General features: G+C 39.3%; 2 protein-coding genes across 2 annotated transcripts; one reads left to right on the top strand and one right to left on the bottom strand.

Annotated features, from left to right (window-relative positions):
• The first annotated feature begins 10,458 nt into the window (after positions 1 to 10,458).
• Positions 10,459 to 34,342, top strand: LOC127583891 (ubiquitin-associated protein 1-like). The gene is made up of 7 exons (XM_052040281.1): positions 10,459 to 10,552; positions 10,649 to 10,708; positions 14,581 to 14,720; positions 22,114 to 22,860; positions 26,101 to 26,310; positions 30,380 to 30,481; positions 34,208 to 34,342. The coding sequence occupies exons 1-7, from the start codon at positions 10,459 to 10,461 to the stop codon at positions 34,340 to 34,342; spliced, it is 1,488 nt and encodes a 495-aa protein (XP_051896241.1).
• A 5,107-nt stretch (positions 34,343 to 39,449) lies between these two features.
• kbtbd13a (kelch repeat and BTB domain containing 13a) lies at positions 39,450 to 46,545 on the bottom strand. Its single transcript, XM_052040280.1, has 3 exons — positions 45,213 to 46,545; positions 41,669 to 41,719; positions 39,450 to 39,505 (listed from the first exon to the last, which is right to left on the bottom strand). Exons 1-3 carry the CDS (start codon positions 46,543 to 46,545, stop codon positions 39,450 to 39,452), a joined length of 1,440 nt encoding a protein of 479 aa, XP_051896240.1.
• Positions 46,546 to 51,492: the final 4,947 nt, after the last annotated feature.

Below are 51,492 nucleotides of genomic sequence, written 5' to 3'. Positions count from 1 at the left end.
CGGGGTGAGGAAGTCACTACCGAGTAAACACTGGAGTGTCGTGGAACATTTGGATTTCGTATGTACTCTCTCTATGTTTTTCTACATCTACATCTTATCTTCAGACAACGGTGGTTGTTGAAGAAGCCCTTGCTCATGTTTCACCTTATGGCTTGCGGAACTGAACTTTAAGAACCATTCAGGAACTGGGAGTTTTGGACTTTGTCACACACACACACGAAGAGTTTAGTTTTGGGGTTAACGTTCGAGGTTTAACATTCTTGAATTCTAACATACTAACATTTTTTTTTACTTTTATTTTACGTATTATCATAAGTAGTGATTAATAAAATAGTTTTTAACACTGAATCATGCACAGTGTGTTTCTTTTGTTGCTGGTTTGTGACAAAATTGGGGGCTCGTCCGGGATAGTTCCCAAGGTTAACGAGATTCGTCTGGGATCCAATCCAAAGATTAATGAGTGTCGTCTGGGATTGTACCCCAGATTGACAAGATTTGTTCGGGATTCAATCCAAATTCTTTTTAATTGGCTTGTGTGTGTGGAAACCAGCAGCAATGGATATTAAGGCATTTTTGGAGTCACCAACCCAAAAGGGATTGGAGGTGGCGAAAAAGGATGATTTGATAAAGATTGCTACAAGGCTAAACCTTACAGAAGTAAAGCAGTCTATGAGAAAGGCAGATATTCAGAGACTGATAGCTGGCCATTATGTGGAAAAGAAGGTGTTTGAGAAGGAAGTGTTAAAACAGTTTCCTGGCAGTGAAATAGCAATTTCTGAGGCACAGGTGCAGCTGGCAAAGATAGAGGCTGAACGAGAGCAAACCCAGTTAAAGATAGAGGCTGAACGAGAACAAAAGAAATTAGAAGCCGAACAAGAGGAAAAGAGATTAGACGCTGAACGAGAGCAAACCCAGTTAAAGTTAGAGGCCGAACAAAAGCTAACTCAGATGAAGTTAGAGGCTGAACGGGAACGGGAACTAATTCGGTTAAAGTTTGAGGCAGAGGAGAAGGAAAAACAGAGGCAGCATGAGTTACAAATGAAGCGTAGGAGTTTGGAATCTGATTCTGAAGATGGTTTTTCAGCCAGCAGGGAGGTTCGATTAGTCCCTCCGTTTGAAGAAGATCAGGTTGATCAGTATTTCCAACATTTTGAAAAGGTTGCTGTGAGTTCAAACTGGCCAAGGAAAGGATGGGCTCTTATGGTACAGAGTGTGATTAAAGGTAAAGCTCAAAAAGCTTATTCTGCTTTGTCTGCTGAGGATGCAGCTGATTATACCAAGGTAAAACAAGCTATTTTGAAGGCCTATGAATTGGTCCCTGAGGCTTATAGACAAAAATTCAGAGACTTGAGGAAATCTGCAGATCAGACTTGTATGGAATTTGCCAATGGAAAGAGAATATGTTTTGAACGATGGTGCCTGGCTAAAAATGTAGATGGGGATTATGATAAATTGACAGAATTGATACTAGTGGAAGACTTTAAAAGATGTGTTCCAGCTGAATTAACAACATATTTAAATGAAAAGGCAGTGGAAACTTTACAAGAAACTGCTAGGTTGGCAGATGATTATGCTTTAACCCATAAATCCAAATGGGGACAACCTAAAACCTTTCAAAGGAGTTACAAAGACAATCCAGGGAAACCGGAGATTAAATTGGGAGGTAATCAAAAAGGAAAAGATGAAAAGAAGCCAGGGCTGGAGAAACCTGTTGAGCGTACTTGTTATTACTGTAGGAAACCTGGCCACGTGATATCTAATTGTGCCCTTTTGAAGAAAAAGAAGGAAGCTGGGCCCAATGCTTGCTTTCAGGCAATTAAAAATCAAAAAGGTTTAGGAGATGCTGTTAAAGATCAGTCCTTGCAAGAGGGAAAAGCGGAAAAGTTGGAGGAGGTGAGAAAAGAATTCCGTTCGTATGTATCAGAGGGTTTTGTTTCACTGAATGATGAGTCACCCCAGGTGCCAGTGAAAATTCTTAGAGATACTGGGGCTAGTCAATCTCTCTTGCTGGACAGTGTTTTAAATTTTGGTGAAGAAAGTGACACTGGTGAAGTAAATCTAGTACGAGGCGTTACAGGTGAGACCATGTCTGTACCTTTTCACAGGGTGATTTTAAAGTCAAAGTTCGTAGAAGGACCAGTCGAGATAGGGATAAGACCTAGTTTGCCAGTGGAAGGAGTTTCTTTGTTATTGGGAAATGACCTTGCAAATGGAGAAAGTGATCCTGTGGTACGGTTAACAACCAAACCAAGGATTGATGAGTCTGAGGATGATCCAGATGTTTACCCATCATGTGCGGTGACTCGAGCTAGAGCTAGAGAATTAGCCAAGACAGACAGTCCGGTGCAGTCTGATGTGGTTCCTTGTGACAGTCCTAAACAGGAAGAAAATTATGATGCCTTATCTGAGACTTTTCTGTCTTCATTGGAGGATCAACATCCTTATAGTGAGCCTGAATTTAAAGATTTGTCTTTGTCGAGGAAGGATTTTATAGTGGAACAGACAAAGGACCCTGAGTTGACAGAATTGAAAGAAAAAGCTCTCTCATGTGAGGAGATTGAAAAAGTGCCAACTGGATACTATGTCAAAAATGGAGTGTTAATGAGGAAATGGAGACCTCCTCATGTTCCTGTTACTGAGGAATGGGAAGTTATTCATCAGGTTGTTGTTCCAAAAGTTTATAGGGATGAGATTTTAAACCTGGCCCATAGTATGCCTTTGGGTGGTCATTTTGGTGTGAATAAAACTGTAGGGAAGATCTTGAAACAATTCTATTGGCCTGGTTTGAGAAAAGATGTGGTGATGTTTTGTCGAACCTGCCACACATGTCAGATGGTAGGTAAACCAAATCAAAAACCCCCTGTGGCTCCTTTGAAACCAATTCCTGCTTTTGGTGAACCCTTTTCGAAGGTGATTGTGGACTGTGTTGGTCCATTACCAAAGTCTAAGACTGGAAATCAGTATTTGTTAACCATCATGTGTGCCACTTCTAGATTTCCAGAGGCAATACCCCTTAGAAATATTAAGGCCAAGACAGTGTCAAAGGCTCTTGTAAAATTTTTTACCTTGTTTGGTTTGCCAAAAGAAATCCAATCTGATCAAGGTAGTAATTTTATGTCAAAAATTTTTCAACAAATAGTCTATGAGCTGGGAGCAAAGCAGATTGTATCATCTGCATATCACCCAGAATCTCAAGGAGCTCTGGAGAGATTTCATTCTACTCTCAAAAATATGCTGAAGACTTATTGCTTTGAAAACACCAAGGATTGGGACGAAGGTATCCATTTACTTTTGTTTGCCGTTAGAGAATCGATCCAGGAGTCAATAGGATTTAGTCCGTTTGAGCTTGTGTTTGGACATCGGGTGAGAGGACCTTTGGAGTTGTTAAGAGAGCAATGGGTTAATGAGGAAGTTCACTTGAGTCTGTTGGACTATGTCCAAAAATTTAAAACTCGGTTGGAGAGAGTCTGCCAGCTAGCGAGAGAGAATCTGAAAACAAGCCAGATAAGAATGAAGACATATTTTGATAGACGTGCTCGGCCTAGGACATTCGCAGTGGGGCAAAAGGTGTTGGTATTTTTCCCTAGCCAAAATAATCCCTTGCAAGCTCATTTTTCTGGACCCTATGTTATTGAATCTCGAGTGACTGATCTAACATATATAATCAAAACACCAGATAGACGCAAGAAAACACAACTCTGTCATGTAAACATGCTAAAACCTTATTATGAGAGGGATTCAGTTGTGGCCTTGGTGGATGGTGTAAAGGTTGTTTCTAGAATGCCTGATGTTGATGTTGAGGAAGGCCAATTTAGACCAAATATTGTTCCATCGAAACTGAAAAACCAAAATATCATGGAGAACCTTGAAACGAAGTTGGACCATTTACAAGTTTCACAAAAACAACAGATGAGAGAATTAATTTTAAAATTTAAAAATCTGTTCCCAGATGTTCCAAACAGAACATCGATAATTACCCATGATGTTGATGTTGGGGATGCAAAACCAATCAAACAACACCCATATCGAATGAATGTGGAAAAAAGTAAACTTGTTGATCAGGAAATAAAATACATGTTGGAAAATGATATTATTAGACATTCTACTTCAAATTGGAGTTCGCCCTGTGTTATTGTACCTAAACCTGATGGAACTGTTAGATTTTGCACAGATTACAGGAAAGTGAATGCTGTAACAAAGTCAGATGCTTACCCTATTCCTAGGGTGGATGATTGCATAGACAGAGTGGGAAAGGCAAAATTTCTTACAAAGATTGACCTATTAAAAGGGTACTGGTGTGTTCCATTAACAGATAGAGGAAGGGAAATTTCAGCCTTTGTAACCCCTTCTGGATTGTATGAATACAATGTTTTGCCATTTGGAATGAAAAATGCTCCGGCAACATTTCAAAGAATGATTAATTCAGTGATTCATGGGTTAAACCATACAGATGCCTACATTGACGACTTAGTGACTGGGAATGATACGTGGGAGGATCACATCTCTGCGTTAGAAAGGTTGTTTGAAAGACTTTCCAAGGCTAACCTTACAGTTAACTTGGCTAAAAGTGAATTTGGCCATGCCACTGTGACGTATCTTGGTTATGTTGTAGGTCAAGGCAAGCAAGCTCCTGTTCAGGCAAAAGTTCAAGCAATATCTGAGTTCCCTATTCCCACAGGTATGAGGACTGTTAGAAGATTTTTCGGAATGGTTGGATATTATCGAAAATTTTGTAAAAATTTTGCTGATATTGCTCTTCCCCTAACTAATCTTCTGAAGAAGGGAGTAAAGTTTGTTTGGACAGATTCTTGTCAAGAAGCATTTAAGAAGCTGAAAGCCATTTTATGCTACCATCCTGTGCTCAGAACACCTGACTTTGAAAAGCCATTTTCATTAGCAGTAGATGCCAGTGATGAAGCTTCAGGAGCTGTGTTGTTGCAGAAGGGTGACCTTGATGATATTGACCATCCTGTAGCTTACTTTTCAAAGAAATTTAATGAGCATCAGAAGAATTATTCCACCATAGAGAAAGAATTACTGTCGCTTGTTTTAGCCTTGCAACATTTCAGTGTATATGTTTGCACCGCTCAGAAACCATTGACTGTGTATACAGATCATAACCCATTGGTGTTTCTGAGCCGAGTCAAAAACAAAAACAGAAGGCTGTTAAACTGGAGTTTAATTTTGCAAGAGTTTGATCTCATGATAACTCACATTAAAGGCAAAGATAATGTGATTGCTGATTGTCTTTCCCGATGTTAAATGGGAAACATGTATCTGTACTAATCTGATAGTCTGTAGTTGTGTATCATGATAATTATTAACATTACTAACTGTATGCGCGGTTAAAATTTTCTTGGGAAAATTTTTTTTTAGGTGGGAGGTGTTACGGACTCAGTGAAAGTCCCTTTAAGATAGAGAGTGTGTGTGTATGTGTGTGTGGGGCGTGCTTACGTCAATAGAAGATAAAGGACGTAATGACGTTGTTGAAGTAAGAAGAAGAAGAAGAAGGAGAGAGAGAGAGAAGGGAGAGAGACACCAGCCTGCTTGTTTTCTCTATCGATGGATGAGAAACAATAACTGTGTTTGCCATAGAAATCCATGTATGGAAGTTGGAAGTAATCCGGTGGAGTTCACTTTGTTGCTGACCTGTAGAAGGAAACAGGTATTTGTGTGTGGACGACCACGGTTCGGATGCTTTTCGGGGTGAGGAAGTCACTACCGAGTAAACACTGGAGTGTCGTGGAACATTTGGATTTCGTATGTACTCTCTCTATGTTTTTCTACATCTACATCTTATCTTCAGACAACGGTGGTTGTTGAAGAAGCCCTTGCTCATGTTTCACCTTATGGCTTGCGGAACTGAACTTTAAGAACCATTCAGGAACTGGGAGTTTTGGACTTTGTCACACACACACACGAAGAGTTTAGTTTTGGGGTTAACGTTCGAGGTTTAACATTCTTGAATTCTAACATACTAACATTTTTTTTTTACTTTTATTTTACGTATTATCATAAGTAGTGATTAATAAAATAGTTTTTAACACTGAATCATGCACAGTGTGTTTCTTTTGTTGCTGGTTTGTGACAATACTTTTCCAATTGATAGAATGGTGGTAGTTTTGTGTCCCAATGAGCTGGGATCACTTTTAGAACAGTACAGGCCCTTCAGCCCATTATGTCTGCACCGACCATGATGCCAATCTAAACTAATCCCATCCGCCTGCACATGGTTCATATCCCTCTATTCCCTGCCTGTTCATGTGCCTGTCTAAAAATCCCTCTTAAACATTACATCATATCTGCTTCTACCAGCTTCCCTGGCAGCATGTTCTAGGCACCTACTACTCTCCGTGTAAAAAGAATTGCCTCGCACATCTCCTTTAAACTTTCCCCCCTTACCTTAAACCTCCTAGTATTTCACATTTCCGCCCTGGGAAAAAGATTTATATCTAATTATAGAAATAATTTAGATATAGAAATGAATGAATTTGTAATTTGTACTTGCCAGCATTGGGATTAAAGAAAAACAGAATTCAAAAGGTAAATTTGCATTCAGAATGGTCAATTTTTGGTTCAGTTCAGTCACTTGAATCAGGTTTAGCTCTACTAGTAAAATGCATCTTCAGGACCACAATAAAACATTTCATTCAGTTTTGGTGTTTAAAACCTGAAGCTAAACTTAATTCCACCTCCAGCAGGTGGCAGTAACTGCAAGGATGCAACTTGCAAATCAGAAATATTTTACTTTATTAATAAAGCTATTTTTTGTTGTAATCAAAATAAATGCAAGTACTTGGATATGGATTGCTTTACTTTCTGTAACTAGTTTAACTAAGGTGCAGATTTACTTTGATGCACGCTTGCATACTTCCATGGGCTTCAGGAAACAAACTTTGAACAGAAGGGTAGGATGCTGCTGCAACACAGACAAAATGCTGGAGGAACTCAGCAGGTCAGGCAGCATCTATGGAGGGAAATAAACAGTCAACGTCCTGATGAAGGGTCTCAACCTGAAATATTGACTGTTGCTCCAGATTCCAGCATCTGCAGAATCTCTTGTGTCTCCAGAATGCTGCTGCATTCTGTTACATTAAGGTTAGAAAACAGGGGTGAGGAATCTCAACTTAAAGTTGCCCATATTTTGCTATATCCTAGAATGAAACAATCTGAACATTGATCCAGGTCAAAGTATTCCATTTAGATGTCCTCTTTTCAAAAGCACTGTGCTCCCATAGACTTTGTGTTTTACCATGTCCATAAAGAATACTCAGGTTTATTGAAAAACAAATCCATTTTTTTAATCATCTTAGAACAAAGAGTTCAGAACCACAGAATCATATAATTCTCTTTACCCAGTCTTTGACCTGCCTCAGCCAGTCTGCTGCTGAAACCTTAATCCATGATTTTGTGACCTTAATACACAACTATTCTAGCTCTATCCTGACTAACAATCCGTCCCCCACTCTCTGGGTCAGAGACCAGTGGTTACAGAAGTGTAAGAAGGTGGTTTTATAAATGCAGCTGTAAAATTATTGAATTAACCCAAAGTAATACTGGGTTTCCCAAAATATGCAGCAGTTCTTTATCCATCCATTTAAGCAATGGAGATTCAAACCTCCTTAAATTCATATAATTTAATTGTGCTTTAATAGAGCTAATTGAGGTCTCTTTCCTTGTATCCCAGTCCACACCATTCCATTCGCCTATCTGCCTGAAACTCATTCCCCTCCAATGGCTTCCAGATGTATCTGCTTCTTGACTTTAAGTTGCTCAACACATTGTTTGTATCCCTTGCCTTACTCCTTATTTGGGACCTTACCCCATCACCACTATTTGCAAGAATGCCCCAAGCTCCGGACTCTGCTTCTTAAACCTCTCCTCCTTGAAGATTCTCCATACAACTTACAATTCTGACCAAGGTTGTTGTCATCCAAATAGTATGTCTCTTTCTGTGTCAACCTCCCTCTGCTGTCCTGATGTACTGATGTCAGATGTACTGTTGAAAGTATGCTCACTGGTTGCATCATGGTCTGGTACGGCTATTCGAATGCACAAGAATGTAAGAAGCTGCAGAGAGTAGTGGACTCAGCCCAATGCATCATTGACACATCCCTCCCTACCATCGAAAGTATCTATGTGAGGCGCTGCCTCAAGAAGGCAACATCTGTCATCAAGAATTCCCACCATCTGGGCCATGCTATCTTCTCGCAGCTACCATCTGGCAGGAGGTACAGAAGTCTGAAGTCCCCCACCACCAGGTTCAAGAACAGCTACTTCCCTTCAACCCTTTGGTTCTTGAACCAACCTGCACAACCCTAATCACTACCTCAGTATAGCAACACTATAACCACTTTAACAACTTTGCACTACAATGGACTTTGTTTTTTTCCTAAATGTGTTCTTTCTTGTATAATTTTGTTTAATTTATATCTTTCTTGTGAATGTTGTGTCTCTAATGCTTGGGCCTGTGATGCTGCTGCAAGTAAGTTTTTCATTACACCTGTGCATATAAACTTGACTTTGATTTTGGCTAATGCTTCTGTGATGCACCTTGGCGCATTTTCCTGATCTTAAGGTACAATATCAATGCTTGTTTTGTATAAAGGGGATGCTGGGGGTGATGTTTTCACACACATAGTAAGTAGTAGCTGTGTTAATATCCTCTGGGATTAGGACATTTTTATGCTGTCCATTATCCTAAGAAGCTTTAACAGTAATCACCGACTCTGCCACATAAAAAATCTGATGACCACCAGCTTCCCTCTAGTAGAACATTCTGGAATCAGTGCTTGCCTTGAAGATTTTTTGGAGAAAACAATTTACTTCGAATCCTGATTCCCAACAGTAAGTGATTTTAAATACTAATAATGGGCATGAAATTATGGTGGATTATTATTTACTGATGTGATAAATTTTATTTAAGAAATATGATATTTATCTATTGGAAGCACAGTATATTAGAAATATAAAATTAAAATGTGCCTTTATATGTATTTGATGTCTTAAATGGTTTCCAGTTTTGAACTGAATTCAGTATGCTATTTTTTGGAAACATTATTAAATGCAGTAAGTAAAGAACAAAGGCTATAGGAGTGTATAAATGTTTAGAAGTTAGTGAATTTTGCACTGTAGAATGATTTTTAAAGTGATTTCATTAGTTGGGTGGATTCCAACGGCATATAATTCAATCTTTCTATGTTAGTTTACTTAAGTAACTATGATGCTTTGTTAATTAAAATTAGTGGGTGGCGAACATGACATTTATTTTTTATGTCTGTGTAAAATACTCCAGGAAATCATAGCCCAGGGAAAATTTAATCAAAGAATTTTTCACATGCACCCCTTGAAGAGACACAGTTCTCTCTCTCTGACAGGTTAATACAAACAAGAAAATCATTCTTAAATCTTACACTTATATTTCTGGGAAGCCCATGATCACTAAAGATGTTCCCATGGTTTTATTTTATGTTGAAAAAAACTGCCTTATTGTTTGTGATAATTATATAAGGATTAACTTGACAATATTAATTTGCAATTATATTTAATAGTATCTAAATTCCCCCCAATCTCACAAGAAAACCTTGTGACAGAATTTTTAAAAATAACCACTGTAATGGGATGGCTGGAAATCTGAAATAAACACAAAAAGCTCTGGAAATCCGTGTCTGAATCAGGAAAGAGCTTAGTGTTCCTAGTTTTCTGAGGTGCTGTTCAGTTCCAGCAGTTCTGTCCTTAATTAAAGTAAGTCAGTGTTTTCCTGACTGCAGAGACGAAATTCCATTCAGAATTTAGCTTTTGGATCAGATAGTTCGCCATTTCTTCCAAAAAGCTTCCAATGGATTGCAGTCTTTATCAAACCAATAAATATCCATCGACAAGGTGAATGACAGGCCAGGAATATCAATGTCCCTTGAGAGAAATATTTTCTGTATAACATTTGAAACACTAAAAACAATGGAAATTTCTCTGGGGCAATGATAGAATTATTAATATAAATTTTGACAGATTATTGCAAAATAAATCTGAAACCTATGATAATTAAGAACCATATTCTCCTTCATGTTCTCCTTCGTTCACTGAGACCCCTGAAATGCTTAGATATATGTGGGAGTGGGGCTGGGGTTGTTTGAGTGTACTTGTCAAGGTTAGTTAACCAGAGCAAATTGAGTTGGAGTTGTTAATCACATAAATATAAGATGTGAGCCCATTAGTGTTTGTTTTTATTGTTGTCCCCTTGTACATCTGTTCATTGATAGAACAAATCTGTTTACCTAGTCTCTGCTGACGTTGAGGTGATCTGTTCAATCGGGATAATCTTGTGTGAGAGCAATTGGTTTCCAACCAGAGCTATTTTTAAATTGTCAGTTTCATCATAACCCCTCGTCCAGTTAATTAATGGCTTAGAAGCATCTGGTCTGCATATCTGCCTGAAACAGAATCAGACAGATAATAAACATGAAATATAGCCAGATGATTAACAAGGTAACAGAAGAAGGCTTCCCAATAACTTTGAACGACATCGTCCCAATGGATTTAATCTATATTGTTGGTGTGCCAATGAAGGTGCATTATCATTTGATCGACACAACATCACATCTCCCAATGCTATTAATATACCGTAATCTAATCATTTCCTTCATTTCAGAGTGCATTGGGAGTGCAACAGCAATGAGTAGTTCAGAGAATGAGGTTTGCAGCAGTTTGGGTAAGTCATTTCCCAAATTAATATATGTACTGGAAGGCAATTATGTCCTTTCTTCTAATTAAAATGAATCACCCATACTTCCAGACTGTAAGCATCTGTGGATGGGATCTGGACTGTTTATAGCTCGCAGGCAACCTGTTGTCTCAGTGGCAATCTTCTAATTAATAGTAAAAGTGGCAACCATCTGCTCCACGAAGCTTGCCTCATGCAGTCTGATGAGATGATGGACCCACCCAACGCACATCAAAGCCTTTAATCTCATGGGAGTGCCAAAAGAACAGATAAAAACCCAAGCCAATTAGAGGGTATAACCTGGAAAATTCCCCTCTGGACTCCCTGAGCTAATTAAAAGCACTCCTGAAGACCACATTGACCTTGCTTAGCTTCCATTTTATAAGGCATGATTTCTGCTCCAGCTAAGAACTGGTTCAGCTCTCATTTGAAAGATTGCAGAAAAATGCACCACAATCTGCAGGTTCCTCTCCAAGTTGCACACCACCTTGATTTGGAAACATATATTGCCGTACATTCTTATTGGTGGGTCTAAATCTTACCACTTATTACTCAGTTACATTATGAGAGCACCTGAACTAGAAAGACTACAGTAGCCCAAGAAGGTTACTCACCAACACCTTCTCCAGGGCACTTAGGGACAGGCAAAAAATGCTGCCTTGCCAGTGATATATCCTGAAAAAAAAATGGATGTGAATCATCCGTAAACATGACAACATCTATATCTTAGGCTTTCATAAAACAATTGATAGGAAAAGGTTCAAGAAGCATCACAGCCATCCGTCAGATGCACAACCACCAATCTCTATGACTAGAGGAGAGTAGCCAATATTTAATCCATTGCAGAAATTTCCCATCAATTTTAAATGATAAATGTCTTTTAGAATAACTTGTATGAATGTAGGAATGTACAAAATAGGAGCAGAAATCGTTCATATGTCCCTCAAGTATGCTCCATTATTCAATGAGATCATGTCTGGACAACCTTTGGCCTCAAAACACTACTGCCCCATTCTCATAAATCCTTGACTTCTGCTGTCCAAAAACCTTACTATTTTGTCAATGAAAATACTTAGTGGCTCAGTTCCCACAGATCTCTGAGGTAGAGGATTCCAAGGATCTGGGTGTTTTCAAACAAGAAATACAAAATGTTATTGTGCAGGTACAGCAAGGAATTAGGAAAGTAACCTTCACTGCAAGAGGGTGGAGTACAGGAGGGAAAAGGTCTTGCTAAGATTGTACAGGGTGCCAATAACTGGAGGACTTACAGTTTCTGAAGCACTTGACAGTGTCAGTGGTTAGAGGATTTCTTCCAGGTGGGAGTCTGGAACTAGAGAGCATAATCTCAGGGAAAGTGTTGGGCTTTTAATGACGGAACTAAGGAGCAGGGGCAAGAGGGCAAGTGTGTGTGTGTGTGTGTGCGCGTGCGTGTGTGTCTGTGTGTATGTGTGTGCGTCCGTGCGTGTGTCTGTGTGTGCGTGTGTCTGTGTATGTGTGTGTGTGCATGTGTGTAGATGTGTGTGTGTGTGTGCATGTGTCTGTGTCTGTCTGTGTATGTGTGTGTGCGTGTGTGTCTGTGTGTGTGTATGTGTGCGTGTGTGTGTGTGTATGTGCGCACGTGTATGCGTTTGAGTGTGTGCGTGGTGTGCATGTGCATCATGCCTATGTATTGGCGGAGGGTGTGGAGGGGCATGGACCCTCTGGGTAGTTTCTCCTACAGCTAGTCTCTGAATTCAGCTTAAACCTATCCAAATGGAGAAAATCATTTAAGGTTCACAGAGCAATACAACTCAGAACTCTTTTAAAAAGCTTATTAAAACCTGACCAAATACCATAATAAAATACAGGATAATAAAATAATTACCAACACTGCAAATAATATGACAACAACAATGAAATGAAACTATTTTGCACACAGCTTAACACAGAATGAGAACACATACACGTCTCAGAGTGAAGTGCAATGGCCAGTTATGCTAATTCTTTCCTTAGTCATGCAACCTACAACCTTTGAAAGTCCTGGCTTTGTCTGATCATCTTGTGCTTCTAACTTGGTTTATCTGGTTCATGTGTCGAGATATTCTAATTTCAAACCCATTCCAAAACTGACTCTTGTATAAGGCTAATACTTTACAGTTTCACTGTAGGAGATGCTATCCATTGGATGAGATTTCAAATCCAGGCTCCCATCTGATTGAAGAGGATTTAAAAAATCCCTTACCTCTTTCAAAAGAAACCGTTCCTGTGTTGCAATTTTTCTGTGAGTCATTTGGCTGCTGTTTTTACTTCTTGTGGCCAAACATCAAAGTCATGCATCTTTCCATCGAAGAATACGAAACAAGATCGTAAGATGGAGTTTGTAAGATCCCAAGTGTATTCAAGAGGGAATCAACAAAAAAGGCCCAAAGTGGCTGCAAAGTTTAGTGCATTAAATATTCTGGCTGTGATAACAGATTTACTTACATTCCAACTGCATTGTCATTGTCATATGAACCATTTTATGTCAGTGGTACAGTATATCTATGGTACAAATGCCTGCTCGGTTTAGATGTTATATAAATGTGTACTCTTTAACCCTAGTTTTAATGTTAGACCTTTGTGTTTTATTTAGTTTCTCAGCTAAACAGAACAAACCACTTCTGGAATAATCATAAGGTCTCCTGTGCAAAATAAAATCTGTCAGGAAACAAATAGCATTGAATAAAAGCTTATAAATTATTTTAATTATCTGGAACATTGGAAGCTGTTCTGGTAAAAATCCAAAGTAATTGTAAAAACATCCAGTCAAAATATCCCAAATCAAAATATATTTAGGTAATAAAAACATGTCTGGTGCTCCTTACTCAAGGATTAGTGCAATGCTGGTATAACCTCAAATTAAATGGGAAGCATTCACTGTGCCAGTGTAAGCATTCCCAATGCAATGCAGAAAATCATGCCAATTTCAGCATACATCATCCATGCAAATAAACAACTGAATGTAAAGTAAGAACAGTTTGTTCCCCTTCATCAAAGTTGACTTCTTGCTTGACAAAGCATAATGAGAAAATTAGGATGTTATTATAAGGTGATGCTATAAATTTGGAGTCAAAGAGTCATACAGCACAGAAACAAATCCTTTGCATCCCTACCCCATGTCCATGGTGACCATCAAGTACCTATCTATACTAATGCCATTCACCAGCACATGGCCCATGACCTGCTATGCATTGGTGCTTGACTCGATACTTATTAAATGTCATGAGTGTACCTGCCCCCACCACCCACTCATGAAGTGTGTTCCAGATCTGTTCACTGCCTATTGCCTTGAAACTAGCCATTAGGTTTGAATTCAAGAAAATGTTCAAGAAAAACTGATCTGTCTCAGGTGAGAGGGTCAACAGTGATGCAAGCTAGCACTCAATGGTATTAATGTCTGATATACTTTCTTGAGTGTGCTTAGGGGGTGAAGTGTTCATCACTGAATATTGCTCAGATGTTTACAAGGTCATTCTCAAAACTTAGAAACTAAAATAAAATGCAGATGCCGGAAATCTGAAACAAACACAGAAAATGCTGGAAATACTCAGCAAGTCAGGCAGCGTCCGTGGAAAGAAAAACAGTCAATTTTCAGGTCTGCAACCCTTCCTTATAACTTAATCTGATGAAGGGTTACAGACCCAAAACGTTGGCTGTTTCTCCTTCCACAGATGCCGCCTGACTTGCTGAGTTTTTCCAGCGTTTTCTGTTTTTATTTGCAGAACCTTATTTAACTGTCATACTTTTATATGGGTGATAACATATAAGCATAAGCACTATCTGCTTTCCCTGTCTATGATGCAGAGTTATACTCCTACATTTACTAAATTTTATTGTTTTAGCAGGAACCTCAACTTATTTGGATGAAGTACCTTTTAAAATTTCTCAGAAGTTCCAGACTATTGCCTTGGAAGAACTCACTCCAAGTTCCCCATCCTTTCCCTGTGTGCCTGACTGCTTTGAGATACTGAAACAAACACAGGTAATGAGATGTTTTGGTGCAGTAAAACTATTGAGCATTACATTATTAAGTAGCATAATTGTGAAGCATGAAATTTGTTTTAATAGATCATTATTGCTGTTGAATAAACTAATACATCAGGAATGTTACAGCTTCCATCTAGAACAGCCCATTTCAATGTTCAATTTGCTATTGTCAGAAATTCTACTGTATTGAAGCAGTCATATTTGTGCTCTTACTGAGTTGTATAATGCATTTTAAAAAATAGATACCTGTGTTAATATATCAGAATGTCAAGAACTAATCTTTGGTTCCAGCATCTTTCTAACTGAACAGCTTTGAGCAGTTAAATGGACACTATTAGGACCCTGGTCATGCAACAGCAATCCATTCCCCTCACCCACACCCCTCACCTTCTCACTTGCCAAGTCTTTATTTCCACTTTCAAAAATGTAGCTGAGATTCCAATATTAAAATCATAAAATATTGTGAAAATGTAGCAGGTTCAGTTTTTAGATTTGTGTTTATATGCCTATCAGAACTGAAATTGATTGTTTGTTATTTTTAGCATTATATGACATGGAAGTAGAAGGAGACATTTGGGCACCTCATGCCTGCTCCACCATTCAATAAGATTATGGCTGATCGTTTACCTCGACACCACTTTCCTACACTAATCCATATCCTTTGATTCCTTTAATGTCTAAAAATCTATCGATCTCTGTCTTCAATATACTCTGCAACTAAGCTTCTGCAGCCCTCACGGTTAGAGAATTCCAAAGATTCACTACTCTCTGGGTGAAGAAGTTTGTTCTGATCTCTGTCCTGAATGGTTGACCCCTTATTTTGAGAATGAGAATCCTGCTTCTAGACACCCCAGCCAGGGGAAACATTATCCTCACTTCTACCCTGTCAAACCATTTAAGAACTTTGAACGTTTCAATGAGATCACTTCTCATTCTTCTAAACTCAAGGCAGTATAGAGCCAGTTTGTTCAATCTCTCCGACAATAAACCCACCAGCCCAGGAATAAATCTGGTGAATTTTAGCTGCTCTCCCTCCATCACAAGTATATCCTTCCCTAGGGATGGAGACCAGAAAATATATTCTGTCTCCGCAGGGCTCTATATAATTGGAGCAAGGTATCACTATTCTTGTACAAATCCTGTTGCAATGAAGGACTGCATACTGTTTGCATTCCTAACTATTTGCTGTTCTACATGTTAGCTTTCAGGTTAATGGCTCTGAATCAAAACTATAAATGCCAGATTTGACAGATGCCAACTAATCAAATATGCCACTTAATCCAAGGTTAGCAATGCCCATCATTTTCCCACTATAGGACCTGCCACTTCCTAAGCTGGATCATTAACCTGAAACATTAACTCTGTTTCACTTTGCACAGAATGCTGTCTGACCTCCTGAGTATTTCCAGTGTTTTCTATTTCAATTTTAGAATTTTTACTATATTTTCCAGCATTTTACCTGCTACTGATGTCTTGGTTAAACCTAATGGCAATAATCCAGTACTGCAAGAAAGACATGATGCATTTATCAGAAATTGCAGAGAGAAAGTGTACTTATTTCAAAGAATTCTATCAGCAAGTTGCCCAAGATCACAGAGACGGTAATGAATGATTGCACTGAAAGCAACAAACCGTGCCTCACAAATCCATCTGTGTTCTTTGAGAAGAAAGCTAAAGTAATAGCTGAGCAATATCAGGTGGGCAGAACATACTTTGAGATTAACAAGCTATTTGGTGGTGTGTCTTGAGTCTTTTAACAACTTATCAACGTACAGATTTAATGGGTATGGTAGCATAGTTGTTATGTCATTGGACTAGTGATCTGGAGTCAGGAGTTCAAATCCTGCTGCGGTACCTGGGGAGGGAATTTAAACACAATTAATTAAATGTGGGGTAAAATATCAGTGACAGTAATTGTGGCCATATAGTTACCAGGTTGGTATAAAATTACTCCTGGTTCAATAATTTACTTCAGAGATGGAATTCTGGTCCCCTTAGCTGAGTTGGCTCACAACGAGTTCAGGCAAATCATGACTCTTCACTGCTGTCTGAAATTTTCTTGCAAGCCACTCAGTTTAATCTGTCCTAAGTTGCAGATCAATGTCTAGTGGAGTTGTTTATTCTGGATTCCTCACTGTTACTACTATTCTTAAATGAGATGAAAGAGAGTAGTTATCAAGTTTACCAGTGGCATGTCAATCTTTATTGTGACCAGTGTAAGGATATTTATGGCATTCAGAAGGATCTGAAAGTACGACAGCTGATATTTAGTCTGTTTAAAAGAAAGGTAAAGTATATTGGTACAGGAAATGTGAAATATGGCTACAAGATCAAAGGATATCTTTTGGCAAAAGTAGAAATGGTAAAAAAGATTGGGATGATTATGAAGCTTTCACTAAAAGCATGAGTCAATATAAAGCTGCTGTCAATGATGATCGAATACGAAAATGAACCTGAACATTAAACTGTAAGTTGATGTAAATCACTTTGGACCTTTATAACTTTGCGGTAAAAGCTAATTTGGAATTTCAAGCAAAAAATGGGCAGAAAATCTCAATAAAGATTAGAGTTCAGAATAAAAGACTCTTTGATTCCACCCTGTGGAAGGAGACACACAGTCACAGAGCATGGTTCGAATTGAGGGCTGTCGCAGTGTAGCCCAGTTCACTGGCTTCTTCACCCCATGAGTGTAACTCCTTGCTGGCACAGTTTGTTATGTTAAAAGCACTATATAAATGCTAGTTTTTGTTGTTAGGACTTTGGTATCATGGAATCCCTCCTGCAGATTATTTGGTTTTTGAAAACTAACCATTTTGAATACTTAAGAACAAGCAAATGACATCTGATGATGAAAGGGATTAGGAGCTGTTTGGATGGAATAGACTTCCAAGTCGTCATGGAACAATGTGGTTATAATGTTACAGGGACCTCGGGAAAATAATCTGTGGAATTTAACTGCTCAGGAGTTGTATAATGAAAACTAAACTAAGTTCATTTTTGTATTGGATCATCATTGACAGCAGCTTTATATTGAGCAGAAATTTTTTAAGAATGTATTGTAATATTAATAGATGTGTTGGAAATTAAACATGTATTAATTAGTTTCAGAATCCTTGATGTAATAGTGTGCCTTATTTGATAAGGAAATCAGCTTCAGTTTGAAACTAATAGCCCTGATTTTGCAGTTAGCAGCAGGTACATGCAATGGCAGCTGTTCTCTGGACTAAGGTCACATTTGCCTCTTTCTCAAGCATGTGGGCTGGACATAGGTGCGAGGGCCTGTGAAGAGCTCTTCAGTGGTGAGGGCCTGAGCAGCGATAGGACCTTCTGCATGGACATGTGGGAAGTCAGGCCTTCTGCATCCCTGGCACATGCATGGAAAACCCAGACAAGCTGGCAACCACATGGGGAAGCTCCAGCAATTCCCTGCATCCAGTTCAATGAAAGTGGTGTAACGTGACACGGTGCACTAAGCTGAGGGATGATTTGCCTTCTCTCAAAGCAATGAAAGACATTCAGATACATTCAAAAACTATTAAAATTGATGAAAATAATATTAATAAAATTGTTTATTTACTTTTTAAAAACCAGAACAAGTTTCATTAAAAACACATTAAAATACTTACAAATCATTGAAAGAAACTGAAGTAAAATAATTAAACGTAAATTATTACCTTTCCTATTCTGCAAGCTGAGAATTCCCATTGAAATGAATGGGGTCTCCAAGCCTTTACTTGGCCTCTCCTGGCATAGATCAGAGAGATGAGTCCCCAGCACAACTTTGGGTGATCCCAGCAAGATAGGGCTCCACAAGTGGTCTCTGTGTGTGGCTCAGTGATACATAAGGCAGAATCTGTCACTCCTTAAGCAGGCCTGCTTAAATCCAGGGCTTATTCTTTGTGGGAATGGCTGAACACCGATGATTTCTCTCAGGGTTGCACAGTGGCACAAGCTAGCAGAGCTGCTGCCTTACAGCTCCAGTGACCCCAGTTCAATCCTGACCTTTGGTACTGTCTGTGTGGAGTATGCATGTTCTCCTAGTCACCGTATGGGTTTCCCCGGGTATGCCCATTTCTTCCCACATCCAAAGACATGCAGTGTGGTAGCTTAATTGGCCCTCTAAGTTGTCCCTCATGGTTAGATGACCAGTAGAATCTGGGGGCAATTGAGGGGAATGAGGGGAGAATAAAAATGAGGTTAGTGTAGGGTTAGTATAAATTGGTGCTTGATGGTTGGCGCGGACTCAGTTAGCCAAAAGGCAGTTTGAACCAGCGGCGATAGGCAGAAGCATTTAAGTAAAAGAAATACAGCATGCATGTCCCCTGCTATTTCACATTTACTACTGGTACTTAGCTCCTCTCTGGTCAGAACAACCTCACATTTTAACTTGAGATGTCAGTGTTAGTCCAATAACGATATATGGTAATTCCTATAAAGTGCTATGAATCTTCAACTACAATGGGGCTACTGTTGAACTCTAAGCTAAAAGTCAGTTGCTACCAGTCAATAGACATCTTGACTGAATATGGTTGTCCTGAAGATCCTCTGATAACCTGAATTGGCCTGATTATACTGAGGTGATGTGTTGCCAACATTTTCTGTTTGAAGTAGACCTTTCATCTGGTAGCAACTATAACTGTTATTTGGTTTTGCTTACTTTACAATGTGTTGTGTAAACAGCTAAATCAGCTCCAGATTTGTAAACCTTTTTGAATCGTTGGTTCAAGTTACATTTTTACTTTCAGACATTGATCAACTGCACTGAGATTTGGTTTTTCATTTCATTTTTACTAAGGGAAATGATGTTGTGAATTCTTCTAAGTCATAAAATAGATGATCTAGGTTCACTTTCTATCTCTTTTTAAATTCTTAAGAACAAAGAAAATCCTGTATTTTTAACCATTTCTTGGCTTGTTCTCTAGGTTCACGTTCTCACCTATTTCCTTCAAATTCCTCATCCTTTCATTAACAATGGCAGAGGCTTCAAATCAGTATTTGTGTTATAGAATGAAGTTCAAAATTATTGCCAATAGATGCTTTTCTCTTTTCCAGTCCAACAACTATCAAAATACATTAGCTTGCCATTTAGGGTTAATGGCAAAGGAGTGACACATGTTGTTCATCATAGTGACAGTTCTCAACAAGATTTTTGTGGCATTTGAGTGGGGACTTTCTCAAATCTGCCATCTGATCCAGTGCTGCAACCTTTACAGATGATTTATGGTGTCTTTAAGCAGGTTAAGAAACAGTGAGGTTCTTTAACCAATCAGATTGAAGAATCTTCGCTTAGCAACACAAAATAACCTGGAATTTTAAACCGGATTTAATCCAATACAAAATTGTGTACAGTAAGTAAAATAAACATTTGAAAAAATGATGGAATTAAGAGAAAGGTAAAAGAGACAGGTATGAAATATTTGTGTTTTTTTCTAAATTTCTCAAGATAACTGATTTATGAATAAAGTCAAAGTCAAGTTTATTGTCATCTGCACAAGTACATGGATGCACAGGTGCAATGAAAAACTTACTAGCAGCAGCGAGATCACAGGCACAGAGCATTTACAAGAAAAAACATAGATTAAACATACATCATACACAATTTTTACAATTTTTATTAGAACAAAGAAGGCTATTTTAGTGCAAAGTGATCAAAGTGGTCATAGTGTGGCTAAACTGTAGTGATTAGGGTTGTGCCAGTTGGTTCAAGAACCGAATGGTTGAAGGGATGTAGCTGTTCTTGAACCTGGTGGTGTGGGACTTCAGACTTCTGTACCTCCTGCCCGATGGTAGCTGTGAAAAGATGGCATGGCCCGGATGATGGGGATCTTTGATGATGGACATTGCCTTTTTGAGGCAGTGCCTCATGTAGATACTACCGATGGTGGGGAGGGATGTGCCTGTGGTGTATTCTGCAGAGTCCACTACTCTCTGCAGCTTCTTACATTCCTGCACATTCGAATTGCCGTACCAGACATTGATGCAACCAGTCAGGATACTTTCAACAGAATATCTGTAGAAGTTTGTTAGAGTGTTCGGTGACAAGCCAAACCTCCCTAACTTCCTGAGAAAGTAAAGACGCTGGCACCCTTCCTTGTGATTGCATCTATGTGCTGGGCCCAGGATAGGTATGTTAACACCCAGGAATTTAAAGCTGCTGACTCTCTCCACCACTGATACCCCAACGTAGACTAGTGCATGTTCACCTTCCTTCCCCTTCCTGAAGTCAACAATCAGCTCTTTAGTTGAGCAAGAGGTTGTGGTTTTGGCACCACTCAACCAGATGTCCTATCTTGTTCCTGTACTCTGACTCATCACCACCTGTGATTCATCCAACAACAGTGGTGTCATTGGCAAACTTGTATATGGCATTGGAGCTGTGCTTACCCACACAGTCATTGTGTGTAGAGAGTAGAGCAGGGGGCTAAGCATGCAGAGATGAAATTCTACAGTTGTGAAATTAAAGTTTAAGGGTTAGAGAGGTTGCCTGGCAGTAATGGTCACTTAACACATTAAAAAATCATGTTCCCTAAATGCACCATCCCCAATGTTTTCTGACTAGTAGATATCTAGTGGGTAAACACCCTGACTGCACAATGTTGCATGTCTTACAATGCTGAGTATTTTGGTGAGGTTCTGTTATGGTGCAACATATGGAGAAGGATAACTCGAATCTTTGGAATACCATGTTTAACAGAACATGTGCAGTCACTGTAAGCTGGTGTCTGATATACACCCAATATTGGTGATGGTTCACTAATATTATTAATTTGGGCCAATGTGTGCCATAATCTGCTGAAGTAGGTTTCAGGCTTCAAGTCAATGAGCTTTGTCTTTCAAGCTTTTTCTGCTTTGTTTTAGTTATATAAAATACAATTATGTACATGTAACCATTCAACTGTATACAGATGCAAAATAATGTTAAGCATTGAATGGTTCTGTGTTGTTCATTACAATCTGTAGAACTACCTGATCAGTCAACAACTAAAATCTGAATGATAGGTAAATAGTAAATAGACTTTGTAGTCCTAAAGGGCTACATGATACATGGTTCCTGATTTTATAAGATAACAGCTAATTTACTATGAGTTATGTATTGGTATATGACCGAGAGAGAAAAGAAAGTATTAAAAGTATCCCCATTTAAAAAAAATCTTTTGCTACATGAGTGGTTGACTTAAAGTTCTGAACTCTCATTAGTTTCTGAAGGGCACTCCACATTATCCACAACATTGGCAGAAGATTTGTGGAAGTTCCTGAGAACAGGTGATCATGAGAAGCCTTGTGGGGAATTCAATACCTCTACAATGTGCACCTATTACTTGTGCATTTGGAAAAAATATTGGTACTTTGCTTATGATCAATGTTATATGCAATTTTATTTTCTACAGTATGACTTTACACTGGAAAAGAAAGTATTGAAATGGGTGCAAGACCAATTCCTACAAGAAACTCCAAGGATTGTCCCAACATGTCCACCATTCTGGCTTGCGTTTACTGATCTTGAGGGAGAAGACACTGATGATATGAATAATGAATCTTGTCATACCAAACCTCAAAGGGGTCACATGGTTTTGAGGACCAGAAGGTGCAGGAGTTTCAGTGTGACAGATATTAAACATGTTTGCCCAAAGGCTGCATACATATCAGACTCAGAAAGTGATGATGGATACTCAGAGGATGATGAACTCTCATCGTCTGATGAAAATGAAAATCAGAAACTTCCTTCAATGCCATTTCTCAGGAGTAAGTTTAGTGTCCGATCCAGATTCCTGGATGGAAGACCAGCCTCCTCACCGGATAATCCTTCCAGAAGTAGACACAATGAGACGTGTTTTAGTGCCAGCTTAACAAGACTGCCTCACATCTCTGGATTGAGGCGCTCACCTCTTTGTAACAATACTAATGGTGAGGAAGAAAGTAGGAGGGATGGACCGAGTTGGTCACCAGCATATGGACCAAGAAAGCTTCCTCGAAAATTTCCCTGCCAGCACCCAAACAACAAGAACAACAAAAATATAAATTTGGGCAAATGTATTATTGGAAGTCCACCGCTTTCCTCTGCCCAGTTTCAAGTGGAAAGGTCATCTTTGAATAGGGCAAGAACTCCATTCAGAAAATACAAACAACCATTTCTGGTAAGAGCTACGGACATCTTCAAAACAGACATAGAAGCAGTAGCTGACCTTACAGTGGAGTCCTTACTAATCCCAACTTTTAGGTAGAAAGTCCGCTTCAGTATGAATGTGTTTTTCAGCAGTAAACAAGTTCTTCAAAGTCATAGCATCTTGCTGCTTGAAAATAGACTTTTAATGCAGCATTGGAAAATGGCTATTTCAGTCAATAGTCACCGATGAAATCACTGTCCCAGAAATAATATTTCAAAGCTATTTATTCCCAGGATTTTATTGCTAACTAGAAATTGATATCGTCCCACTTTCCATTCTGAGTAAATTCATCCTCACAGGAAGTACTCTTGGTAAGAAAAAATAATTCAGAATAATGCCCTAAATGAATTCCTCTGTGCATTCTTCGGGTTTTTACTGATATACAAGTCTGGTTTAGTGATCAATATTCATATGGGTTAAATTCTGCTAGCACTCCAGAAAAGAATTACAGCCCAATGAACCTCAAAGTTTAATGCTAGCGAATAGCCCAGAAATCAATCTTATTCTGTGAATCTTAGGCCTCTATCCTAGCAGCAGAAAACACATTTGACTGGCACTTCCTTTTGATGATTTGAACAAAATATTGAGTTAAATGTAAGGGAAAATGTGAATAGAAAGTGGGACCCTATCTTTCTGTACCCTAATGAACTGTATAATACAATATTACCTATTAATTATATTCATTGTAATTTATTTTTTAAATCAGGCTTCAAAGACCATTCCAGGTTATATTTAGTTAATATATCATAAAATGGTCACAGTACAGTTTCAGTATTAAAGGCAGGCTTTTCTTAACTCTTGTAATTATGAAATAGTAACATCCTTATCATGAATTTGGAAGCATTGTTCACTCATTCTTTATCCTAAAAGACAATTTAGTTTGTAATTTACAAATAAATTTTGTTGACAAGTCTTGTCCAAGATTGACAATGACATTGATTTACTTGAACTATATAATAGTTCAGACATCCTAATGATCTTAATTAACAGCGTCACCTTTTTAGCTCTCCTCGGTAATTAGTAAAAGTTCATGTCAATTAATAAAAAGCCAAAAATTGTTTTTAAACCATAAAATGGAAAACATTGGAAAAAGGCGTGGACAACACATGAAAAACTTTCTAAAATGCTTTGTTACTCTTATTTAGTTCTGATTTGGATTCCCAATATTTCATGTTTTGTCTCACAGACATTCCTGACATCTTGATATTTCATTCTGTCTAGTTGAACATCAGTTGCAAAATCTAAAACAACTCCCTTCTGGGTTGTGTTTCCAATAACATCACCTTTTCAACTGTGTTACTTCTGCAGTCGTGTTTTTCCAATTGTTGCTGCAGCAAGATAAATAATTAGACACTGAAAATAGTTGGCTAGAGTGCAGTCGAGTGAAAATCATATTCTCTTGGACAGGCTGTTAAATAAACTGTGTCCTACTAAAATTTTTAACAAAATGTAAACTTTAGGTTTGCCAAATGGAACTATATGCTCACTGCTCTTCAAAGATGAGATGACAATCTTACCCTTGGAAAAGCCAAGGCCAGACTAAATACTTCCTTATAGAGCAGCAAAGAAAATAGCAGATAGATTGCCCCAGGCAATTCTCATCTGTTTCTTACTGGTCGTTTTCAGAGCAGCTGTGAGAACATACTTGGAGTGTAATGTCACCAGTTCTCTTTGTGTGAATCGAGCAGACCCGAAAGACTGCCTCAACAGTAAAAAAAGACACTTACTTGATATCATCCTCTATCACACTGCTTTAAATAGTTTGTGGTGGAGAAGCTGAGCCAGTGAACCTACAGTTTTCCCACAAGCATGGGACCTTTTCATTTCCCCCTCATTATGCAGACTGCTAACTCATTGCTGGAGAGATTATAACTGCAGATCTGAGAGCAATCATTTGAAAATGGGCAATGTAGACACCAATGACTGAAAATGGGCCCAGGTAAATAATTAGTCTGATTCAAGAGTATAATTTTGAAATGACCTCTCTCAGCTATGAGTGAGTGGGTGAGAGAGAGAGAGAAAGCGAGAGAGAGAGAGCGAGAGAGAAAGATGCATAATGAATATACCCTAACCTCAAAAGTCATAAAATAGAAGTCCTTAGTAATACATAAATTATTTTGCAAACACATTACACCCACAATTTTAATGCCACAAATTATTCTGTAATACCATTTTATATAATATTTATATAATAAATAGTTAATTAAAATAATAATTTCCACTAAATCAATTGCAAATTGTGTTTCCTTTTAAACTGTGCAATGTTCTAATTGAGTGGAACAATTAAATCCAAATTCAAGGAGCTTTTACTAATTGTCATTTTTAACACTTGACTAACATTGGAAAATATTAGCAATCACATCCAATAATAATTGTCCTGATTATTTTATAATCAAATGGCCAGTGGGTAATACCACTAGACACTGAACAAATAGCAAAACAGCCTCACTTCCACTTTACTGGTAAACCTGTGGCACTCAAGCTGGTCAACAGGGGCAAGTCGCCAAACCATCTTTGACAAGTTCTGCTTTTCAAAGTAGGAGATGACATTAAACCATGAAGATCTTTTGTTAAACAAAAATGACAGTACATAAATCTGCTCTTCAGTTGATGGAACCCATACGTTAGGCATGTAGAAGACATTGTGAAATCCCTTACCCATTGAGACTACTTCAATTTTATTAGAATCAATTTTTAATCAAATGTTAATAACCTATTCTGTAATGTTACTTTAAACAATGTTGCAAAAAGGTACAAAAACTAGGAAAGGTATAAATTCATTAAACATTCAATTGGCCACAAATAAGCTTTTCCCTGAAGGCAATGCAGCAAAAAAATGAGAATTGTGTTTCAGAAGCATAAAATGTAGTGAATTAAGCCAAACCACACAGTTAGTTTAATTTTCTTTTAGTGGACTCCTCATTAAATTTGAAAATGTTAGATGTCTCAGCAAGAATAGCCTGTGAGTTGGTGTTATAATGATGGCACTGATAGCACAAAACTAAAAATAAGTAATCCTGCACTTGTATGTGAGGATATACAGAAACGCTCAGAATAGGTCAGAATCTGAAACAAAAGAAGGAAAACAAATCCTTTCCTGGATGAGAAAACAAACTGAATTCTTTTATGGATCCAAGAGTTTAGAGTGTCTAGTGCACTGCTTTCCTGCAATGTTTCACTTATTCCAAATGTTCGTTTGCTCTTTCACAGCTGCTCAGAAACAATTCCTGCCTTCCAGCACCCCCGACAACTCCAAGACCTTTGAGTTCCCACAAATGTCTCCCAGACTCAACTGCTGATCTGCTATTGGCACTCAGTCAAAAAGAACAAGATCTGATTCAACCAGTTATGAAGCAGGGATATCCAATAAGCAGAGTGATTTGGGCTATCCAGAACATTGGACAAGGCAGCACAAAACAGGTGTGTGATACAACAGTTAATGCTTGCAGGGCCAGACATGGTGAAACCTGTTTAATTGTTTCACAACACCACATTGATAGTTATTATTTTCAAGGTTTTATTTTAGTTTTGCCAGTCTGGATGTGCATCATATCATAAATTTCTACAAGCAACAAAAGGAATCCAGACCAGCCTCAAGATGGGCAAGTTGGTGGTGGACTGAGTTTCCATCAGACATACTTGATGGTTTTGGAGATCCCCAGTGTTACAGCAGGACAGGGCAGGCCCAAGGTAAAACTGGCTGGACCAGCACTTCTGCAACATGTTGCTTTCTGATGACCAGCTGCAGAGGAGCATTGGTCACCTGTGAGCATTTCTGACAGTTCACGGTACTCAAAGAAAAGAATTTGTTGGTGCCAGCATCTAGCTGAAGACCTCTGTTCTCCCAAAGGAACCATAGCAGTTGGCCATCAGTGACCACTAAGGGAAAATCAGGGTAGGACCAACCAACTTAACTGGAGTCAAAACAGACCTGACTTCTGGAGAACGAAACCAGTGACTTAGAGACACCAGTAAGCTAGTCTATCCTCTTAGATAATGGAGGAAATGATGTGGATGGTATCCAGAACTAACTATTCCTGATGATTGTAACAGAATTTAGGGTGCTCAAATCCACCAGCACCAATAACGGACCTACCTTACTGGATGTAGGAACAGAGCAATGTTCTAATGATGGGTCCTGGACCTGAAACAGTAACTGTTCATCTTTCCACAGATGCTGCCTGACCTGCCGAGTATTTCCAGCATTTTCAATATTTATTTCAGATTTCCAGAATCTGCAGTATTTTGATTTTCAAACAATGTAAGGAGCATTTTTACCTTCTCCTTCTCTCTTAACCAAGAGTTTAATGGATACAGTCAGTCTAAAATTAAAAATCTAAACATCCAGGCAATCAATGTAACTTGAACCAATTCAGAATAATCACTTTTTGACAAAGCGCTGTTTGAATTTCAATTTTAAGGACAACTAGTACTCTATAAATATTTGCTGGCAATATATTTAACTTGTAAATGGCAACACCACACGTTGTTTTAAGGAAAATTCCAAGAACCATATTAAAATGCTTTGAATTAATACACTTTATTTTTCCTTTAAAGCAATTACTGTAAAAGGAATTCTGAATGTAGTCATGGTTTGATATTTGATAGTGTGGAATTATTACTGAAGCAAACCAAAAAATAGACATTAAAACATACAAAGCTTATCTTGCATCCATATTATTGGTATTGGTATTGGTTTATTATTGTCACTTATACCAAGGTACGGTGAAAAACTTGTCTTGCGTACCGTTCATACAGATCAATTCATTACACAGTGCATTGAGGTAGTACAGGGTAAAAACAGTAAAAGAATACAGAGTAAAGTGTCACAGCTACAGGGAAGTGCATGCAGGTAGACAATAAGATGCAAGGTCAAACAAATCCATCTCATTGTATAAGGTGCTGTACTTAATGGGCCAGAAGTTTCTTTAAGTGGAGAACAAACAGCACCTTTCTTTCTTAGACCATCAAAAGCCTATTTAATTCCCCTGAGTCTTTGCAGTGGAACTTGCTAAGATCTCAGTTAATAATCAAAAAATTGAAGGAATGAACGTCCAAGTGAAAAGAAATTTCATTTCTGGTGCCTGGGAGCTTGTTTCCCCTACACCACCACCCACACATTCCTCCCACTGGGTCCCTTCCAGATACTGTTCCCATCTGCCCACTCCACCTCCTTTATTTGGTTCCATGCTCCAGCTTCCTCTCCTACCAGATTCCACAATCTGCAGCCCTCTGTTGCCTCCACCTACCATGTCCCAGCCTCTGTCATTATTTCCACCCTTCCTTCACCCTCCTGGCTCTATTTGCCAATCAACCCCTCCTCACCTGGATCCACCTATTGCCTGCCCCCTCACCTCTTTATACTGGCTATGTCCCCTCCACTCTTTCCATCCAGAGGAAACATCGACTGTCCACTTCCTTCTACAGATGCTGCCTGACACGCTGAGTTCCTCCAGCAGCTTGTTTTTTGCTATGGACAAGCCCTTTATGCAGGCTGTTCAGTTCATATCTATGACACAAAGAGAAGTATGTCACACAGTTCAATCCTTTGAAATGGTGAGCCAGAGGGTGAGGTGGTATTTATGAACAGCTTATGCAGCAACACTGCATCACAGATAGTAACTTCCAATTTTTAAGAATGTAAGAAATATGAAGAGGAGTAGGCCATTGGCCCCTTGTACCTGCTCCACCGCTCAACCAGATCATGGTTGATCTGTTACTTCAGTGTCATGTCCCTGCACAAGCCCCTTATCCCATGATCCCCCTGCTACATACCTTTATCTACTCAACTCTAGTTGCCTGAAGTTGATGAGTAGTTTGCTCATACACATGGATAGGAAAGATTTAGAGGACAAATGTGGGCAAATGGGACTAGCTTGGATAGGCACATCAGTCAGCATGAATGAGTTGGGCAGAAGGGCCTGTTTCTGTGCTGTATTACTCTCTCACCTCACAGAAAGGTAAGAGCTGTTAGTCTCATCATTGTTTGGGGGTTAAATTCTGGCACAGCATGAAAACTGTAATCATTCTGCATTATATGTGCTAAAATATCCTGAGCATAATCATTTCAGCTGGAACCACTTTGTTCCTGTTAAACTAATTCCACAGTAAATCTAATGAGGGAAACTGAGCTGGAAAACTTTTTTTGGCTCCATCAATGTTTCTTGTACCTTTTTAATGTCCAACTTTAGAAATGTTTTGAAAGTAAAGAACATGTTCTATTGATAAGCCATCACCACTTTCCAAGCCTGTTTTTTTTTCTGTATCTGACCAGATTTCAGTGATTCTCAAAGAGTTGTTGAATTATATTTTTGTTCATATTAATTTTGAAAATAAGCAGAATTCTATAGCCTAGTTCAGAGGTCACGAATCTGTTCTGTCAGCTATTTAGAGAAACAGAGTTAGACAGCACGGAACCAGGCCCTTCAGCCCAACTCATCCAAGCCAACCATGTCGTCCATACTAATATAGTCTGTCATGTTTACATTACTGGATAAAGCAGGGATCCATGCCAGCCATATGGATACTCTGAATTCAGACAATGAGTAGGTCTTGCCCTGCTGATTACGCAGAGGGGTCACGTTGTTGGACAATGAGTGACCATTATAGCCCTGCATTAACATTGGTTCTATTCATTATAAGGTGAGTAACACTCACCTTGCTGAAGAACTGAGTTCTCATTAGTTGCACAATCAGTAACATTGACATACTGAGTAAGAAGAAGCTCTGCACCATTATACTGTATGTACCTTCAAACCGTATGTACACTGTATTCATATGGATCAAATGGGACAATACACACAAAATGCTGGAGGAATGTCTGTGTATTGGTCCAGATTCCAGCATCTCTTGTGTCTCTGGATTAAATGGGAACTCACTATTTTTTTTATTAACTTTTAAAAACCTAATTCCAGGATATAGTCCTGCAGGATTTTGCTAAGTCTGAAATGTAAGTCTTCAATCAAGCCCCAACTACAGTGGATACAGTGTCTGCCATCTGAGATTCAGCCCTATAAACCCCTCAACATTTAATTGCATTCTAGAATTAAATAGAAGTGATCTAGAATCTAGCCAATTTTATGTGTGCAAATATATTTTATAAGTGGATATTTATGTGGATATGTAATATATGTTTGTAAATTAATAGTAAAAGCTATATTTAAAATTTTAATGAGAAGTATTACAGGTATGATTAAATGAAAGTAGTTCTCAGATAAAGTGATTTTGATAATTTAGGTTAACATGAAATTGTTTTAATTTCTTCCAATTTATAATCCAGAATTTACCAGTATTAAAATGATTGAAATAATTTGTGTAATGATTGCCAGATTCAACTGATTCCATGACACATTGTTTGTGACTGTTATGCTGATGTTGTTAAATATCAATAATCATTATTGTTCATGACCTCATTGTTGGCTTATGTTCATACTTATGTGAGAAATAAGGTTTGGGTTGATCCTTTCATTAGTTAATGGTTTCTTGCCAGATCCTCAAGTATCTGAGTGCCTGGGACCGTCTCTGTAAGGAGGGCTATAAGGAGAGACTTGTTGAAGAAGCTATGGAGATTTTTCAGAATTCTGAGGAAAAGGTTTGAGGATCTTTAATCTGCTGCATTTTAGAAGCAATCTTTCCCTACTCACCCCATCCTATGTAAATCACTTTTGAAAATGTAAATCATCAGCACTTCCACCAAGGTTGGAGATTCTAAATTGAGGAACGTCAGCTTTCATTTGGAATAACTTGCATTTTTGTGACACTCACCAGATCTCAAAGAAAACCGTAATTAGTTTATAAGCAACAGATTACTTCTGAACTGATTGCTGTTGTAATCCAAGAACCCGTGACCCATTTTCACAAAGCATGGTTCTTAAAGGCAAATGTATGAATAGCAGATCAATCTGTTTCTGGTGGGATTAGCTGAGGGAAGAATGTTGGCCAGGGCTTCAGAAGAATTACCTCCCGTTCCTCAAGTAGTGTCATGGAATCGTTTACATCCTTCTGGAATACATTTGTTGATAGTGCAGCAGCACCATGTCACAACCAGAGCAGTGAATCCCAAATTCTTGAATGAAAACTCCCATTTGTTCATGTTCAGTAAAACACTCACCTCCCCATAACAAACACCTGATGATATCATGGGTTGTTCCTTTTAAGGAGTCAGGGCTGTCCTGGGGCTTGCTGTTAGCATTCCCAGAGCTAGAGCAGCTGACATGCTGAAAATACTTCTTAATTTATTAGCAAATGTTTTTAATTAAACTAACTCAACATTATTAAAGAGTGCCTGCAGATTTTGGTGCCCACTTTCAATTCTAAAGGAGGACCATGCACCCTAGGTTGGGAACAACAGCATTGAAGGGCAGCCTATTATCCAACCCAGAAGCATGAGTGCTACAACTTAACCACACCCACACCTCTGGCAGTCTCTCACTGATGCAGTGAAGCAATACCTACATTATTGGATCACTGTGAGATTTGAACTGGTTAAGATACCACAAATAAAACAAAACATTAATAGTTTACTTCAAATGAATTGAGACATCAATATAACAATTTGTGTCTCTATAGTCTCTTTCTCATTTATTTCAGGACATCCCAAAACTAGGAATGAAGAAATACAATTACAGTTGTAATGTAGGAAACACAGTAGCCAATTAATGCATAGCAAGCTCCCAAAAGCAACAACAAAAATGATTGAGTAAATTTTATTAGTCACATTGATGGATGAATAAATATTAAGGCTGTGGTGAAAACCCTCTTGCTCTTCTTTCAAATAGTGCCAACTACCCAAGAAAGCGTGATCTTGACCAGCTAGGAAAATGGGCTGAAAAATGGATGGAATTTAATGCAGACAAGTATGAGGTGTTGCACTTTGGGAGGACAAACCAGGGTTAAACTTACACAGTGAATGGTAGGGCTCTGAGGTGTGTGGTAGAACAAAGGGACCTGGGAATACTGATCCATAGTTCCTTGAAAGTGGCATCACAGGTAGATAGGGTCGTAAAGAGGTCTTTTGGCACTTTGGCCTTCATAAATCAGGGCATTGAGTATGGGAGTTGGGATGTTATGTTGAATTGTACAAGACGTTGGTGAGGCTGAATTTGGAGTATTGTGTGCAGTTCTGGTCACCTACTCACAGGAAAGATATCAATAAGCTTGAAAGAGTGCAGAGAAAATTTACAAGGATGTTGCTGGGACTTGAGGACCTGAGTTATAGGGAAAGGTTGAATAAGTTTGGGCTTTATTCCCTGGAGCACAGGAGAATCAGGGAAGATGTTATAGAGGTATACGAAATTATGAGGGGCAGAGATGGGGTGAATACATGCAGGCTTTTCCCCCTAAGGTTGGGTGAGACTAGAACTAGAGGACATAGGTTTAGGGTGAAAGGTGAAATATTTAAGGGGAATCTGAGGGGGAAATACTTCACTCAGAAGGTGGTACAAGTGTGGAACGAGCTGCCAGCAGAAGTGGTAGATGTGGGTTCAATTGTAACATTTAAGAGAAGTTTGGATAGGTGCATGGATGGGAGGGGTCTGGAAGGATATGGTCCAGGTGCAGGTAGATGGGACTAAGCAGAAGATCAGGTTGGCATGGACTAGATGGGCCGAAGGGCCTGTTTCTGTGCTGTAGTGCTCAGTGACTATGACTCTAAAGCAGACAGAGCATTGATTTAATTGAAACAAAAGCAGAAAATGCAGGAAATAGTCAACAGGTCAGGTTGTAACTGTGGGAACAGAACAGAATTAATATTTCAGGTCAATGACCCTTATCAGAACTGGGAAGGAGACAAAGGAAGTTTGTTAAACTGCAGGGAGGTTGGTTGGGGGGATAAAACTGGACTGACCATGGGGACAAGCTGTAAACAAGATTACCTGGTCAATGTGTGAATGGGAGCAGCTAGAGAGTGAGGACACAGACAGAAGGATGTGGGTGGTGTGAAATGCTGAGCAGGAGGACATGCCCAGCACATGAGGTCAGGCGTTCCCCAAAGCGATCACCCAATCTGTGTTTGGTTTCTCCAATGTAGAGGAGACCACATTGTGACACCAACTGCAGTACACTAGATTGAACAAAGTGCAAGTGAATCGCTACTTCACCTGAGATACTGTTTGGGTCCCTGGATGGTGGGAAGGGAAGAGGTGGAAGGGCAAGTGTTGCATTGCCTGTGGTTGCAAGGGAAAGTGCTGTAAGAAGGCGCGGGTGGGGGTTGGGGGTTTTTTGGTGAGAACAAAAGAGTGGACCAACGAGTCGTGAAGGGAAAAATCCCTCTGAAGGGGAGGAGAGGGGAAGAAATGTCTGGTGGTGGAATCTTTTTGAAGGTGGAGGATATTACGGAGAATGATCTGTTGAATGTGGAGGCTGCTGAGATGATTATATGAAAAGGCCACTTCTGGCACTATAGTGATTCCAGGCAGGAGGAAAGGGATAGCAGGATCAGGCAGGTTGTTTAAATTTTATCCTATAGTCAAAGCAATAGAACAATGTAGGTGCTAACACAGGCACTTACATTGAGCTGAATTCACATTATCTTGATTATTGCGTAGAGTTGGTTCTACCTTTCAAGAGCAGAACAGAAATTAGACTGAGAATAGAAAAAAGGAAGTTTGATGTTTGCATTTTATCAATTGATAGCCCTGCTTAGATTTGGATTGGCTTTCGTAAAAGAAAATTGAGTCACTTATGGCTTGGTCTCTGCTTCTGTTCCCATCTCCCATAAACATCTTGTATCTTGTTTTCCTGCTATTCTGATCTATCTAAATTAAATGCTCCCTCTAACCTCTAAATTAGGCTCTGATAATGTAAATGTATAGATGTGTAATACACATAATACAATGCATAATATAATGAAATTCTTTTGTTATTTATCGGCTATGAACAAAGAATGATCAATGTTTTGCATTTAAAGTGCCTAATTCTGAGAAAGCTGTCCTTCTCTGAAAGCTAAATATGAGGCAGAAAAATGTAACTCCATTGTTGGAAGTGTTACATTTATGGTCATTCTGTGGAATTTATTAATTAAGTAATGAAACTTTGAATTGCTTTCAAATTGCTGGTGAAAATTTAATAACAAAATGCACAATTATGAGATCTAAGTTTGTGTGAAAGCTCCAGAAACTTCATAAAACCAAACAGAGAAGTTTCCCTGCAGTCCATTCTGTTTTTGTTTCAGATTATGTGATAGGACCTCAGTTAGTCTTTGTCTGGATTCCATTGCCACATTCTTCAAAGATGTCCAGAGCTGATTGTCTAGCTTGCTTCAGTTTGCTGCCAAACTTAACTAATTCCTTTATCTTTTCTTGCACCCTTTTGTACAAAGGCAGAGGAGTTCTTGATTCTTATGACGCAGTTCGATGAGATGGGTTTTCAACATGAAGATATTAAGGAAGTTCTTCTCATCCATAACAACCATAGGGAAAAGGCACTTGAGGAGCTTATGATGCGCTCCAGATAGAAAAAGAAGGTGCTACATTTCACATATTCTGGTTTTGGTACTGCACATTTAAGTGTTGTAATCTTAACAGTAACCTTGGATTTCTTTTATGGAAAGTTTAAATATTCAACTGGCCTAATTGAAAGCATGTTATGTATCTATGCAAATTAATTCATTTTTAATATATAGCAAAATTTATCAGTGATCACCAATGCACAGTGCTGATCAATTTGTTCTTTACTTGTCCTTTTGGATAGCATAAAGTCAGGAGCAGTTATTGCTATTACAAGGGATTATCAAAATGTGTGTTTAATTAATGGAGGCGGAGGTCATTCAATCAGTTTGAAATGCACAGGGCAGGGAAGCAATGGAGTAAGGTGTCTATTGTTGTTATATGTATAAAACCTGGTGAACCTGCAGGTGACATCAACAGTAAGGGATAACAGGGATCCAAAGGGAGGATCCTGGAGAAGCTCTAGTTAATGGAAAGAGAAGACTTTGCAGTAGATTCTCTTATGGATGATTAAGAGACCCAGATTATGAGAAAAAGAATCACAACTTGGCACTGACACGGGTTCTCTTGAATTTGGATAGTATGGCAAATCTTTTTTAAAGTTCTGCATAAAGTGGCATCTGGTTTCCACAGGGTTACCTGGGATTCTCCAGGAAGGTTTTAGTGATTGGGTTGTATAAGTCAACCTTCTTGATTCCAAGACCTCCATAATTGGTTAAAAAAACTTCCAACAAGTTCCTCACCCCCATACAAACACCCATTCTTTCAGTCCATGATGAGCATGATTAGTGCACACATATATACTTGCATGTTGAACACAGGTAGTGAGGAAAGGAGTATTTTGCGATCAGCACTGGAAACTGTAGACTAAGACATCCACCTGATATTGCTGGGAAATACAATCCTGAAGACTGAATTGATACCAGATAGAGTAGATTTAGCCAAGCAGAGCATGTCAACGGTACCACAGCATAGTGGAGACTCAAGGGACTGCAGATTCTGGAACCTGGAGCAACACACAAAACCCTGGAGGAAATCAGTGGGTCCGGAAGCATCTATGGAGGGAAATAGAAAGTCGCCATTTCGGATCAAGACCCTTCATCTGGACCGAGTCCATTGATGCTACGTGACCCGCTGAATTCTTCCAGCACTTTGTGTGTTGTACCACAGCATAGCACAGGATAGAGGCTGGAGATCTGGACCAATCAGGAGAGATCAAGGCTGGAGCTCTGGACCAAAGAGAAGAGGAAGAGAAACTCAAGGATGGAAGTACAAGCCAATTGAAAGGCAGATGCTTATGTTACATGCCAAACCCCCTTCAGATGACTTCTGGTAACTTTCCTGGTACAGAGAATTAGCCATGGACCCCTGTGTGAGTATCAGTTACTTACAACACATTGAGGGAACTACCAGTTTTTGAAAAAGGGTCTGGGGAAAAATAATTGCACAATCCTAAATAATTTGCTGGAATACACAGCAAAGTGTGAGTTTTGAAACTGTTACACTTCTTATGCAAATAATGCATCAAATACTTTTAAATCTTTACATTTGTATAATTGCTAAGCAGTCATCAACATCAAAGTTTGGATCCAATTTAAAACGAGCATTGATTTCCATGGTTTAATCTGGCATGGCATGACAGCATGACAGTGTTTGTGTTAGCACTGAGATTATTCTTAGAATGTGGCTCAGAATTCTTATAAAGAAAGTGTTTTCTTTACATTGATATGCTTGCATTGAAACAAGAGAAATTTGATGAGTCATTAGATTAATAATCTGTCATATTAAAGGAGCAGCTGGTTTATAACAAGAGTCTGAATTGCATTAAAAATAGCACCTTAAAAACCGCCCATTAGAAACAAAATCAGTTAGAAATTAATTGTAAACTCAATCTGAATCCTGTTAATCTTGAATCTTATTACATTAAAAACCTTGAGGTTGAACCATACCATATCGCTCATTACAACAATCTGCCACATTTTAACCAGGCATTTTGATTCAACACACATTTAATGGACACAAACTGTTCACTAGAATCACTGAAGTGGAATTTTCAAATCTACCAGCTCTTTATTCCTGCTGTCTGCTTGTGGAAAACCTTTTAAGAAAATGGAAGTGCTAATGTGACTCTGGCAACATTTATTCAAACAAAGGCACTTTGTGAGTCATTTTCACCTTGATATTAGTCCCCCATTACACATCCTTTGGAACTCACCCTCCCAACTGAAAAGAAGTACAAGACTGGGTTTTTCATTATGTTGTTAGGAGATAATTCTGGTATTACTTATTGAACTCTCTGTCCTGTTTTGTGTGAGAGTTAGGATTTTACTTCCACAGAAGCACTGGTTACTGCCAGTCTTGGACATATTCAAACACAAAGAAGCAATGTCTTGAAATTAGATTTCAGATATTAGTATGTTGTTTACAGGTATTGCATTGGTATAAAATTCCCTTGACTCCGATTTTAGACTTCAGCCCATTCATTTTTATGGATGTATTAACAGGTGGCTCATTCATTCCTTCTGCATTCTAAACCACAAACATGAGGGTTAAGCTGGTTCATTTTGTATGTGATGTACAAAGCATGCAATACATTTTAAACTTGTTTATCATGCTATGAATTAATTTTCTTCCTGCTGTTTTGCTCATGTAAACATTTGTAACAACTCAACTCTGTCACAAGGCATTGCTCAATATAAAAAATCAATGGGAAACGTGCGTGGTAGCCTTATTTTTTAAATTATTAATATAAAACATGTTCATAGAAATAAAAAGCATGCATAAAAACTACCATCTATTGTTTTTTGTTCATATTCTATGTTTGATGAATTGATCCAAAAACTAAACTCCTTTAACAATGCTTTTTATTTTCAACAACTTGGCAATTGGACACCACAGCATCCCCAGGGGTGGGGGAATAGAGGGGAACGGATGCGAGGAGGTGCAGAGTGGTCAGTCCCCACATTTCTGATTATTACTCAGTCACTCTGGAAGCATGAGTGTGAGAATGATACATTAAGCTTGGTTATGTCAAACTCCAGTTTATAGATAACCAACTTCATATGTGGAGAACGGCCATCTGAACAAGTTACAGGAGAGTTCCTTTTGTTCCCAGAACCAAACTATATGTAAGGGCAGCACCAAGAGCAGAAGGGAAACAAAACAGACGAAGGACTTCTCTGCTTAAATAAAGAACATAAGATTTTAATCAAAGTGGCCTAATTAATATATTCCAAACATCATGCTGAAACCACAAAAGGAATGTTTCTTCGGGGGCTTAATGTGCACAATGATTGACAGCTTTTTTTCAACTACATCATTAAAAAAACTCAGAACCAGCACATATTGAGTTTAAAAATTTTATAGTCATAACATTGAACATTTGGATCATATCAATATATAGTATACAATACTTTTAATCATTTATGGAATAAAATATTGTATAGGTTCAATGTAACATGATTGTACTGCAAAACCAGACAGACAGTTCTTATAGAGATATTATTGTTGCTGTGTTCATTCCAACCCTCAGAAAGCTGTAGCTTTACTATCTCAGACATTGCAGTACTCTTTGCAGTGGTGAAATTTATAAATTATTGACAGACTTAATCTTCCTCAAACATTCAGCAGAAAATCTTTCAGACCTTGATGTTGCACAGTAATGAGGAAAACACTGCTCTGGTTAGAAAAACAAGCGTTGAGTGCAGAGTAAAATGCTTTGAAATCGAAGCCCATCTGTTTATAGATATCCAGTAGGGAAAGTTCAAAACCCTTTGCTCCAACTGTAATGACTGCAGCTTCTCACAGGCAGAGTTTTCCACAGGATGAAAATAATCTGGGAACGTTATTACAAACTCCCTTGGTGTTGTGCTATGAATGTGCCAACCATTCCCCAGCTAATTAGATGCAGATACATCTACTGATGCCGGGACACTATGCTTTTGGGGAAAATGTTTTAACCCTTATTGTGCTTAATAAGTTATGACTCCATACTGTTGTAGAATGTGCAGTCTTTCCCTTGTGAAATCAGCAAACACTTCATGTTGTAAACCTTATTGTGTCAAATGACTAGGATCTCTACAACAATACAGATGTGACCTTCAATAACTCTGTGGGTTAAGTGGAATTCCATTTAATTATAATAATTGGCCTTTAGCCTATTAAATAAACAAGAGCTCTAAAGAGTTACTACTGTGATCTTCAATCCGACCAGAATAACATGAGCACTTTGCAAAAAATAGGGAATAAGCTGTTGTGGTTTTGTATAACCTAGTGATCACTCTATTCTTATATAAGAAAGCATTCAGTAGGAAATCAGCTCTAAAGCTTTTTAAATTCTTGATGTACAGAAAATCAAAGTGTGGAGGAATAGAGGGATCTTGGTGTCCACGTCCATAGATCCCTCAAGGTTGCCACGCATGTTGATAGGGTTGTTAAGAAGGCGTATGGTGTGTTGGCCTTCATTAGTCAGGGTACTGAGTTCAAGAGCCGCAAGGTAATGTTGCAGCTCTATAGAACTCTGATTAGACCACACTAGGAGTATTGTGTTCAGTTCTGGTCGCCTCATTATTGGAAGGATGTGGAAGCTTTAGAGAGGGTGCAGAGATTTACCAGGATGCTGCCTGGATTGGAGAGCATGTCTTATGAGGATAGATTGAGTGAGCTAGGGCTTTTCTCTTTGGAGAGAAGGAGGATGAGAGGTGACTTGATAGAGGTGAACAAGATGATAAGAGGCATAGGTTGAGTGGACAGTCAGAGACTTTTCCCAGTGTGAAAATGGCTAACACGAGGGGACATAATTTTAAGGTGATTGGAGGAAGGTATAAGGGGGATGTCAGAGATAAGTTTTTTACACAGAAAGTGGTGGGTGCGTGGAATGCACTGCCATCAGAGGTTGTGGGGGCAGATACCTGAGGGACATTTAAGAGACTCTTAGATAGCCGCATGAATGATAGAAAAATTGAGGGCTATGTGGGAGGGAAGGGTTAGATAGAGCAGGATAAAATGTCAGCACAACATTGTGGGCTGAAGGGCCTGTACTGTGCTGTAATGTTCTATGTTAGTAGAAATTCAAGAAGGTCAAAAGTTCAAGAAAACAGCCTTATTGCCAGCTTCTCAGTGGTAGTTAGGGATGAGCAATAAAGACTGTTCTTGCCAGTGACGTCCAGATCCTGAAAAATGAACAAAATTACTTAGTCATGAGTATGTAGCAGTGTAGGTATGTATAATAGGTTCATTTTGCCAAATAAAATGGAAAATAACTACTTAAGAAAATCAGGGCACAAACCCAAAGGAGGATTCTCCCCAAAAAAACTGGACAATGTAGAGCTGTGCAGGATTATGGAGTGAATTGAGAGGAAATACTATGTGTGCTGTTGGAATCAATATTAAAATATCTCCAAGGCATGCAGCATAACATTTCAGAGTGGTTTTCACAGAATACTTAGCTTCCCGGAATACATCTGTGACTTTCTGTGCCTATTACTTTGAACATCTCTGCCATTGCGATCTCTCTTTGAAGAATGGAAATCAAAAGACTTGACCTCTTGTCAGCATGTGTAATTGTTCATGGTTATCAGCTTCAGGACCATTCTACCTATATATAACTTGTCAGTGGCAACTTGTAAAAGATAACGGGTCAGTCGGTATAGATTAGTTGGCTGTCACTGTCAGTCTGTGGAGCAGGAATGTTTTGCCCTGTGCAGCTTGGTCTGAGAGCTATTCACGAGTTTTATCAGAGTAATATAGCAAGCGAAGGAGGAAGCTGTGCAACAAAAAACTTCATTAAAAATGAACGAGAAAAGGAAAATGTATCTGAACAACAGAACTCTAAAAAGCTACAGGGCCAGAAAGAATTCTTTATAAAGTTAAAGCAGCTTTTATTTCTAACTCCAGACAAAGTAACTGGCCAAAATTCAGCACAATATGTTTGGTAGCTATTAATGGCATTATTGGCAATTATTGTAATAGGTATGCTGCATATTTGAGTTGTTTCTTAAGATAGTTATCAAGGTGTTCCTTTATGTAATTGCTTCCATCTTAATTTCCAGTCATGTTTTCAATTAGAAGGAACTGTAACCATGGAAACAATAATTCCACGCCAACATACACACATATATGTAGCCACGTTACCAGCACTGTTTAATTTATGGTTTGCCATAACTCAATTTCTGCTATTAAGAATTACAGATCATATCAGGCTGGTGTTCCTCAGAGGAATTTTAATATTGGGCCCAACAGCATACATTGTACCTTCTCCCAATCAGCACATCTGAGAACATCACTGAGACATGAAAATGGGCATTCAGTTCATGGAATCATAATGTGCAGGAGATGGAAATTTAAAAAAAACCATAAATTTTCTGTCTTCTGTAACTCAGAAACTGTTAAATATTATTCCCAATGAACAATGCACCCCCTCTGTGCCATCAAAGCAAGGTTCATTGTTTGTAATACAACAGACTGCTAAATGTTTTCTGTTCAGAGGCAATTGGAGGCAAGTAACAAATGCTAGCCTTGCCAGTGATGTCCAGGAATTAAAGAAAAGATCTGAGTATTCTACACACACGACATGTTTCCAATGGTGTCGAAAGTAGTCTGAAGTAGAATTATTTTCAGTTGGGATATTTTTATAGACTTGCCCCAGCACCATGCTGGTCACCCTCTAGGAATATACAGTGACAGTCAGAAACATCAGGCTGAAACAGGAGTTTCATAAAAGCTGACACAACCCTCAAAACTCTGCTGACCCTCGTTCCCCCTCCCTAATGAAGTTAGCACTTGCCTCACCTCAAGATGGATTTCTCATTTTCCTTCATTCTGTTACTAGTTTCCATTTCTGCTCTCTGTTAATTCTGGCTCTTTTCCTGACATTCCCCCCTCAGTTAAAGCTGCATTCTCCTCTGTCTGTCACCACAGACAATGCACACAGTGTTCCCCACTATCCTCCTTAAGAATTCCTCCCACCTTCTGTCCCTTCCCTCTTGTCCCCTTTTGGATTTGTTCCTCAGCTAATATCAGGATTGATTTTCTGGTAAAAATTCCTGACTTCTGTTTGTATCAGCAATACAATGGGAAGAGGGACTGATTTTTTTTAAGGCAGTCTCTTAGCATGTGTGGAGGTTGCATTTCCTCAGTATCGCCTTTAAAGGAGAGCAAATCGATGGCATAGTTTCACATGGTTGTCTAATATTAGGATTTATACTTCAGGGATTAATCTACAGTTTCAGGAGGTGCTTATTTTGGTTTGGATCACACCTCAGGATAGTTGGGGAATTGAAGGTGGTGTGCTGATAATGGTTATCTGGCATTAATCTGCATTCTTTAGAGGTTACCGTGTCCATAGAAAATTCTGGCCACATGTCTAGTCAAACTAACTGAATGTTGTCAACAAGTGTCCCAATCAATTTCAAAATGAAAGCCATGTCCTGTAAAATTATACACATTGTAATGGAGTTCTTGCTGAAATCAGTTGTATCAATTTGAAGAAAATGGTGTTTTGAGTCTTTCATTAATGGAAACATTTTAATCCATGGTCAACTTGGCAAACAAATACCAAATAAAACCAAGGCTCTAAGAGCAAGAAAATTACTGCTCACTCAATAAGGGCTGAATGGCCTCCTAGCTCTAAAAGTTAATGCTCTTTACAAATTGTTTATAATTGGTGAGATGTCACCGTCATTGGTATCTTCACCTTGCACTAGTTGTCAGATTCTTAAATAATCACAGCAAGCAAATAGTGATTCAAAAATTGCAGATCTCAGATCCAGCTCATTTGGCAATGCTCACACACATCTATATATGGAGATCTTTCCCTAGAGCTACTGGACAAATGGAAGAATTTGAACATGATCAAAGAAGAACTACAATAAAATCAACTGCAGCAGCTCCCACCCATTTTATCCCTATGTCCAAATGGATTACACAATATTTAACACAACTCATGAAAGTTTGTTTCTTCTTTCTATTCATTTTCTTAATTCAAAGGGAAGGTTTCACTCAGTATTTCTTACTCTAACCATAACCGTAAGAAGCATGCATGACCTGGTACATTCTAAGCCAACAATATATCAAATAATTTACAAATATTACTCATGGAGCAAACACTCCCCTGTACAACTTAACTACTGGTTAATACAAACCTAGATTTTCCTTTATAAAGTAGAAATTATTGTACTTTTATAGGTATAAAGAGATATCTAAATTTTTATGTGTGTATTTTTTATGTATTGAGGCTCATCTATTCATTAAAGGCTTAAAATTTCTTTCTTGTACCAAAGTTTCTTGTCATTGTTTATTTTTCCTGTTTTGTTGGAAGGTGCTTTGCATATATTTCTATATTTGTCATTTGACTTACAGCCATCCACCAGTTTGAGCACCATTATCAAATTAATATCACTCTGAAATACATTTGAAACAAGTTGCAGTTTTCTAAAAATAAACCACTTAACAACGGTCTAATGGAAAGTGTGAAGATCCTTTCAGATACCAAGGAATCAAGGGATTTGGGCAAAAATGCAGGAACAGGGTACTGAAGTCAATGATCAGCCATAATCATGTTAAATGATAGAGCAGGCCCAAAGGGCTGAATCGCCTACTCCTGCTCCTATGTTTCTATGTTATATCAGATCCTGGAAAATAACCAGCATACAACGTTTCACAAAAGTTAAGGTTGGTATTCCAAGAAGATGAAATTATATAGACTGGTTAGAAAGATATCACATATAAAACTATCTTGTATGGTCACTAACGAACTTGTATCTTGATTTCTAAGTACTTATTAGAGCTGGGGTAATATCTATGGGAAAGGGATAATATTTAATTAGGTTGGGTCTATCTCCTACTGGCACCAGGAGTGGAAACTCTGAATGGCCAATATTTAAGCTAGTAAAACAGATGACCAGCAAATTCACCATGAGTGAAGTACTATTTGTATCGAATGTTGACACCTTATGAGGATAAAATCACAACTGCTTTGAAATAGTTAAAAGAAATTAATTTATGGTATAGAGGGAGTAACAAAAAGGTTTCAATAAATCATTGAGGCATTTTAACACAAGTGCTAGAAATATAAGTTCTTTAGAAGGATTAATACTGGGAGCTGGAGGTTAGATCTACTTAAAACACTGTCTAATGTGAACTATGACCAATTTGGAGGGAGTGAATATGACAATAATTCTTATTTAGACTGGACCTATCAGTAGCTACCCATGAAGTTCAGAAGTCTGAATGGACTGTGTCTTAATACCATGGAAATGCACTAGTTGAGAATTACAATAGGCAGAACACAATAAAGAAAAACAACTGCATTTTTTTTTATTCTTACACCTATTTTGCTGAAGAATATTTTAGTTACTTTTTATTACATTGTTTTATTGAATGCCAGTTATGGTTATAGTTTGGAAATAGACAATAGCTGTACCAGCTCTATGAAAGAGCAATAGAGGTGGTCCCAATCCTCCGTTCTCCCCCATTGCCCTGCAAATTCATTCCTTCAGATTCTCATCCAGTTCCCTCTGGACACAATTGAATCTGCCTCCACTTTGACCTCGGCATTCCCAATCCCAACCAGCTGGCTAAAAGAATACCCTCTCCCCAATGTCCCTCTTGGTTTTTTTGCCAATCTCAGTTATTTTCTTTCAGCTGGTTTGTGTCCGGTCCACCAATGGAACAGTTTCTCTCTCTGTCTAAACCCTTCTTGATTTGAGGTACCTCTCTCAGATCTGTTTGCAACTTCCTCTGTTCCAAGGAGAGAAAACTGCAGCTTTTCCAGCATATCCCCTGCCTCTAGCCTCTCAACCCTGGAATCATTTTAGTGAATCCCATCTGCACTCTCCCTAAAGACTTTATATCTTTCCTTTGGTGGGGCAACCAGAACTGGATACTCGAATGCAGTGTTTTATGAAAGTTCATCATGACTTCCTTGCTTTTGTATTCTTTAAATCTGAGTATCCTACAATTTTTAACCACTTTCTCAGCCTACCACTTTAAACAAACAACGCACATACACCACCACATCTCTGCTCTTGTTCCTCTCTAGCTTGTTTTGCCTTCCTCTCTTCCTTCCAACCAAAATGCAACACTTTGCAGTCTTCAGCACTAACTTTCATCTGCCAGCCATCCACTCATTCACCAGCCTGTCAAAGTTGTTCATTCAGAAACTTGCCCCCATAATGTGTTATCAGTTATCCTACTGCAATGCTGGAATACCATTTAATAGGCCTGATCCTTTCAGGGCACAAAGCTTAATTGCATGGAGTTCTAGGGTCACCTGGAGGTTAATTGTTACTGGTGAAGAAACAAAATAGAATTGGCAGATTACTCTAAATTTTCCGTCCCAAGTCAGAAGCATCATCAAACTCACCTATTTACTTTCTAATAATATGTTTGTCACTTTGGTGCAGCAAATGTAATCTAGCGAACGTATGCTGAAAGAAGACAATACAAAAGTATGTTCCTGCTAATCCCTGGTTGAGCTTAACATCAATATGCACTGTCGAAGCTTTCTCATTTAATTACACAGGATTCCCGTTCCCGAGGAGAAAAATTCATGAGGAGTGATCGTAAACTAGGGAAACCGTAATCTTAGCATTTAAGAGATATATGGAATGAACTTGCATGTTGACCCAATGAGTTTCATCACTGATACAGTCAGAAAAGGAACAGACTGATGTCTCCTTTAGATAACTGTGCCATTACTGTAATAATTGGACCTGTGGAAAGTGAAAATATTTTGAGCGGGTCCTACTAATGATTGAGTTAGCTATTCAAAATGTACTTTCCCCTTGCCTACCTTATCTGTGGTATAGAATCAAAATTCACATCAGGAGCATTGCAAGCCCCCATCTTAGTTCTGGTGCAGGGCAGCAGGTCCCTTATTTGGTAGCCGAAGTAGGAAGGTATGCATGGAACCACTTCGGGGAAATCCAGCCCCTTCCTTTGCTGGTTTCCACTTATCTTTTTGTATGTCATAGATCAGGGTTAGCATTCTGTTTACTGTAAAAACCTTATCGCCTCTGATGGTTGCTGTGAAAAGTGCACCTTTACTGTTGAAATAATAGCCTGACAAGCTCATCCATTGTTGCCTGGTGAGGTTGAAGCAATCAATAAAGCACCTCAAAAAATCATCTGCTGGTCCATTCCTTATAACATACAGGTTGTCCATATGGGCGACCATGCAGTGACCATAACTTTGTTGGCGTTTGAGTGTGGTTACAAGAAGCCATTCATCTCTCTGGGTCTTGTATTCATAGATGTCCGTGGTGTCCATTGGAAACCAAAGGCATACGAAAATCCGACCCATTGCTTGTGTACACGCTATCCCCTCTCCAGGTCTAGGAAGGTGTGCAGCAAAGGACCACGTGTTGGATGCCACGTGGTACTTCTCCACCGTTGCAAGCACCATATTCTTGTACATTCCTCCAATAGCATAGAGGCAGCCACCTTGTCCTGTCAGTGTTAGGTTGTGACGAAGGTGCTGCAGACTGGGAAATTCACTCCAGCTATTCCTTTCAGTATTGTAGCAAAAATTAAGCTTTACGATCTGCTTGCTCAGACCATCAACTCCTCCAACTATGTAGATATTATTGTCCACCACAGCAATGCCTGCGAGAGATGTACTAGCTTTGACGGGTAACGAAGTCAAGGTTCTCCAACTATTCTCTGCTTCATCCAAGTAGCAAATCGTTCTGGAACGGTCATCAAGATACTGAGCGGAGGGTGAGTGAGTGGCCACGGCCACGAATGTGCTGGGAGACAGGGATTCAATATAGTCCAACTGATCTTCAGGCAAAAAGCTCAAATCCTCCCTTACATTGGAATACACGTCTCGAATAAACAGAGCAGATACATGGAGAAGGTCGAAGAGCCCATACACCGCCGCTGTCTGAAACATCACAATGCAGTTCTTGGAGCTGATGATGTGGATAAGATGTTCAGTCAGAGGCTTCACCTGGAGAAAGGCTGCACACTCAATGGCATCGGTGATCTCGTCGCTGTCCAGAATGGGGCGTTCCCCCATTAGAACCCTCATCGTTACCGTGAATCCAGAGGCCGGCAACTGCTGCAGCCCGATCTCCTCCTGCGAACACTCCCGCATGCCGGACTCAAAGAGAGCCCTGAAATATTCACTGCCCTCAATCAGCATTCGCTTCTCCACAGTAAAGATCTCGTCCTCCACTTTCACCCGCACGTAACCCGCTGCCAGCTGCATGGTGCAGTCAAGCCTGACCCGGTTCAGACCCTCCGACCAACAATCACCTGCTTCAGAGAGTTAGCAGAGTCATTTGAAGTAGCATTTAGGGCCATGGCAACTCTGACACACTTCCACCAGCAATAAAACCAAACACAAGCCTCAGTAACTTCCAGTTTTTCAGTTGCTTCTTTACAAACTTTGAAGGGCTGACTGTACCCACAGTCTCCGCCATTAGGCTATTAATATCTCAGCTGTGGAGAGCAGTCCTTGGCTGCAGGTATTTTTAGATGAAACCCGAGAGTGGCGGACAAGGTTACAAACCATTCCCGCATCTCTACCAGCCTGCTTTAGAGTTCATTCTGTATTGGATCTGAACTCCAGTTATTGAGGTATATAAAATCAGGAGGGGCACAGATAAGGTGAATGGTCACTGTCTTTTTTCCAGAGTGGGGGAGTCTAAACCCAGAGGGCATAAGGTTAAGGTGAGAGGGGAAAGATTTAAAAGGGAGCTGAGGGGAAACTTCTTCACTCAGAGAGGGGTGGGTACATACAACGAGCTGCCAGAGGAAGCGGTAGAGGTGGGTCCAATTACAATGTTTAAAAGACATTTGGACAGGTACATGGATAGGAAAGGGTTAGAGAGACATGGGCCAAATGTGGGCAAACAGGACTAGCTGGGATCTCGGTTCGCATAGATGAGTTGTCTGTGCTGTATGACTCTGTTTTACAGTTTGTATCACTGGCAGTGCCTGTAACATGAGCCAACATTTTGTGTGCATTTATGGGCATTGTAAGGAAATATGGGGTGTATTGTATTTGCTAAGATGATAGTGTCGGTCTTCTGAATGGAGGAGGTATCTGAAACTCGGCAGCAGAGTCCTGAGGAGTACCATGGATGGAAACATTTGGGCCTAGAAACTGGTTTAGGTTTATTTTGGATTCCAATACCCAGCTCTCACTCACTCACACACACACACACACACACACACACACACACACACACACACACACACACACACACACACATAGACACGTGCACACACACACATACACACATACACACACACAGACACACACAGACACACAGACACACACACACACACACACACACACACACACACACAACCACCAAATTTGGATCATTTTTCTTCTTTTTTGTGTTTGAGAAACAGGTGAAATAAGCCCAGAATGACACATTCTCCTCGCGACCTCTTTATTACAGAGGAAGCCATGAAGTTTCCTGCTGACAGTGAAATTCCACCAGTGAGGTGAAGCCTCAGAACATTCAGGTGAACCTTTATAATCAGTGGTCAAACCACATGTGCAGCATTGTCTTCAGATTCAGTCACCAAGACACAGTAAATCTGCTGACCCACCAATACAGACTGGGTGCACGTCCCAATCACTCTGCCCGAATGTGTAGGGCCAAGGGCCTTGGGCTTCACATAAATAAGAGCGGCAAGATGTGGACATTCCCTGGGAATTGGGTGTGAGGCTGAGTAAAAGGTTTAAAGGCAAAAAGAAGAGAATTGATGAGGGTGATGGTTAAGGAGGAACTCAGAAGGAAGAGGACTAGAAGGGAGCCATACCATAAAAGGAGTTAATGCATCAAATGGCCCAACTGGACATTTCTCTCCCTGACACTTCGATAATCTTCAGTGACATCAGTCCTGCGTAGTGATCTTTGGCTGAGTTAAAGCACTTTGAAACCAATTTGATCAAGTTTCAGTCAAAAATAAGTGGAAGGATATGATGTCATAGATTCATAGAATTCTATAAAACATCAGTAACCAACGAAAATAAATATACAGCAAATATTGGAAACAATCAGCAGGTCAGGCAGCATCTGTGGAGAGAGAAATAGCTAATATTTCAGGTTTAAGATCCTTCAGCATCTAACAAAGGGTCTTCAACCTGAAACATTAACTTTTCTCTCTTTCCACAGATGCTGCCTGACCTGTTGCGTGTTTCCAGCACTTTTTGTTTTTACATCAGTAAGTTATTTGGCTCATCAGGTACCTAGCTCTCTGAAAGAATTAACTAATTTCTTTCAATTTTGCTCATAGTCCTGCATTACTTTCTTTTTTAAGGTTCAATTCCCTTTTGAAAGTTAGCTTTAATCATCCTTTCGGTTTAGGAATGAAGTGAATGGTTATCTTGTAACCTTAAATTGGTCTTGAATGATGGACTGAACAACATGAATTGGATGGCTTTCTTCATACTTAAATATTTATTTTCTTAAAACAGTTCTGTAACTCTGCAGCCAAATTCATAATCACAGCTGCAGTAGTTTAGACTTCAGTTATGTTTGACCTGGAGGCAGTAATCCCACGCACCAAGCCCCTACCACCAGTGGTACTGCTCCCCACTTTCCCATAATGCATTTGATTTACTGAAACGATTTGTGTTGTTTTCAATAATAACTAGAACGTTCCATGCTGCTCAGAGACAAAGTGCAGAATGACTCAAAGCCCAGAATAAACAAAACAACTAGACCATAAATATCCCAAAGTTTGTCATTATGTTTCCAACACTGGTAATGCCTCTGAATGTAGAACTGACTTTAGAGATGAATAAGTGGACTCAAACGGCTTTAACTTGGGCAATGCTGCCAAGTTGGTTATTTTTGATCCAAGCTCAGACTTTTGGCCCATTAACTGAGGTTGTAGATTAACAAATATTCCAAAAGGAGATATCACGAGGCTCAATATTTCAGGAGCCATACTGAGTCTGCCTTGGGTGAGCAGGGTTAATGCATTGAAACTGCAGATTTCACTTAATAAATTCAGAAGGACTGTAAGGCATTATGAACCACAAAACTAAAAGTTCTTTGATTTAGCGATTAAGTGTCATCTTTATTAGATACCACAGCTGCAATCTAAACAAGCTTGATATTCATTCGTTATAGATAATGCATCACAGTGAGCTCATTTCTTAGTAGGAGGCCATTCAGCCCATTGAGTCTATGCCAGCTCTCAGAGCAATCCCATCAGTCCTGTTCCCCCACTTATTTCCTTGTAACCTATCATCTTACACAAGCTCAGGAACACACGATTTTCTGAACAGCCACCTACACTAGGGGTAATTTACAGTAATCAATTAACATAACAACCAGCACTTTTGTAGGATGCAGGGGGAAACGGAGTATGTAGGGGAATCCCACAAAGGCAGACTGTGTGAGTGCCACACAGACAGCACCAGAGGTCAGGATCGAACCTGGGTTGTTGGAGCTGTGAGACAATGCATTACCTGAAGAACCACTATGCTGCCCTTTATTGGAAAGTTAGAATAATCTGGGAGAAACTGTTAAATTCTTTCTTCCCTTATAAGCACAAGGTACCAGTTAGAGTAAGATCATTTTTCAGTATTAATTCTACAGAAATAGCAGTGCCATCTTCCTGAAAGGATACTTCTTGCTTCCATATGATGAGTTGGATAGTCAGTGTTCAATTAGTTTAAGCAAAACACTCTTGTTTTCTCACTTTTACGATTCTGATGAAGGGTGCTCAATTTGAAACATTAACTCTGTTTCTCCCTCTGCAGGTACTGTCTGACCTGCTGTGTATAATGGTCAGCATGGATCTGGGGGTGGGGGGGGGGGTGGTTAAAGGGCCAGTTTCTGTGCTGTGTGACTACTTAGTTAAACCTTCAAAAGCTATTAAAAGCTGAAGGAATGAAGCTTACACTCCAATGCTCTTTGAAATTGTGCAGTGGGTCTTTTATATTCACCTGAGAGAACAGATGGGGCCTCAGTTTATTTCCTTATCTGAAATACGTTACCTCCAACTGTACAGCACTCCCTGAGAAAATCATTGGAACATCTGACCAAATTTTGTACTCAAGTCTCCAAGGTTTGAACCCCACTACTTTCTAAATTAGAGGTGAGCCTGCTAAGACTGGACCACAGCTGAGACCGACCCTTGTTAGTAGCTGGAATAAGTGATAACATGGAATATAGAAAGATGACAGGAGTTAAAACTACAATAAAATTCTGATAATCTGGATGTTCAGAAATCCTGATGGTGTGGTGTCTGGCTCACTCATTAGTCTGGAGTGTGAGCTGCTGGTCCAGAGTGCAAGTGGGGTCTGCGGACAGAGCCAGGATTTGGAATGCAGCTGGTCTGTAGGTCAGGTGAGCAGCTGGAGCTGGGGTCGGGCTCCAGAACACTAGGGGTCAGGAAAATGCAGAACTTTCCAGCTGGAGCGGGGTCTGGAGTGCATGTTTCTTTCCCAGCACCTTTAAACTCATTGGGTTCACTGGAAAACTTATTACACTACTGCGTAACATGTAAAAAGAGTTGAAATAAGTGTTTTTGGGTATTAATAGAAGTCATATTCAATAGTCCAAAAAATTCACTGGTCCGGCACTACTGAAGGCCAAAAGATGCTGGATTATCAGAGTTGTTCTAAAATAAGATAAGATAAGATAAGATAAGGTAAAATAAGATATCTTTATTAGTCACATGTACATCGAAACACACAGTGAAATGCGTCTTTCGTGTAGAGTGTTCTGGGGGCAGCACACAAGTGTCACCACGCTTCTGCACCAACATAGCATGCCCACAACTTCCTAACCCGTATGTCTTTGGAATGTGGGAGGAAACCGGAGCACCTGGAGGAAACTCATACAGACACAGTGAGAACATAGAAACTCCTTAGAGTGGTTGGATTTGAACCCGGGTCACTGGCGCTGTAAAGCGTTACGCTGACCGCTATTTTACTACTTCACCCTTGGTTTGTAGTGTGCGTGTGTGTGTGTGTGTGTGTGTGTGTGTGTGTGTGTGTGTGCATGTGTGTGCATGCGTGTGTGTGTGTGCATGCGCGTGTGTGTGCGCGTGCATGTGTGTGTGTGCATGCGTGTGTCTGCGCCAATGCATGTGTGTGTGCGCATCCTTGTGTGTGCATGTGTGTGTGGCACATGCGTGTGCACATGTATGTGTATGAGTGTGTGTGCGTGTGTGTGCA

This window comes from Pristis pectinata, chromosome 28 (genome assembly GCF_009764475.1).
Source record: "Pristis pectinata isolate sPriPec2 chromosome 28, sPriPec2.1.pri, whole genome shotgun sequence".
Taxonomy (NCBI): Eukaryota; Metazoa; Chordata; class Chondrichthyes; order Rhinopristiformes; family Pristidae; genus Pristis; species Pristis pectinata.
Note: the sequence above shows the minus strand (reverse complement) of the source record. Positions and strands in the feature narration are given on the sequence as shown.

Bases quoted from the DNA above. Each gene is read 5' to 3' on its own strand.
- kbtbd13a (XM_052040280.1), bottom strand. From the start codon at position 46,545: ATGCAGCTGGCAGCGGGTTACGTGCGGGTGAAAGTGGAGGACGAGATC. The intron at 41,720-45,212 runs ATAAGGGACCTG...ACACTTGTTGAC, and splicing joins CTTCCTACTTCGGCTACCAA to AACATTCAGTTAGTTTGACT. The intron at 39,506-41,668 runs GTAACCTCTAAA...TTCATTTTTCAG, and splicing joins CAGAATTTTCTATGGACACG to GATCTGGACGTCACTGGCAA.
- LOC127583891 (XM_052040281.1), top strand. From the start codon at position 10,459: ATGAAATATAGCCAGATGATTAACAAGGTAACAGAAGAAGGCTTCCCA. The intron at 10,709-14,580 runs GTAAGTCATTTC...TTATTGTTTTAG, and splicing joins TGAGGTTTGCAGCAGTTTGG to CAGGAACCTCAACTTATTTG. The intron at 26,311-30,379 runs GTGTGTGATACA...GTTTCTTGCCAG, and splicing joins GACAAGGCAGCACAAAACAG to ATCCTCAAGTATCTGAGTGC.